The sequence below is a fragment of the Impatiens glandulifera genome, chromosome 8 (assembly GCF_907164915.1).
Source record: "Impatiens glandulifera chromosome 8, dImpGla2.1, whole genome shotgun sequence".
In the NCBI taxonomy this organism is placed as follows: Eukaryota; Viridiplantae; Streptophyta; class Magnoliopsida; order Ericales; family Balsaminaceae; genus Impatiens; species Impatiens glandulifera.
The window spans coordinates 11,301,775-11,373,863 of NC_061869.1; the positions used below are offsets into that span (position 1 = coordinate 11,301,775).

At 28.4% G+C, this 72,089-nt stretch overlaps 9 protein-coding genes and 1 pseudogene across 9 annotated transcripts; 3 read left to right on the plus strand and 7 right to left on the minus strand.

Annotated features, from left to right (window-relative positions):
- Positions 1-6,777: 6,777 nt before the first annotated feature.
- LOC124912989 (11S globulin seed storage protein Jug r 4-like) lies at positions 6,778-8,601 on the minus strand. The gene is made up of 5 exons (XM_047453615.1): positions 8,310-8,601; positions 8,060-8,214; positions 7,432-7,872; positions 7,095-7,358; positions 6,778-6,810 (listed from the first exon to the last, which is right to left on the minus strand). The coding sequence occupies exons 1-5, from the start codon at positions 8,599-8,601 to the stop codon at positions 6,778-6,780; spliced, it is 1,185 nt and encodes a 394-aa protein (XP_047309571.1).
- A 2,439-nt stretch (positions 8,602-11,040) lies between these two features.
- Positions 11,041-12,472, plus strand: LOC124912123 (60S ribosomal protein L14-1-like). The gene is made up of 4 exons (XM_047452685.1): positions 11,041-11,133; positions 11,219-11,320; positions 11,857-12,099; positions 12,177-12,472. The coding sequence occupies exons 1-4, from the start codon at positions 11,131-11,133 to the stop codon at positions 12,237-12,239; spliced, it is 411 nt and encodes a 136-aa protein (XP_047308641.1). The 5' UTR covers positions 11,041-11,130; the 3' UTR covers positions 12,240-12,472.
- Positions 12,473-14,031: 1,559 nt separating this feature from the next.
- LOC124912990 lies at positions 14,032-14,451 on the minus strand. The gene has a single exon (XM_047453616.1). It carries the CDS (start codon positions 14,449-14,451, stop codon positions 14,032-14,034), a length of 420 nt encoding a protein of 139 aa, XP_047309572.1.
- Positions 14,452-15,170: 719 nt separating this feature from the next.
- Positions 15,171-17,713, minus strand: LOC124912991 (protein trichome birefringence-like 8). The gene is made up of 4 exons (XM_047453617.1): positions 17,328-17,713; positions 16,121-16,510; positions 15,706-15,864; positions 15,171-15,497 (listed from the first exon to the last, which is right to left on the minus strand). The coding sequence occupies exons 1-4, from the start codon at positions 17,711-17,713 to the stop codon at positions 15,173-15,175; spliced, it is 1,260 nt and encodes a 419-aa protein (XP_047309573.1). The 3' UTR covers positions 15,171-15,172.
- A 5,434-nt stretch (positions 17,714-23,147) lies between these two features.
- LOC124912656 lies at positions 23,148-24,346 on the plus strand. Its single transcript, XM_047453303.1, has 3 exons — positions 23,148-23,502; positions 23,722-23,822; positions 23,927-24,346. Exons 1-3 carry the CDS (start codon positions 23,405-23,407, stop codon positions 24,331-24,333), a joined length of 606 nt encoding a protein of 201 aa, XP_047309259.1. The 5' UTR covers positions 23,148-23,404; the 3' UTR covers positions 24,334-24,346.
- Positions 24,347-26,637: 2,291 nt separating this feature from the next.
- Positions 26,638-27,333, minus strand: LOC124912992 (NDR1/HIN1-like protein 1). Its single transcript, XM_047453618.1, has one exon. The coding sequence runs from the start codon at positions 27,331-27,333 to the stop codon at positions 26,638-26,640; it is 696 nt and encodes a 231-aa protein (XP_047309574.1).
- Positions 27,334-39,603: 12,270 nt separating this feature from the next.
- Positions 39,604-40,384, minus strand: LOC124912613 (NDR1/HIN1-like protein 1). Its single transcript, XM_047453256.1, has one exon. The coding sequence runs from the start codon at positions 40,331-40,333 to the stop codon at positions 39,674-39,676; it is 660 nt and encodes a 219-aa protein (XP_047309212.1). The 5' UTR covers positions 40,334-40,384; the 3' UTR covers positions 39,604-39,673.
- A 20,189-nt stretch (positions 40,385-60,573) lies between these two features.
- Positions 60,574-61,296, minus strand: LOC124912993 (NDR1/HIN1-like protein 12). Its single transcript, XM_047453619.1, has 2 exons — positions 60,751-61,296; positions 60,574-60,669 (listed from the first exon to the last, which is right to left on the minus strand). The coding sequence occupies exons 1-2, from the start codon at positions 61,294-61,296 to the stop codon at positions 60,574-60,576; spliced, it is 642 nt and encodes a 213-aa protein (XP_047309575.1).
- A 3,160-nt stretch (positions 61,297-64,456) lies between these two features.
- Positions 64,457-66,225, plus strand: LOC124911871 (dnaJ homolog subfamily C member 14-like). The gene is made up of 3 exons (XM_047452402.1): positions 64,457-64,624; positions 65,415-65,486; positions 65,612-66,225. Exons 1-3 carry the CDS (start codon positions 64,514-64,516, stop codon positions 65,864-65,866), a joined length of 438 nt encoding a protein of 145 aa, XP_047308358.1. The 5' UTR covers positions 64,457-64,513; the 3' UTR covers positions 65,867-66,225.
- A 70-nt stretch (positions 66,226-66,295) lies between these two features.
- On the minus strand, positions 66,296-66,960 carry LOC124911870 (annotated as a pseudogene).
- Positions 66,961-72,089: the final 5,129 nt, after the last annotated feature.

Below are 72,089 nucleotides of genomic sequence, written 5' to 3' on the forward strand. Positions count from 1 at the left end.
GCCTAAGGAGGAAGGTGGGATGGAAATCAGGAATTACACTGAATGGAACTATGCTCTTAGACATAGACATTTATGGCGATCGAAAATAAGGATGATTCTCTTTGGTTAGGTGAGTACTCTCTCGGTTCATGAAAACAAAAATAAGTATTTAGACAAGTAGAATTAAGGAAAATATGACCTGGTCACTAAAGAAGATTTTAAAGTTGAGATAAGTTGAGATAAATATGAGGGTATTCGTATTAGGTCGTAAATGTGGAATTGCAAAGGTGTGTGATATTAAGGAAGGGGAGTAAAATAAGCTACTAAGTAGAATCATAGAAGGTGTTAGGATACTTAATGATTAATGAGGTCAATACAAGGCCTTGTTCGGTTCTGGGTTTTTTAAAAAACCAAGAGAGAGAAAATTTAGATGATAGGTGATGATTTTGAGAAAATAATGATTATTTTGGGTAAAAAGACTTAAAGGGTATTGATATTTATAAATAAAATATAAAATAATAATTTAAAATAGAGGGTATTTTTGTATTTTGGTTAATGATATGAGTGATGTGATGGATAAGAAGTGATTGATTGGAAAATGGATTTTGTATGGGTTTTTTAAATAACCCAAAGAGAACAAGGCCTTGATTTAAATGAAGGCCTTGATTTAAATGAGCAAGCTGACTTACTTTTGTGGAAAATTAAGGATAATTGAAAATTCAATTCAAGTTTAGTTTGACAGAATGTTCGACAAAAATGACAGATTGTTGATTAAGCTCACTTGGTTTGGTCCTCCAAAATCATCCCTTGAAATCAGATGACACTTTGACTTGCATTATGGGAAAGATTGATGACGAGGGATATAATTAACTAGTACATGATTATTCCTTGTATTAGTTTTGTGTTTTGTTTATATTGTAGTGAAACAATTGTCCATATTTTGGAGAATATCTTTACTCAAACTTAATCTGGAGGAAGTTTGCCTTATACCTTGAGAATGAGAAACTTTCCTATTGATTGGAGTCCTATTAAAAAATTGGCGTTGTTAAGGCCAAAAGTGATATTTTCTTTGTTAATGTGTTCAAGTGTTACATTGGAACTATTGTGTATCAATTGTGGATCGAAAGGAATGCTATAATTTTCTCAAGAACAAGAAGGAACGACGAACAAATTTGGAAGGAAATTGTGATGGATGGTCATGCTCTTATTCATTCATGGTGACGAATACCCATGAATACGGAAAATTGGGAGATTTGTTAGAAATGGGATATCATTTTCAGAGTAGTACAAAAATGTCGATGTTCAAAGCGCGTTAAAATTTAATGATTGTGTTGTGTTCTTTTGCTTGTTGTAATCCGCTTAATTTCATTGTGATGTGTGTCAGTGTGTTGATTTCATTAATTAAAGCAAAATGTTTGTTTTGCTTGAATGTTGAACTCATGCTTTCCCATTTTTAGGTTTTTTTTAATAAAATAACGTTAGGTCGTTTTAAAAAAAATTTACTTGAAACATTAAACCCTAAACTCTAAATTTTGATTATCTCCTCCTTTATTCCTTTATTGTGGATATCCCAACTTTCTTGAGGTACCAATTGGCTAGTGGTTATGTTCATTTTGAAAACATATTTTTATCTAGCTAGATCAAATTCATGATTCTTTAAACTTTTTGTCAAATATTTTTATGTATAGTTAGCGTAAATATTATTCATTTGTCATTTTACAATAATTTAATTTTGATGCAACAATAATGAAGATGTAAGTAACAATAATAATAATAAGAAAGTTTTCAATGAGTAAGAACATATCAAATGTGAAAAAAAATAGGAAATCACTAAATTAAATCAAAATCAAGATATATAAAAACTAACACTACGTAATATTCATAGTTTTTAAATACACGGTTCAAACGTCGATCTAACTGGACCGACCTCAAAACATTTGAACGAGCCATCCACTTTTTGACTTCAATACAGTTACCTTTCTAACCAGACAAAATCCAGTTCAACCGAAAATTCGAAACGAAAATGTCTGAATGGAAAGGTTACCCATTATATCTCTATCAAAAATCAAGATTAGTCCTCTATCGCTGGAAATTTCTATCTACTTCTTCTCCCCCGTCTATTCAGCGACTTCGTCTTAAATCTACCATTCTAGACTAAATCAATAATTGAAATGATGAACTATTTGTTAAGAGGGTCCAATGACATTTTATTTGTTTATGACTTATAAAAAATTATACACAACTTTATTTGTGTATCGAAACACTCATATTTAAATTTCAAGGACTTTGATTCGTGGTACAACACTTCTGCTTTACCCACACTCATATCTCGAAACCATGACTAAGCTCATTGTGTTATATTTATTCTTTAAAATAAATACATAATTTAATAATTCTTGATAAATTTTATGAATATTAAATCGAAAATGAAAGTGTAATTGTTTGAATCTATATCTCAAGTCACTTGTCAACAAGTCATTCAAAAGTTATAGATTTTTCTTAACCTTCTCATTATTTCAACTCTCAATTAATTGTGCAAGTTTTTAATGAAGGAGTAAGTTTAAGAATAAATTATTGTAATTGTACTTATTATAAAATTATTGTCAAATCTCAATTTATGTTTTATAAAATTATTGTCATCAAATAACCGAATGTACTTGTATGTATGAATTCGAATAATATGAACTATAATTTATTTAAGTGCATTAAAAAGTTATGAAATATCATTATAGATAATAGTATAACCTCTTAAAATTTAATATATAATTTTAAATAAATGAATTTAAATTCACATTTAGTTATATAGAAAAAATGTCATAATAGATAATTTAACTTCATACCATTTAATGTAAAATGATTTCAAGGTTTTTCTAATGAGTGGTTCTATAAGTTATAGCTTTACAAGTCATAATCCTAAGTTATCTTCAATCTTTTTGCCTAACGAGGTCACGTATAGTTTAGCAAACTTTATAATCGATGTTATATGGGAATTGAATAAAGAAAGCTTCATTGGAATAAATTCAAACCATAAAAATAATTTAGGAGTAAGGAATATATAACAAAAACCAAAAAAAATGGTTGAATTTAGAAGTTCATTCCCAATTTTATAGTAATGGGATAAGCAGTTAAATTTGATCGGTTTAGAACTGAAATGCATGTTTAAACCATTCACGACAGCTTACTAAATTTCAAACCGTCGGTTTAAACGGTTAACAGTTTAATCCATGGACAAATTTGTTAAAACAAATTATATGTATATATATATAATAATGGAAATATATTTTCATTTATATAAACAATTACAAATATTATGAATAAGATTGAATAATATAATAATACATATACCATAATTCTAAAACACAGATGCATTATACTAAGATACAATTATGAAATTAAATTTGTCTACTAATAATAATAATAAATATTTTTGATAGTGTAATAACAAGTCTTTAAGTTTATATGATATTCTCTCATTATTACTAGTTTAAAAGTTTATACATTGTTAGGTTTAATTATAACAGAGCTGACTTTCTCTTGGTGACAAGAACAAATGCTCACTCAGAAATCTCAGAAACAAAGTATTTAGATTGGAAAAAGTGAATGGTGGAATTGAACAATGATATGGTCAAGTACATGAGAAAGCAATCAGATTCTATCATGATCTTATTATACTAGAATGGAGCAATCTGATCATTCAAACTTGCTGGTTCAAATTGTCAACAATAGGATTATGCATGAGGACAGTCAGCAACTTATTGAGATTGTCACAAAGGAGGAAATTCGTCGGTAGTTTTTTCACATGAATGGGGACAAGAGTCTAGGGCCAAATGGGTTCAATGCTACTTTTTTCAAAGACACCTGAAAAGTTGTGGGTAATGATGTTTGTGAAGGAGTTTTAAAATTTTTCTGGAATAGGCGAATGCAAACAATAGAATGTTACAATTCTGAACCTTATTGGAAGAATATCATACCTCAAAAGATTCAAGTTTTCCCTCTCATATCGAACTATATTTACAAGATTATTTCAAAATAAATTCAAAATGTTTTTAAGACATTATTTCCAATCTTATTTGTTTAATTTGGGCAATCAACGTTTATTCTTGGTAAATCTATTTTGCACAATATCCTTCTTATGCATGGACTTTTGAAGGGCTATGGTTATGGTTAGAAGAATATTTCACATAGAGTTGTTTTCAAGATTGATTTAAGGAAAGTTTTTGATTCTATAAAATTGTCTGTTATTCATGAATTCCTTAGTGTTTATGGATTTCCGCTTATTTTTATTGAATGAATTATGCAATCGTCTCAACTCCTCAGTATATTGTTAACGTAAATGACATTTATAATGGATATTTCAAAGGTAAAAATGGGGTGAGACAAGGGGATTTTTTTTTTCCTCTTTTTTTTCATAATCATGGAGATCCTTGATTGCATCTTTAAGATGTCATTGAGGAATCGACCATACATCCACCCCATAATCCAGAGATGAAGATATTACATATTTATGATTTGCATATTATCTTTTTGTGATGACTCATTCGGATGTGAATTTCATTAACACAATTAAGAAAGTATTAACTATGTTTGATAGTATTACATGTCTTTACATAAACAAGGATAAAATTTGGATTTTTATGGCGGAGTTCAGGAAAAACGAAGGTGGACATTTTTAACATCATGAGCATAAGGGAGGCCAATTTGTCGGTTTGATACCTTGATATTCCGTTGTCAACTAAGCAGCTACATATTTCACATTGTAAGTCGCTTATTATCAAAGTCAATAACTTGATTAGAGGATGGGCAACAAATAAACTTTCGTACGCGGACATAATTGAGTTGGTACAAATAGTGATTATGGGCATCATCAAATTTTGGGTACAACAAATGGTATTACAAAAAAAAAGGTCATGATAGATTTGGATCAGCTCATGAGAGATTTTATTTAGGGCAGTCAAGGAAGGTTGAAAAAAATGTCAAGTGGAATGATGTTTCCAAGCCTAAGGAGGAAGGTGGGATGGAAATCAGGAATTACACATAGACATTTATGGGCGATCGAAAATAAGGATGACTCTCTTTGAGTTAAGTGAGTACTCTCGCGGTTCATGAAAACAGAAATAAGTATCTGGACAAGTAGAATTAAGGAAAATATGACCTGGTCACTAAAGAAGATTTTAAAGTTGAGATAAATATGAGGGTATTCGTATTAGGTCGTGAATGTGGAATTGCAAAGGTGTGTGATATTAAGGAAGGGGAGTAAAATAAGCTACTAAGGAGAATCATAGAAGGTGTTAGGATACTTAATGAGGTCAATACAATTGATTTAAATGAGCAGGCTGACTTACTTTTGTGGAAAATTAAGGATAATTGAAAATTCAATTCAAGTTTAGTTTGACAGAATGTTCAAGAACAATGACAGATTGTTGATTAAGCTCACTTGGTTTGGTCCTCCAAAATCATCCCTCGAAATCAGATGGCACTTTGGCTTGCATTATGGGAAAGATTGACGACGAGGATATAATTAACTAGTACATGATTATTCCTTGTATTAGTTTTGTGTTTTGTTCATATTGTAGTGAAACAATTGTCCATATTTTGGAGAATGTCTTTACTCAAACTTAATTTGGAGGAAGTTAATTTGCCTTATACCCTGAGAATGAGAAACTTTCCTATTGATTGGAGTCATATTAAAAAATTGGTCTTTGTTAAGGCCAAAATTGATATTTTATTTGTTAATGTGTTAAGTGTTACATTGGAACTATTGTGTATCAATTGTGGATGGAAATGAATGCTATAATTTTCTCAAGAACAAGAAGGAACAACGAACAAATTTGGAAGGAAATTGTGATGGACGGTCATGCTCTTATTCATACATGGTGACGAATACCCATGAATCCGGAAAATTGGGAGATTTGTTAGAAATGGGATATCATTTTTAGAGTAGTACGAAAATGTTGATGTTCAAGGCGCGTTAAAATTTTAATGATTGTGTTGTGTTCTTTTGCTTGTTGTAATCCGCTTAATTTCATTGTGATGTGTGTCAGTGTGTTGATTTCATTAATTAAAGCAAAATGTTTGTTTTGCTTAAATGTTGAAGTTATGTTTTCTCATTTTTAGGTTTTTTTAATAAAATAACGTTAAATCGTTTTAAAAAAAATTACTTGAAACATTAAACCCTAAACTCTAAATTTTAATATCTCCTTCTTTATTGTGGATATCCCAACTTTCCTGAGGTACCAATTGGCTAGTGGTTAGGTTCATTTTGAAAACATATTTTTATCTAGCTAGATCAAATTCATGATTCTTTAAACTTTTTGTCAAATATTTTTATGTATAGTTAGCGTAAATATTATCCATTTGTTATTTTACAATAATTTAATTTTGATGCAACAATAATGAAGATGTAAGTAACAATAATAAGAAAGTTTTCAATGAGTAAGAACATATCAAATGTGAAAAAAATTAGGAAATCACTAAATTAAAGCAAAATCGAGATATATAAAAACTAACACACTACGTAATATTCATAGTTTTTAAATACGCGATTCAAACGACGATCTAACTGGACCGACCTCAAAACGTTTGAATGAGCCATCCACTTTTTGACTTCAATACAGTTACTTTCTAACCAGACAAAATCCAGTTCGACCGAAAATTCGAAACGAAAATGTCTGAATGGAAAGGTTACCACCCATTATATCTCTATCAAAAATCAAGATTAGTCCTATATCGCTGGAAATTTCTATCTACTTCTTCTCCCCCGTCTATTCAGCGACTTCGTCTTAAATCTACCATTCTAGACTAAATCAATAAGGTTAGTCTCTGTCGCTGAAACTGAAACAATAAGGGTAAAAATAAAATTGGTGCTTTTGAATTAAAAGGGAAGAGGGTCACTTTTTCCTTTGAATAGTTATATAAAGTTGTAAATAAAAAAAATTAATTGTGTACTTTTTTATAATAAAATTTAATTAAGGTGAATCTGTGTTTACCGTAATTTGTAATTAATTAAGTTTTTTTTTTTTTTTTAAATATAGCAATCATTTGATATATTATATATTTTGATTCAATTTTTTATTTATTTTTTATAAATTTTTAATTTTTTTTTTAGTTTTATGTGCCTTGTCTCTCGACACCCGAAAAGCACTCATCACCACTTCTTCTGGCATTGCCCGCATCACCCAAGTCTTGCCAGCAAGCGGGCTTGACACCGCCAACTTGACTTCAGCGTAATTCTGAGGGACGACCAATAGTTGCCCTTGGCGGACTTCGCCATTGAAGACAACCCTGTTGGAGTGACCCACCACTTGAATTCGGCCCGACCCACGTAATATGTAGATTATGTTGTGGGCGTTAAGGGTCCAGTGTGGCGCAGCCATTGCGTTCTGCACATTTTGTAAAGGAAAATCAAAACAGTTAGAAAACGTTGTCAGTTTGAGTCTCTATTTGTAAGCTTACCTCGTAAAGGACTCCTCTCTCCGCGCTCAATTGGATTTGCTTCAAAATTGGGAGATTATGACTGTTGACGGTGCTGATGCGACCACCCTGAGCGGTGTACACATCTGCTCTCTCTGAATCATCGAGATTTTCTCTGATCCTCATTGTGCAAACGGTTTCCTCGAATCCGTTGCTGCTTGGACTCTGCTCTCTTCTTTCCTCTTCGTACTTTGATGGTCTTTGCATTTCGAATTCTTTCCCTACTCTCACGATGAATCCCCTGTTATCATCTTGTCCCTGTAGTCTTGCGGCTGTCTCCAAGTCGACTTGGAAGGATTCCGCCAAAACCTCGGTCTCAAATCCCTGGAAAAGGTTGCCTGAAAAGTTCTCCTCTTGTTGGCCCCTGGACTTCCTCTGTTGCATTTCTCTCATCTCTTGCGGGTTCCCAGCAAGGAAGAATCTCTGCAACACAATTCAAGAAGACTCGCTCTCTAATTTATTCGAAGAAAGTAATATATATTTATAGGATATGTTACCCTGAGGTTTTGATCGAGCTGGTTTTCGGCGTTGCTGGTATCGTGTACCACCATGAGTTCAAGGTCTTCATTGCCGTCGTTATGGACCCAATGAGCTACAAGGCTACACCGACTTGAAAGGCAACAATGTCTCCTTTTCTGCAACCGTGGATCTTCTGGTGTTGATCCCTAAACTTTTGAGAGCCAAATCGTCCTCCAACTTCAGTTTGTGCGCTCGATTGAAACGTCTCTGCGCAGCCTGGATTTATGGTGCCAACAATTCCCCTACCTGTTCCATGCATGCAGGTTTTTCTTTCAATCACAATATTTAAGTAGTAAAATTTAACAAAGAGAGGTGATAGATTATTAAGTAGAACAACATGCCTTTTACAACATATGCTAGCAAAGGGGCATTGCTGAAAGTAGGCAAGAGAAGCCCTCCTTGCTGGATGAGATGGCGGGAGGCGGCCACACCGGCACACTGAATCTGGTCAGAGGTCTGGTCCCAAACATCGGTGTAACCAGCTTCATGCTGGAGGCGCCTGGCAGGCTCAAGAGGGTTGAGGCTTTGGATGCGACACTGCGCCTTCTGTTGTTGCCCAGCTTGTCCATAGCCTCCGGTTGTAAGGACCATGAAGCATAGTATGCTAATTGGAAGGACATAAGAGTTAGCCATGGCTATAGATAGCTAATTAGGAAGTGGGATATGAATGAATGTGGATTGTAGGGATAATTTATAAGGGAGAGAAGTTGTTTGAGAGAACTCCACGTAAATTTCATAGTGCATGGCTGGTTTTTGTTTTACAGCAACCTTGGTTTTGGTTTGCATGATGCATGTAGACAAATTCATTATATATTCTCAGCAGCTTGAGACACATGCAACCCCTATGTGGACCAGGGCATGCATGGCTTTATGAGCAGCTGGAATGTAAAAATGAATCTCTTCTAATATTTATGTGAATGTCTCAATTTTCATATACTTTACAAAAATGTTTTTGAACATTGCTATAACTTTCCAATTATCAAAGGAACAACAAAAGTTATATTCACTGTTATTAGTTCAAAATGTTGGCAATGAAAGCAAATTATTGGTACAATGATACATATATGATATAACAAAGCTAATTTTGCATGTAAAAGTAATTTGTTTATGTCTCAATCCGATAAAGTTGATTCATAAGGTGAGACATTGAATGCTTTAATCACATGACACACAAAAAACAAATGTTTAAAGATTTAAAGATGCGAAATAATCAAGAAGTTTTACAATTTGAAGGCAAATGTATAATTGCAATTAAAATTAGCTAACATTAACACTACACTCCTACGTGATATTTAGTTTATTCCTAATTTTGCCCATAATTTATTATCGTTGGACAACTATTGACCAGTGGTATTTTATTGAATTTGATAATGATACATGTGTTGTTAAACGCAAAACAAATTGACTTGTCAATTATCAATGTGTGATGACCAATATTGTGGCTAGACTAGATTGAGTCATTGTAATTGTCCAAACATGAAACCTATTTGTAGGTTAATGTACCTTAGGAATAGTTTGAACATGTTATTAATAGTTTCTTGCGGGCAATTTGACAGAAATTAACTTTTGTAAAAAAATATCTATCGTGCGTCTTAAGTTTTGTGAATATGAGCTCTCTGTATATTTATGTATCTCAACAGCTCATTTGATCAAGAGGAGGAATGCGGGGCTCAGCCAGACTATATTGCTGCTTTTGATTTGCAATGTAAGATGCCAATATCTTAAAATACTTGTTCTTCAGCTTACTGGATCATTCCATTTTGACATAGCCAATCACTTTGGTCATATATGGTCAGTTGCTAGTGTAGATAAGTAGATTAGGTGTTAAAGTTGATCATGTTTAGCATAATTTGCTTTTATATTATATATTCACTAAGAGTAAATCATGTTTTCAAAGACAACATAAATGAGTTAATCTGTATGAGAGTTAACCGATTAGCTTAGATCTTTTGGTGTTGATCTCTGAACCTTTCAGAGCCAAATTGTTCACCAGAGTCACTTGATTGAAAGGTCTCTGCGCAGCCTGGATTTATGATGCCAACAATTCCCCTACCTATTCCATAATACTACTAGCAAAGGGGCATTGTTGAAAGAAGGCAAGACGAGGCCTCCTTGCTGGATGAAGTGATGGGAGACAGCCACACCGGCACACTGAATCTGGTTAGAGGTCTGGACAGCATACCTCTAACAACATAGGCTAGCTACTATAACGATGACTTAAGAGGTGTACGTACCAGATCAGTTACTCTAGCATCGATGCTGACTTGGTGACGGGCTCACTGAAACATAGATGAATATTAAAATAAGAGACCAGATTATCATCCTGGCCCATGTAGTCTCGCGGCTGTCTCCATGTCCACATTGAAGGATTCGGCCAAGACCTCGGTTTCAAATCCCTTAAAAAGGTTGCTTAAAAAGATTTCCTCGTATAAACGATACAATTGCTATTAAAACTAGCCAAGGTAACACTAAACTCTTAATGAGATGTTTAGTTTATTCCTAGCCCATAATTGACTAGTGTTGGACAATATAAATATAATTATTTATTAATATATTATTATATAGATTATAAAATAATTAATATAAATATAATTGTTGTGTATATATATAATTATTTATTAATTTATTATTATATAGATTATAAAATAATTAATAATATGTATATATATTAATAAAAATATAAATTAAAATAAATAATAATAATAAACAATCTATTAAATATGAAAAGAATTAAAAAAAATAAAAATATAGAAGTTAATATATAAAAATAGAGAAATATATATATAAATATATAAATATATTTATATTTTTTTAATGTAAAAGAAAGAGTGACTCATTTATACTCATACCAACATTTAAATGACCCGGCTTTAGAACAATTTAAGAATTAAACATTAGTTATATAAAGATTTTAAAAATATATATTGAATTAAACAAAATGATATTATTATATATTTGGATCATTAACTAAAGGTGTATAATACAAATAATAAATTCTTAAGGGTGTAAAGTTGACAAATAGAAAAGGTTAGAGTGTCAAATAAGAAATTAGAAGATTTTAATGCGTATAAATAAACTGCTAATTCATAAAACCCTAAAAATCTGTTCTTGCGGCGTCTTCTTCTTCCTTCCCCTTTCGATCCGAACCCTAATAGCAGGAAAATGGTGAGATTCCACGAGACCTTTTATACATTTTCACTTGTATCTTTTCGATTTTACATTATGTTAATTGATCTGATTGATTCTACAGCCTTTCAAGAGGTTCGTTGAGATTGGGAGAGTCGCACTTGTCAACTATGGAAGTGACTACGGGAAACTTGTTGTCATCGTTGACGTCGTCGATCAGAACCGAGTAAGATTTGTTTCTTTGTTTCGGATTTCATGATTTCTGTGTTTTAGTTAGATATAGATAACTATATGAAGTGTCGAGATTGTATTTTTGAGTTGGAATCAGAAATGTGAGTTAACTTACGGTTTTAGTATACATTCAATTGAGATATCTGAGTTAATTATTGTAAATTATATAGGTAAAATTGTACTTATATGAAATCTGTAACTAAGCCCTCAAAAAGATTTGAAATTGACTGGAGTATAGTTACTTATTTAACACAAACCTTTTGGATTCAGTTAGTGCAATAGGATTGGAACTAGGGTTTGTTTGCATCTCTCATTGAAGAAGTGTCAATTTCTTTTGATATGTATGCTGTTTTTCTAAAGAGGTGGATTTAAATCTCTTCTCTTTATTGTTTGAGCTCTTTGAATCAACTGTCGAAAATAATATGGAGATTTTGTCTGTTTAATGACCTGATAAACTCGGTTTAAGAAAAACGGGTGTAGTTTATACAATGAATTTCATTAACCTTATGATATATTCTTTACATGTAACAGGCTCTTGTTGATGCTCCTGATATGGTTCGAACCCAAATGAATTTCAAGAGACTTTCATTAACAGATATCAAGATCGACATTAAAAGGGTTCCTCAGAAGAAGACTTTAATTGCTGCTATGGAGGCTGCTGATGTCAAGAACAAATGGGAGAACAGTTCGTGGGGTAGGAAGTTGATTGTTCAGAAGAGAAGAGCTGCACTAAACGATTTTGACAGATTCAAGATTATGTTGGCTAAAATCAAGGTATGTTGTGATGTTTTTTAAACCTTAAATTTGTTGATAAATCTAAACATTTCTTCTCCTCACACTTATATTTGCAGAGAGCTGGAGTTGTCAGGCAAGAGCTTGCAAAGCTCAAGAAGAGCTCAGTTGCTGCTGCATAAGATAAGATATTCTATAGTTTTCAAGATGACTTTAAGATTTGTGTTTGTTTCTTTGTTACTTTTTGAACAATTTGTGGGGTTTTTTGGGGGTGAAACTTGCAGGAACATGAGCCACATTAAATGTTATTTGTTTCAACTTTGCCAATTGTTTCTGTAATTCAGTTAGAAAACAGAGAAATTTTCAATTAATGAGTATTTGGAAATGGGTAATTCTCATTGAAAAATTGTTAAAATTCAAATTTAAAGTACCTTTTTGTTCTCTTGGAATAATATTGTTTTTTTGAGATGTTTATACAAATATTATTAGAACATGATTAATTGGTGTTGGTTGAGGTCTTAGGGAATGAAGTTATAGAATTTTTTTCTTTTTTTTTTTATAGTAACCAATTCCACCTCCTCTTTTAAACCAAGTTGTCCATTCTTAGCCTTCAACCAATGTCTATTTTATACTGTCCATTCTTCAGATTCAATTATCATATAAAACACAATATATCACAATATTTTTTTGAGTGGTTCAATATGATAAATCTATGGTTGTATTTATTTGAGTTCTAAATGAATGGAAGTTTATTATGATTTTTATATGACAATTATATTAGGTTTTCTGATTTTACACTATGTTAATTTATCTTTATTTTGATGTAAAAAATAATGACAAATTTCTATTTCTAATAGAAGACACAAAATAGTTAAATATTCTAATTATAACATTAATGTTGAACATGTTGATTGTTATATATATTATGTTGGAGCTGGATATGCTGTCTCAATATTTGTCCCCTCTTGTATCATGAAAAGTTTTTATTTTTCTATATAATTTTAAAGCGTCGAGGAAGGGACAGACATTAGGATATGTCGTGGGACAGCAGATCCGCCTCCATGTTATGTGTTACCTTTTGTTGTTGCTACATTTGCATTTTATGAAACTTCCACTTAAAACTAAATAAGAGAATGAATTGAGTATTTAGGCTCATAAATATCGATAATCATAGATAATTTCAGCTTATAAACCAAACAAAAATATTGAAATGACTGAACATTCTCATTACAACCTACTATGGGCTCCCATTGAACAAGCTCATTATATCGACCTTGCCTTTACTCCAAAGGTGTGTACTTTGTACTGCCCGAAGGTCATATCAATTGGAACCCCGAGCGATAAGAACGAAAGGATTGGATTCTATATAAGGGCTTCAACTTTTTTTTTTTTTTTTTTTTTTGTGTAATTTCTGATTTCAAAATCAAACCAAATATATCTGCTAGTATTATTATAGTTTAATTTTGACTAATTTGCTATTTTTACTCATGTTTTAATTATTTTAGATTAATTTTTAATTAATCCACATCAAATGACGTACTACCAAATTTGGTCAAACTAAAACAAAGTTTGTGCCCACTTGAACGTTTTTATAACACTATTATTGCTGAATTAAATTTATAATTTATGTATAAATATATATTTTATAAATAATTTTCTATATTGTATGAATTTATATATTTTAAGTAATCTTGTAATTATATATCGATCTATTTGTTAATATTTAAAAGAGCAAAACTCGATGACTTGACATAGTCCCCCATTAACCATTATTATAATATATTTTTATTTATTTTAAAATTGATTTTTTATTCATTTAAAAACGACATAACAGTGAACCAATTCACCTTATAACATAGATAGAATTCTTTTGATAGTAAGCAAACTATTAATTAATATTTCTAACACTTAGAAACTAAAACTCATAAATTAAACTTCAAGCTATTTTATTCGGTTTCGACCCCATGAGCCAGATCAATCCCTTAGTGACGGTTTACCACAGTTTCCGAATAGAAAGGGTATCGGAAAATCGGGTAAAGGAAGAACCTTGGGGATACAATTGTCTTTGACATCGTCAATTATATCGCAACAAGCCGGGCTTAAGCCAATTAAGTGACCTTCGAAGATCGATTGCACTATTTGTAAAGCACATCCTTCTACTTTGAAAATTGCTGAAAAACAACCAGCAATGTCAACCCCGGGAAATGGGAAAAATCCAATTGGCCCATTTGTGTGTTGTTGTTGCTGCAAACTTTCGGGTGAAAGAGCCGAACTCGGTTCGTCTGCCGGCATCGTCGGTACAATGACTGATGCTAATTCTGGAGCCGGAGCAGCCTTGATGGATAACACAATCGTAAATACTACGAGGGAAGTTATCAATAACTTCGACGCCATTGTTGATGTTTTGTTATCGCGCTAAATTTGTTAATCTAAAACAAGAGATAAAAACAACTTCAATTTCAAGTGCATATAAGTTATATTTGAGGGGAGTATTTATATGATGGGGATGGAGTAGTAAAGTCTAGCTAGTAGTTAATTAATGGTATTATTTTTGTGAATTAAAAACCATTGAAAAATATCAAAGAATTGTTGTTACACAAATTTAAAATTGTTGACTAGTTTATTAATTAATGGTATGGACAGTTTAATTCTAAAGCTTTCAATATATTTATGGATTAGGAATGAAAACTGTTATTTAAATTCAAGGGAACTGTTTGGTTTGGTAGGATTCACTATCTATCTTAAGTGAAAACTCATATTTTAGTGATATAAAGATAAGAATTCATTAAAAAAAATTATTTATCTTGTAAATACATATATTGATTTGGATTTTTTTTAGCTTAATGAGAAACTAAGGCTAGTGTTTGTCTATATTTTTCTATTTTCAATCCATTTTTTTCCTCTAAAAGTTAGCCCAACCCTATTATAATATTTTGGTGTGAATTAAATTTGTTACATTTGATAATTTAAACAATAATCTTACATTTAACATACATTCTCAAAATTTTACAAGTCAAATTTAACCTTTACCCTAGGCCCAAATAGGGGCTGATGATTTCACCATATCGGAATAGGAAAGCTAGTTTAGTACAAGATTGGGCAATTACAAAATTCTTCATCTTGTTGTCATGGTTCTAAAGTTCTTGGCTAATAGATGTGCATAAAGAAGCTCATTCCATGTGTCGGGCACTCCGGGCAGGCACCAATGACTGCAGTCCTGCGGAGCGTCAATTGGGGTACCCGGTTCGCGATACTTTGATGGGTGACCATCTTTCCTTATCTCCGAAAGATAAGTTATGTTCAAGAGTTGAGCGGAATTCATCCCTTCAAGTACTTGAGAAACTAAATTGTTACTTTGTGGTTCGAGTTGAATATTTTCTTGCTTAGTTTCGGGTTCTTTGTTATCGTCACAATTTCCACCTTCATTCCATGTCCCATTCCTGAAAAAAAAATTAAGGGACAATATATAACTTCAAATAATGAATTATAATTTGAATTGTATTTCCAATGCAAATGAATGTATAGGATTTGATAAGTTTTAACCCCATCATCCCATTTGAATTGAAATCCAATAATTTCTCCAAATAAATAATTGACATCAATCAGAGGATTATCGAAAGAAAGTATAAGGTTCATGAACACACTTGCCTATAATGCACGGGTGCGAAGCTGCAAAAAAATACGAAATCCCTTTTGGCATTGAAATTGGCAAGTACCCATGATCTCCATGTCTTCAAGGATTTCGAAAATGCATCCATGACATCCATTTTCATGTTCACACTTTCTCCTTCTTGAAAATATAATCCCCTAGAGTTCATATTGTAAATTATTATTCATTTGATCCAAATTTGAAAAATCAAGTTATTCAAGCTATATTTTTAATAAAGATTTAGTCAATAGAGAAGGTTAGCACTACATTTTACCATAACACTCTTTGCATTTCATGAATCATAATGAGAATTTAAATTGAAACCATCAAAACCCCTCAAAATAAAATCTTATTCACTTGAACTATTATGTATTTGTGAGTTAAAATAGCTAATTTATTGGTAGTAACACTTACATCTTTGTGGTTTTGTCCGAGTTCCACCAATGTCCTCCATTAAACACGAGCACGTCAGCTCCAGCCCACCGGTCAAAGTACCAATGTAATTTGTCCACTCGAATGGTTCCCTTAACAATTTTGGGGGCCCCAAGAGGTGGCCTATCGATGGTTACGAGGAAAGGTAACCTATAGTATTGAACGGTGAGGTTGTACTCAAAAAACATAAAGGAAAGAAAACCACGGTGTTTGGATATAGGTTTTCCATGTTCTTCGTATATCAAAGACTTGTTAGAAACTCCTTGAGAGAGCATGCACAAAAATGACTCCCATTGGTTTCGGCCAATGGAATCTCCTGCAAAAACTATCCTACCATTGCGACTCCGATTAAGGAAGTCACTTGCATTGAACCTGTCCGAAACAAAGTAAATAATCAAATACTTGTGAATTAAACAATTTGTTAGATCAATGTGTCAATAATTCACAATGTTTCTATTGCTTAAAATGTAGTCTATGTAGAGATGAATTAACATTTTAAAATGTGTGATTCCCAAGTAACATTTATTATTTTGTTATATCCAATAACCATGGTGAACTACTCTTGATGCTGGTATCATTGTAGTGAATTATTCATATCAAAATTAATATGAGTTGAAAATGAAGATAATAGGTAATTGATAACACCAATTTTGTGTTATAGAATTCGCTACAAATTAGAAAGAACAAAAACACAAAAATTATACTCATTTAAGGCGTTCTTTAGATAGTGCTATACAATAATTATTAACAAAGTTATGTTTTGTAACTAAAAAAATAATCAAATCAAGATTCTTGAAATAACTAAAATAAGCTTGCTAGTTTCCTAACTCCAATTTCTTTGCTAAATTATTTTCCTTTAGGTATTTTCAATTCATAAACAAATTAATAGTTTATGATTATCTAAAACCAAAACATTCATGTATATAAATATGCCAACCAATAATTTAAATTGATTTATTTTTGGTATTGAAAACAAGAAAAAAGCATAAATATATAAACAAGCCCTATACTTATTACTAATTTTACTCCATTATAATCATACACATGCACATGCATGCATTAATGGTAAGTTGTTTAAAAAGATTTTATTTGATCAAAATATACATTATAACAAATTAATGCATGAACAAATCAAGTAATAATAATAATAATATATATTATATTATATACTACTATAACAAAAACCCACCTTGGAAGAAGGCAGTTTTCCGGTTGCCATCTCCAATTCCGGTAACCCTTATCAAGCCGTCCATTTTTCCGGCACCTAAAACCCGGATCAAGAAACGGGCAATCTTCATCATAGAGTTGAATCGGATAAGTTTCATCCCAAACCCATCTCCCTTTGGAGAAATCACAAACGGGTTTAGTTAGAGAATTGACGTCGGAGATTGGGGGTCGCCGGAATCTGAATCGGAACCCTAGGCTGAAGAACAAGGATGTAGGTTGAAATGAGAAGGGGATTATTAGGAGGGTTATGAGGATGAGAAAGAGGAAACAAAAGGTGATTTTAAGCTCTTTCTTTGTGAAGATCTGAAAGGTAGGCAGTTGACGGGGAGGAAATTTATTATTATCCATCGAATTGTATGAGAAGAGAGAGAGAGAGATTTGATTTGTAAGAATTTGCGATTTTCTGTTTTTGAAGAGTGCGAAATTTTTGGGATTACTTTCAAAGAAAGGGATGTATTAATGTACCTAATTTCATTAATTAAGATTTTATTTTTATTATTATTATAATGTTAGATTTGGAAAACCTAGCTGATTATGGTTAAAGTTAGTTTTGATCGAGAAAATGTCTTAATTTATTTAATATTTTAATATATATGTTAAGTTAGAAATATATTTTATTTTATTTATTTATTTATGGAATTTAGCTAAAAAAAAATTGTTTCTAAAAATACATAATTTTAGTTCTTAATAACTAATTAAATAATATAATATTGTAAAATATATGTTAACTAAGAAATATATTTATTTTATTTATGATATTTAGCTAAAAAGTGATTCTAAAAGTTATGCCAGGAGGATCAAATGATTTTTTTATTTTTTATTTTTTTATTTTAAGTAAAAAGTAAAAAACTTATATTATTTTTTAATCAAACTTTTTATTTATCAAATTAATTGCTAGGTATACACTTAGAGCTTGTTTAATATTTGTTTTATTATTATTTTTTTCCTTTCATTCCATTTATCCCATTACTCTTTTTACCAATTCAAATACCTAAACAAATTAGTTTTCTATGGAGAAAGCATCTTTAACATCACGAGAATAAAAAAAATTTCCTATCAGTGAAATATCTCGGAGTTCCCTTGTCATCTAAACAACTCCAATGCTCACATTTTAGACCACTAATTGAAAAAGTTAAAAACTCTGTCTTGGGATGAGCAACTAAGAAATTGTCTTATGCATGAAGAATAGAACTCGTGAAAAGAGTTATAATGGAATAATTGGCTACTGAGCGCAACAAATAGTCATTCCAAAAAACATTATGGGTGAAATAGACAGAATAATGAGAGACTATATATAGGGTACACAAGATAGATCGGAAAAAAACCAAATGGAAAATATTTGTACTCCTAAAGAAGAAGGAGGTCTGAGAATAAAGAATTGCGTTGAATGGAATAGAGCACTCACTATACGTCATCTATGGGCACTCGAGTAGAAAATTGATTCTTTATGGGTAAAATGAGTTCATACGAGATTTATAAAAGGAGAATCAATATCTGGACATGTGCAATCAATGAACAAATGATATGGTCACTGAAGAAAATCATAAGATCAAGGAAGAATGCTTATAAAATGATGCAATGCACCATAGGAAATGGAAGGCGATTACTATTCTGGCATGATCATTAGCTAAAAAGTAATCCCATAATACTCAAAGATGAATTTCAAGGATGTAGTATCAGAAGAAGTTGTCTAAGACTCTCGGTTAGAGAAGCTTATGAAAGAAAATGTGAATCAATTCTGAGGCGAAATTCAAATGGAGACAAAATTCTGAATTTGATTAGTAATTTGCAGTTCAATGAAAGAAGTGACAATCTATCTTGGGAAATAGAAAGAAATGGAAAGTTTGTTGTTGTTTGGCATGGACAAGCATTAGAACAAAAGAACAGGTGGTCGACTGACATAAAGTGGTCCAGTCTATAAAGATAATCCCTCGACATCAATTCATCCTTTGACTAATTTACAAGAAAAGACTGACGACGCGAGAAAGAATTCGAAAATACATGAATATACCTGATGCTAATTGTCTAATCTGAAGGGAACGAGAAAAACATAAATAATTTATTTGGGGAATGCTCATTTGTATCTATACTTTGGTCTAATTTTGCAAGGAATATGAACATCTCTAACTTCCCAAGAACATAGAATGAAATCAAAAAAATGATAATGATGAAATGAAAAGGAGACAACTTCTACGCAAATTACTGAAATGTTTCAATAGAGCACTAATCTACTTTGTATGGAGGGAAAGAAATGCAAGAATTTAAAGTACAATGCGCAAATCAGTGGAGAAAGTCTGGGAAGATGTAGTTGTAGACGACAATGCACTTATTCATAATTGAAGAGGAATTCATAAGAATGAATAAAACTGAAGCTTAAGCCAAAAATGCAACTATGAAATAGTCACCAACAAAATCAAATTCAAAACGATTTAAGTAGTTTTTGTTTGTTGTAATTCTCATTGTTGTTAAAGCTAGAGCTTATCTAAGTTTGATTTTAATTCTCGAACTATTCTCCCATTTTTAGGTTTTTTAATGAAATGACACTAAATTGTTTTTTCGGATATGGATCGGAAAAAATAAATTTCGGATACCTGAAGCTGATTCGGTGATTTTTAAAATTTATTAAATAATTACAAACCCCAAAAAAAATACCCAAACAAATATCTCTCTTTTCAAAGGAAACTAGAGAAAATCCCAAAGCTATCAATAACAGCGTCGACTTGATTCCAATCCATGATCCACATTGATAACGATGGAGAACAAGCCATCTCATAACTACTGTTAGATTCTATTATCTTCTCCATATTCATCTGCTTTCCGTTTCCTTGATCTCCAACAATGATATTTATTTTTCTTCCACTTTTCTCTCCTCCGATTGAGATGGTAACAGTCTCTTTGGACTAGTATTCCACCTTAAGAGGGAAATTAAGAACAACATTCCTTCCACGAATCTTAAACGTTGCACGATCATATACCCTAGTCGCTTCAATTGGAGAATCATACGTCCTAAGCTACAATTGACAACCACGTTGTTTTGGATCTCGAATCTCCGCAGCGTACTTTCCACAAGACCTTTGTCTAACTCCTATGTATCGTCTCTTCCTCTATATAACCTTCACCTGAATCTACTGTTGTTCGAAATGCAGCCAATCGATATTATTATTATTCTTCAAAAAAATCGGATCGACGGATATCCGACTGGCCGATTCGATCCGATCTGGTGTTTTTGGATCGGATATCGGGTTAAATACAGATCATAATTTTAAAAAATAGAGGCGGATATCCTATCTTAAATACCAAATCAGATTGGTAGGTTTGTCCACCCCTACAAATATCATCCATAAGAATTCCACCGTAAATAAGGCTCAATCCAAAGAACGAGATCTTGGATGGAATCTTTGACTCTCAAAGTATCTTCCAACCAAAATTATATGGAATAATTTTAGAGAATAACTTGTAGCAATGCGCCACATGGAAACTATCAATGTATTGTCAACGCATAAAAAGTATTGTTTAGACATGGACACTTGCTTGCGTCCTACCAAAAGTAAACTCTATTATGTAATTATGTAATGAACTCTCCTTAATATTTAATCTCCTTCTATTTCTAATTCGACTAGCGAAATCACTAGACTGATGATCAAACATGTCCTTAACTATGACATTTCTACATATAACAATGAAAGTAAGCTCTAGATACGTCGTAGCTAGACTTCTAACACTAAACCAAATGTCGTCCCAAATACTAATCGAATAACCATCCTCCACAATGAATCTAGATTACTCACGAAATATTTTCACATAGACTCCAAATGCTACACCCCGCTGGATAATTAGACATTTTGGTGAACTAAGCAGACCAATCTTGACCATACTTACATCTAATCATCGATGCTCAAAGACTATTCGGCTTCGTAACAAAACTACTGCACCATTTTGATAGAAAAGTCTTATTAAAGAATATAAGATCTCGAATATCTAAACCTCTTTGATCTTTAAAACATTTAACTTTATCACAACTAACTAAATGACAAAACGATGAGTTAGAAAATCCTCATAGAAATTTTCACATCATTCTCTCTATTTTATCGCTATATTTTTGGGGAGAATGAATAAAGACATCATATATGTGGATTAACCGACCCCCTTTCGAGATTATTTTACTTTTCCATCTAGACAGTTTACATTTCATTTTAGTGATAATCGGGTCCCAAGAAATATTGGATCGTAATTTACCACCCAATGACATATCAATGTATGCTGATGGAAGACCACCAATTTTGAACCCCAACAGATTTTCCCACCTCATCCTTCTTCTATTCGAAACAGAATTTGAAAAAAATGTTTAACTTATTAAGATTAACTCGAAAATTGGAACTCCCAAATAACCATAAAATATCTCGAAAGCATTTAAAGTTCCTGTAGGTAGCCTGAACCATGTAGACCGTGTCATCAGTAAAAAAACAGATGTGATATGACAAAATAATATCTTCTTGACCCACAACTTATTCCACGTATGAGTCTTGAGTTTTCTGCGAAATGCATCATTTTTTAGAGAACTTCCATAATAATAACGAACAAGAAAGGAGATAGTGGATCACCTTAACTGTCGAGAGAAAATCTAATCCAACCAATCTATTTCGCACTCATTCACATTTTCTCATTACATCAAATAAAAATTCTTAATTGACGTGATCATAAGCTTTTTTTATGTCAACTTGACAAAAGCACATTTGTCATCTTTTGAATTAGTTGAGTCAATACACTCATTGACTATTAATACGGCATCTTAGAGTTGACGACCTTTGATAAACACATTTGATTACTAGCTATGACCTTCTCTAACACTCTCCGCAACCTATTGGCCAAATATTTTACGACAATCTCATTGAAAGATGAAACGAGATTAATAAACTTAACGTTTTTCATATTTATAGTCCTTAGAGCTTTACGAATGAGGCATATCAAAGTAGAGTTCCAACTCTGGTTAAAGTATGAAAAACGACAGAAATAATCAATTGTTTCCATAATTCTAGTCTTAAGGAAAGACCACAGATTCTTAAAAAAAGTCAAAGTAAACAATCGCATCCCGACACTTTATCATTTTCGCATCACTTAATGGCCTCCTCAACCTCTACCAATAAAAAACGAGATTCCAACATATCTTTTTGTGCTATACTATTTGAATCAAAAGTAATACTATTCAATTTAGGTCTGACCTTAAATGACTTCTCAAACAAAATCCTTGTAGAATAATTTGACAATACTGAACAGAAATGTTTGGTTCACTATCATAAACTTCCACTCGATCGATATAAAATTAATCACATTATTTCTTCTTTGCACATTAGAGATCCCATAAAAATATTCGGTGTTTCTATCTCCGACTTTTAATCATGTAACAGTATACTAACAATGTAAATTCGAGAACTAATCTTTTTTGTGAAGAGTTCACGAATCTATCGTCCCAATAAATTTATTTTATTGTATAATTATTTTACTATCTATTGAAACTAACAAATAAATCATATTAAACCATTATTACAAAAATATTGATCATTATAATTAAAATATATAATTTCCACTGTTTTATATTATAATTTTTTTTTATAACTATACATGTTGTTTTATTAATTATAATTCAAATTATATCATAGATTAATTTAATTTTTGTATAAAATAATAATTGTGATTAGGCATTTGGTTTAAAAAAATAAACCGTTGAAATTAACTTCCCTCTTCTTCGAGAGCACCCCCATTAGATTTCTCTCTTCCTCAGTTCCTAGTTTCAAAATCCATTGATTTTCATGTAAAAGGTTTCGATTCTCCAATGGAACGTTATGAAGATCATTGCGTCTCATCTCTCTCTCTCTCTCGCTCCCGATTGCTTGCTTACTTGCAGTAATTAGGGTTTGAGAACTGAAAATTTGGATTCTGGATAGAAATCGAGTAATTAACAGTTCAGTTGTTCTTTCTTGTCGTCTAATTAGGGTTTGACGTAATAGTCTAGAAGGATAATTCACTGTTTCTTGTTCTAGGATGGGGTCTTCTGTTAGTACAGCATCAAATACACTTGGTACATTTCTTGGCAATGCATTTACTGCTCCAATTAAAGCTGCATTTGGCAGATCTTGCGAGTAAGCAACCTTCTTCTCTATCTCAAAATTTACATTTTTTACTTACAGTGTAATTATATACTATTGTTTGAACATTTCATGTTTAGTCATGATAAATTAGGGCTGAAATCCTGATTTTGTTTATCTACTAGAGTAGATTATGTTCTTTCATTTGCTATTGGAGATGAATCATGTTTATTTATCCATCACAAAAGTGAGAATTGGACTCTGAAATTGCAGGGGAATCTGTTCTGGAACTTGGGATATAGCTTGTTTTATAGAGAATCTCTGTTTATCCAATCTGGTGAAAATGGTGATGGTTTTTGCCCTATCTTTTATATGTAAGAATTCATGTAGCTAGTTAGTTTACTTTTTATGTTCTGTTTTTGAAGAAATTCCATTTGACTAATACTCTATATACATGTTTCCAAATTTATGTATTTAGGTTTTGTGATCTTCTACTTAATAATGAAAGTGGGTATTTGTCAATGCATAACAAAAGGCCTTTGCAAGATGTATTGGGCTGCATGCCAGACTTGTTGGTTTGTTTATGAAGGCATGGCTTGTTTTTTGTGGAACAAGTTAACAAGTGTCAAACGCGTAAGAAGGAGACGTCGCAATAGGCATTTTCGAGACATAGAGATGGGGGATTCTTCAAGATCAGATGAATTTGATCATTCTTCGGATTATGTTGATGATCAAAGTATTGTGATTAGTAGAGGCAGAAAGAGGAAGGAAATGCATAAAAGATCCATGAACTTAAGGCCAGATAGAGTGAATAGAAGAAGAAGAAACACGAATTATTCTCGAAGGAAAGCGACGACACCATTGAAGAAGAGGCGAAAATTGTAATCACGATTTTCACAATTACAGGTTTAAACTTATACTTGTAACATGTATACATTGTAATATGAATTGTAATATGAATTGAATCTAATAAAAAGGCTAAATACTGTATTTACAACTCTATTGTAATATTATAGTCAAATTTATAACTGGATATTTTTTAAGTTATAAATTTTATTAACAAAATTAATTAATTTATATAATATATTCAAATAACTATAGTATGTATTTTAAAAATTAAATGTTTAGTAACAACTAATAAAAATATTCCTAATATATTGACTTTAGACTAATGAGTGGGCCAAAATTAAATTTAAATAAATATTCTTAATTGGTTTGAGTTATTTTATTAACAAATAAAATCAAACATTATTTCAATTATTTTTCATTCAATATGGGATGATATTTTTAGTAAAAAGACTTAAACCATATTAATATATAATGATATAATAAAAAATAAAAATTTAAATATAAAATATTTTAATTAATGAATTAAATGATTTGATGATTAAAAGAAAATAATGTAATAATTATAATTTTAGTTTTTCAAATAACTCAAATCAAACAAATTTATTGAATAACATAAATCAAATTTGAGAAAAATGGTATAAAGAGTGAACTAATTGAAAATATTAAAAAGTTATATTACTTTATTATAAAAAATAATAACAATAAGTTGGTTTGGGTTCAGGTGTAGTATCCTTTAAGAGCTTTTTGGATTGAGATTATTGAATAATTTAGAAGAAGAAAAAAATGATGATTGTCTGTCATTTTGAAAAAGTAATAATTATTTTTGATAAAAAATTTTAAAGTATTAATATATATAAATAAAATAAAAATTAAAAATTTATAATAAATAATATTTTAATTAATTAATTAATTAAATGAGGTTACATTTGATAAAATAATTAAATTTGATTTTATCTGAGTTATTCTCGAATCCAAAAAAGAATTATATATTGATAAGTGACAAGAAATATAATAATTAGAATTGCATTTTAGAAAGCAAGAAGATGAAGTCGTCCATTAAGAAGGTGGTCAATATTGGGGGATTTTGTTTGAGTTAAAAAAAAACTTGTTTAAATAAATTATGAAAAAAATATATTTTAATTTTTTTTTATCAAATTATTCTTCCTCTTTAATATTTTTATTTAATAATTAATTTATATTAAAAATAATTTTAAATTTTAAATTAATAAAATAATTGATTAAAGAGTTGATATAATGTTTGAATTTTAGAATAAAAACTTGGTTTTATTCCAATAACTAAAAATCAAACAAGTCCTTGTCAATTTAAAACCACATGTTTTTGAAATTTGAATAAAGCAAAGTGATTGATTGGTTGATCTCAATTTATTGCTTCAATAATGTCACATTCATAATCAATAGATCATGTCTTAGGATGGACCCAACTTTCTCAATCAAACAACAAAATATGTACAACTTCACTGCTTTCTTACTGTGTAGAAATCATACAAATGGCCGAGCCATTCAATTATTTTGGGTTTAATTAGTACTTTCAATCAAAAAAGCAATTTTTAGAAAGAAAAAAAAAATCATGAAATTGTAATTAGTTTTAGGGTTTGGATGAAAATAGAAAGTTTATTTTTACTAGGTAAATATACACCACATTTGTAAAAGCGTTTTGGATCTATATATAGATAGATATATAGATCCCTAAAAGAAGTCCATTCATGCACATGTAGAACAATTTCATATTTTTTTGGGTTGAAATTAAAATAGGATGATCATTGTACCATATTAACACTTAGGCCCTGTTTGAATTTAGTTTTTTTAAAATTTAGAGAGAAAAAAAAATAATGACGGTTGATGATTAATTTTGATAAAAGACCTAAAGGGTATCGATATATATAAATAAAATAAAAGTAATAATTTAAAATTGATAATATTTTATTATTTTGGTTAATGAAATGAGTGATAAGATTGTTATGAAATGATTGATTGAAAAATTAATTTTGTTTAGATTATTTTAAAATTTCAAACCGAATAAGGCCTTAAATGGAATTGAAGGTTGCAAATAAATAATAATCTAATGTTAAAACCTAGATTCACTCATCAATTAACTAATTAATCAACTCTATAAAATATACAAACATCTTTTATTTCTCAATACATAATTATTTATTCTCTTTTATTAAAATAGCTCATTTTTCATTAATTCAAACCCAAAATTATTATCTAAAAATAACACCCCTAAATATCCCATAAACAAACAAGATCTATAAGACCCAACATTAATTATTATTTGACAATTCTATCATTAAACATTAAAAAGTTTGAAGAGAATAATTAGACCAAAACATAGCATGGCCGGTAAAACATGTACTTGACGGGGCCAAATACAAAGAATCCGTCCGTGTTAGTGTCGCCGGTGGTGGCGCCCGTCAAATCCAAAATAGCATTACAACTAACATGAATATGATACTTACGTGTTGTAACCCCTCCAATCTTCCAATTAACATGACCATCAAGTTTAATGATAAGAGTAATACTCCGGTTTGATTGATCCCATGTAAGGAAATGAGCGTTGTCCGGAGAAATCAGTATGTTGGTGCCGTTGATTAACAATGACCAAACTTTAGTCTCTTTGTGACCTTGATATACTATAGGAATGGAGGTTTGGTAAGTGATTTGTTGATTCTTGTACTCGATGTAGATACCCAGATCGTGGTAATTGATGCCGGATTTGGTGTTTGGGTTTGTGGAGGCTATGGTGATTTGTAGAGTGGAGGAGAGAAGGGTTGACGGCGGCGATGTTGCTGATGCTGTTGTGGAGAGGTTGAAGGTGAAAAAGGTGGCGTCTTGGAGGATGAATTTGGGTTTAGTAGGATGTCCGAAACAAATTATGATTATGATGATTATGATTGATAATTTAGTTGTGATTCCAATGCAAATTTCCCTTTTCCTCTTCTGTATAAACCCTTGTTGAGGTTGAGGTTGTTCATCTTGACTGGATTCTGGATCTGAATCATGTTTATTTGACATGTTTTCCAGAAGAAGGAGAGAGAATGAGGAAGGAAATTTAATCACAAAATTGAAAGAATGGCACTTTACCCTATTGCTTTGAAAATGAAAAGAAAAAAAAAATGATATGAAATTGAAGATTTGTAGAAGCTTGGATTTGTGTGTGTGGAGAGAGACTAAGGCCTTGTTTGGTAAAGGTTATTTAAATAATCTAAAGAGGGAAAATTGATTATTTGTTACGATTCTGAAAAAAAAAATTAGGTAAAAAAACTTAAAGGGTATTGATATTTAATATATATAAATAAAATAAATTGACTAATGAATTGATTTATTTGATAAACGAAAAGAGTGTGAATAATCCGAACCAAACAAACTTTGATTCACTCATGCTTAGGCATATATATGTACTATACATTTGATAGCATTGAATTTGTTCCAATATGGGACATTGATTGTGTTTGAAATGCTTAATCAACTTTGTTTATATATTTTTCTTTTGTATGTGTTCGCTTTATCAAATTTATTTGTTAAACGTTAATGTATAAATGTTTGATTTTATTTATATATGATTGTTTATTTGTTAAAACTATTATAACAATTTATTACGCAATTTAAACTTGTTTGTGTATATAAATTGATTAAAACTAGTACTTAGAATTGAGACTAAAAAAATGTAAAAATTGAAAATGAGAGGTAAAAGGTAATAAGAGTTTATTTTGAATATGATGTTTTAAAAATAAATATTGAGTTATTTATTTTAAAAATATTTGATGCAGGAAGTGTATATTTTAATAAAAAAATAATTAAAAGTATTAATATATAATAATAAAATAGTATTTTAATTATTGAATTAAGAGATAAACATTGGATTATAATTGAATATTTTTAATAAGCTCAATAAAACTATATCTTTAAGGTCTTGTTTGAGGAAGTAGTTATTGAGTTTTTTTATCTTATACTTAGATATCACTTTTACCATATAATTAATCTATTTATTTATTTATTAAAATATTATTTTTTTAGTATAATTTAATTCATAAATAAAAATTTAGAAAGAAAAGATAATTTGGTAAAAAATAAAAATATATATTAATTGTTATTTAGTTTAAATCAAACAAAAACTTTTTTTTTTTTAAGAAAAACCCAAATAAAACTTGGCCATTAACCAGTAACCACTTTGGCAAACGAAGGGCCCAAGAGTTATTGCATTTGAAAAAGAAAAAAAATAAATGATAAAAGTTTTAAATGTAGAATGATTTTCACTAAAGATTTGTAAGAACTAAGTATATATATACTTTCAAAAATAATCACTCTAGTTGATAAACATTCTAAAAATTGATTCAAGTATTCAGCTTGATTTTATTTTGAAAATTTTATTTGATAATAGTTTTAAGGGTGCCCTAGTTTTAATTAATTTGTTCATAACAATTATATACATGCATAGTAAAAAATTCTCATATTTTGGAAAATTATACTCTTTTGTGATAGTGAAAAATAGTGTCAGCCCTAGAATTGGGTTGTCCATTCACAGTCACTCATAAATACATAACAAATATTTGTTTGGTTAACTTAATTTTAATTTTAAAAAAAATGTTACAAAAATTTGTAATAAATACAAGTTTGACCTATTTATGGTACAATTTGTATGATTCAATTACACACTTTAGATATATAATAAATTGCTAACCAAATAATTATGAATTCAAATTTATAAATGTACCTTAACAAACATCTTTTTATACAATTTTAATTTAAGCCCAACCATAAGTATATTGTACTTTTATTAAGATTTCTATAATTTTAAGATAAGATAACTAACGTTAGGATGAATATATCACATTAATATGTAGATAGTGATAAATAAAAGAATGTAATAAAATATATAAAAAAAAAATTAAACTAAGACTAAATAGAATATGAAATAGATGAGGAAAAAGTGTAAGCTTATTATCAATTAGAATTTCAACATAATGATATAACTATAAATCATAAGTATGAGGTTTAGAATATTAAGCTGGAATTTTTTTTATTATTTTATTATGTATATTTTGATTATATTGAATAAATATATTAATTTATAAATTTCATCTAAATACATATTGATCGAGGTTCAAACATAGTTGGGGTTCACACAGAAGATGGATAGAAATTAGACTTGATAAGATCTCGTTTGATATGAGTGTTTTTGTGACATTTTCTTTTTAAAGGATTTTACCTGTTATTTTTAAAATAATCTCTCTTGTCACCACGTCATTATTATTCTAACTATTAAATTACTCATTTTCTCAATTAAAATACTAAAATATATCTATTTTATTTTTATAGAATTTTAATTTTAAAAACAAAACAATATAATAATAATTCAACTAATTAAAAATCTAACTATCAAATTACACATTCTAACCTAATTTTTCATTAAACAATATTATTTTAATAAAACCCAAAAAAAAACACACACACACTCACTCCCCTCCCCTCAAATAAGCAAACATCAAAAAGCTCTAATAAAGGACTATGGTCCCATATCAAATCTCTTGGTGGAATATTGATAACAAAAATTGCTTTCACACTAGTAGTTTGATTTGAAAAGGTCAAAAAAAAAATACCTAAATCATGGTAATTGAAAGATGCTAATGAATAAGCTAATGTTAAATCATAAGTAATTCACTAATCATTAATTAAATTAATGATTTATTTCTCAATACATAATCATTTATTCTATTTTATTAAAATAACTGTACCCAAATAACCCCATAAAAAAAAAGACTAGATCTATTATTAAAAACAATTACAAAACCTAGCATTAATTCTTCTGACAAAATTATTTAAATATATATAAAACAAAGTTATAACGTGAGAGGGGTGTAAGAGAGAAAAAATTAACTTTTTTTTTCTAAGAAAATGGCCATATTCAGAATTTTTTTTCCAACCTTACCATATGCAGGAGAGAAAAAAAAATATTTCCAAGAGAATGACTATGTTCGGAAATATTTTGTTTCGAATATGACGATGTATAGGAGAGAAAAAAAAAATTCGGGAAAATGATTATGGGACATTTTTTGTCCCGAACAAAACAATGTTTGAGAGATTTTTGTTTGAACATGACCATGTACAGAAGATATATATTTTTTTATTTTTTTTAAGCACAAGTGACAGATTTTTTAACCTTGTTTTAATTCTCAACTTCATTGCCTTGTCATGTTGTCTATATTCTATAATATAGTGATTAGAAAATCTAATATTAAATGTGAACTATTTTGATGATTGAAGATAATTATTAAACATATAGCTGCATGACCGGTATATCAAGTACCTAACTGGGCGAAGACAAAGAATCCAGCCGTGTTAGTGTTAGTGTAGCCGACTGCCCCGCCTTTACCCCTCTAATCGATAGCAATATTACAGATGACACTAGAGTTGGTTCAATCAGATTGAGGTTATTTAAAATATCTAGAGCAATAAAAAAACAATGATGGTTGAGAGGAAATTGATAATTATTTTGATAGTTATTTTAGTAAAAAAACTTTAAGGGTATTGATATATATAAATAAAATAAAATAAATAATTTAAAATATATAAATTATTTTAGTATTTTAATTAATAATTTAAATTATGTGGTGAATGAGAGGAGTGAAATGATGGTTTATTTTATTTGAGTTATTTTAAAACTCAAACCAAACACAGCCTAAGTATCAATTTAAAGAGATAATATATGAAATTAAAGTTTCTTAGAAACTTAAATTAAAGCTATGTGTAGAGAAAGACTTAGGGTTAGTTTGATTCATTATGTGTAGTTTATTCATTCAAGAATATTCAATGTTTTAATCATTTCCTTTCAAAGTTCATGTTTATGTGAATATTTTTTATACTCAAAAGTTTTAAAGAGTATTAATATATAATGATAAAATTAATTATTCTCTTCTAGTAAAAAGAAATGAATACTCACTGTAAGATCATGGATTTGGGTTAAATATTTAATTCGTTGTCTAATTTTTTTTATAATGATAAAATTAATTTGTTTAAAAATATAAGATATTTTAGTATTTTTATTAATGATTTTATATGAGAAAATAAATAAAATAATGTTTCATTGTTGTTTGATTTTTTTAATTAATTCAACAAACCAGCTCTAAAACCTTGTTTGGATATGACTTATGAGTTATTTGAAAAATAATAGATGATGATGATTTTAAAGAGATTTAAGATTTTTTTAAATATATAAGGATAAAATAAAAATAATTATTTAAAATATATAATACTTTAATTAATAAATTAAGTGATTTATAATAGAAGATAAAAGTAAAGTAATATTTTTTGAATTAAAGTTTTGATTATTAAAATAACTTAAAAAAAATTAAAGATAATGATTGGGGTTGAAAATGATGAATATAAAAGATAAAAGTAAATGCATATAATAATATATGTTCACACTGAAGGTGGAAAGGAGTTTGACTAACCTAGTCAGGAACGTGAACTTATTTAATATTTATTTTCGTGGCCCAGAGTTTGCTTTAAATTTAAAAATAATAACAAAAAGGTATTTTTATTGAGTTAATTTTGGAATTTTGTTTTGTTCTTTTATAAATTTTCTTCTATATTATATTAATATTATTTTAATTATTAAATCACTTATTTTATTTATTAAAATATTTTAATTTTTTTTTTTATAAATTTTAAATAAAAAAACATATTATAATTTAATTTAATAAACTAAAACCAAAAAAACCTGCCTTTTCATTAATTAGGTTTTTTTATCAAACAAGAGAATATCCTTCAAATAAATATGCCCATGAAAATCATACTACTTTTCTAGGAATACAGACAATATATATATATATACCATTGTTTTTAGGATATTTTATATAATAATAATAGACTAAAGTTAAACCTTTCATGTTTTTCCAGCTGAATTCATCGAAGGTAGTTATAAGAATACTGATATTAACATCAAAGTTCTAACATTCGACGATATTATAGTCCACAAAAAAGAATTTGAAGAGGGACAAATAATTTTACAACATATAAAAATGTCTGTCAACCAATTATAAAACTTAACTTTAATTTAAAGTTTTATTTTGCTCAAAACGTCATACAAAGACCAATCATGGATTTATCAGGAACACAAAATCAAAGTACTATTTTATAAAAGGACCTGACATTTCATATCCAACCTTTGTGTACATTCAAGATTCTAATATAGACTATATTTTTCAATTACTCTTTTTTTTACATGGTAGGATAGTTCGTCGACATGATCAACACATAATGGGATTAGCCTATTAGTCTAAACTTGAAAGCATAAAATAAATAAGGAGAAATAATAGAAACGTACCAGAACCAAATACTAAATTGAACGAACACAACGTAGTTCACACTTTTATTTATCAAAATGAATTATTTTACAGGAGAGTGAGAAAGAGTGATAGAGAGAGAGTACAACTAGTACAATAGAGACTAGAGGGGTCTTTTTCGCCTCCCATACTAAATGGAAAGGAACAACAATTTAAAGGAATTTTTTTTACAAAAGTTAAAAATGAACAATGAAAGTCGGGATTCCCAGGATAATGCTTTTCTGCACATTCCGAATCTTGTCTTTCGCTTATTGCAGATCTTTCCTTATTTAATTTTTTATTTGGCTTGAGGAGGATGATCCAACTTCCTTCTTGGATATTTTTTCAACCAATGTCTCTTTGATTGCCTCAAAGATGTCTTCTATTCCAACATCACTTTGAGCATATTATAAATAATCAGATGCCATGGTTGAATCAGATTTATTGAATTTATTATCATCTTCAAATTTAGACATAAAGTCTTTCTTCATTTCTTCAATATATGCAGATATCATTTGTTCTTTTGTTAGGTTCTCTAACCTCATCTTGAATTTTTTGGAGATATAATCAAACAGAGACGGAGCCTCAGCTACTTGTCGTCTTTCCTCATATAAGCTTATTTATTGATTTAGGAGGTCCATTGTTTCCTTCCTGAATCGTTCATTCTTATCCGAGTATATTATCATCATTTTATCCCAAAATTTGTAATGAGATGTTCTGAATAAACAAGGGGTTCCTGTTTTGGTATAACCAAACTCTAGTACCCATTTCTAAATCTAAGAATGGAGAATTCTGTGAAGAAGAAGTATGAAGCTATTCCTTCAATGTATAAGTTTGCTTCTTGTTTCTTCAAAAGTTGTGGGGAGATATCGCTCCATTTATTAAAGAAGATTTTAATTTCTTCTGGTAGAATTTTTGGACTAGAACCAAAACAGTAAAACCAGTTTATAAACCAGTGGGGGTATGTCTCTTATATAAACATTTGCGCATACCTTAATGAACCAGGAATGTTTGTATTTATTATTTTCGTAATTAAGTGCCTTAGTGAAGGCATCACAGTAATCCCAATAATTGAATTTAATTGTTGTTGTTTTATTAAACGATAATTCTCTTTCTTTCGTTGTGAATACTCCCCAATCTTCTAAGGATATTGCCTTTTTTATGATCATTTTGCTGAAATTATAAATTTCTTTATTTGTGCCAGAGAAGTGTGATATTTCACACGATCCGCTTTGAACAAATATTTGTTCGTAAAATATCCGGGACTTATAAGTCCTTGATGTTGTGGACGAATTATCCAAATACCTCTGCATTATTGTTCATGGCTCATTTTTCCATCTGAGGTCTTTTTCTTCTAGGATAAATAATTTCTCTGTATTCATTTCCTGTAAATCCAATATTACTGGATTATGTTTCATCATCGCAAAGTATTTTGGCGTAAGTGGGCTGATCTTTTAGACTCTCGGTATCTTGAGAGAGATCCATTTCTATGAGCTTTTATTTCCCATGTTGAGATATAATCTCTAGTGTCCTATCTCGGCCTCTTACTTTAAGAGAGGATGGTCCTTTCCTCTATTAGAGAAAGGTTCAAAACCCCTTATGCTCATTCCTATAAATTTAAAAATTCACGAGTCAAAAATCAAAAAGATTATTATCTTTCCCCTTTTTATACGCTATTTCAAAATTAAATGGGGCCAAATGAGTTTTCCATCTAGCAAACATTTGTTTCGATATATCATGTTTAAAATCTTTTTAAAACATAAATTTAGTTGCGTTGCAGTCTGTTAATATAATAAATTTTGATTATATAAATTATCTTGAAATTTTAAAACACATTTTACTATAACAAGTATTTCTTTGGCGACTGTTGCATAATTCTTTTAGAATTCGTTCCATTTTCCATAATGGAATCTGACAAGATAAATTTGTCTTATTTATGGATTTATTTAAGTCAATATTCCTCTGAATCCTATATCAGACGCATCAGTTTCAATTACCTTTTCCTAGTTTGGGTTACTTATCATTAAACAAGGAAGTACTTTGATCTGAGTTTTTATTCTTTTAATTGCTTATGTAGGGTGATTTGACCATAGTATATGATTTCTCTTCATCCCATTATAAAAGATTGTTGTATCTTTTGTTAAAATCTTATAATAGGGAGCCACATAATTAAGGCTCCCTAAGAATCTTTGTAATTGTATTTTATCAGTAATTTTGTTTAGGAATTTTTCTAAAAATTGTATATTTCTATTAATATGAATAATATTTCATTTCTCAATGATATGGCCTAAAAATCTTATTCTTGTCTGGAAAAGTTCCATTTTTGGCTTAGAAATTACTAAACTGTTTTGAGTAATTATTGTTTTAAACATATTTAAATGTTCAAAGTGAGTTTCAATTGTTTTTGAATAAACTAGTATATCATTAATATAAACGATTATGAATGTACTATAAGGATTGAAAATATTATTCATTATCTTCTGAAATTCTGAGGGGACATTTTTTAATCCAAATGGCATAACATTCCATTCATAATGTCCAATAGAGACATTAAAAGTTGTTTTATACCTAACAGACTTTTCAATCTGAATTTGCCAATATCCTGATTTTAAATCAAAATTTAAAAATATTAAACTATCATATAGTCTGTCTAGTAAGTCTTTTTTTATTAAGAATTGGATCTTTAATCCATTTTAATACCTTGTTGAAGGGTCACGTATGAATCTTGGGACACCCCTTTCAATTTCCGAGTGTTTAATCATGGTAGAAAACTTTACATGACCAAGGGGATTGTGATGGACTTAGTAGCCCTTTTTGTAAAAGAGTATCTATCTCTTTTTTACATAATTCTAGATATTCTGAATTCATTTGGCAAGGTCTTTGCTTTGTAGGAATATTACTCTCATTAAAAGAATCTTTATAAGGTAGTGAAACCATATGTTTCTTTCTATCCCAAAATACATTAGGATGCTCATTATAAATGTCTATTGAAATTTGATCTCTTAGTAAATAATTTTTTATTTGATCTCATATGGGGTGTCCTAATTGTTCATCAATTGTTGCAAGACTTATTTCTTGTTTAAAAAAATATATTTAATCTTGTTTTGCTTTGATATTGTCATATATACTATGTAACATTTTAATAAATGTTTCAACAATAAATTCTAGAAAAATATCATTTTCTTGAAAAGTTCATGCAATGCATTTACTATCAATTTTCTTAATTGGATAAATTGTATTTAAAAATTGGGTACCAAGTATGACCTGGTTAGAAATATCTTTAGCAAGTATAAAACTTTGGACAATTCACTTGTTATCATTACATAAGTAGGCTTTAGGAAGTTTATATTGGATTTAGAATTTATCTCCACCTGCATGCCACATAATATGACTTGTTTTATAAAAATATCTAGTAAGAATTAATCATTCTTGTATAATATTTAGATCTGCTCCGCTATCAACAAGAGCAGTAAACAACTCTGTATAATGATTATCTATCAAAAGTGATATTTTTATTTGTCATTTTTGGGATTTGATCATTTCTATTGTGGATAGGAAATTTTCTGAAAAGATGTTTTCTTCAATTTATATTTTCTCTTTATATCATAAGTTTGATTGTTTTCTTGAGTTTTATTCTTTAAGTTTAGTGATTCTGGATTTCTGTAAAATATTTTTCTTTTTTAATATTTTAATTTCTTCTTTAAGATTATTTATTTTTTTTAAAGATTTTGGATAGATATACTATCTTCTTTGTTTTGATATTTGTTCCTAAGTTGGTTCATTACCTCAGTCATATTATAAGATTTATTATAATTTAAAATATTGTCTTCTATTTCTTCTCCTTAAGAGGACGAAGTTTCTTTTTCAGTATTGAACTGATATATGATTTGCATTCTTAATTCTGGATCCATATTTGCTTTTAGTAATTTAAAAGCATGATTAGAGGTTAAAACATTAACTTTCATATCTGAGAATTGGGACATGATTCTATATAATTCCAATTTTTCGATATTTTGATTTTGATCAATGCTATTAAATTCTTTCTTGGGACATTTAATCCCGATTGACATGGCTCATCTTCGGAGTCTTCTGAGCTTAATTCATAAATATTCTCATTATTTAGAACATCTAGTTCAGAATTACTAATTGTTTAATCTGAGTAGAGTTTTTCAAATTCTGAGTTTGGAAGAATTTGAATAATTAATCTTTTTGTGTCTTTTGGGATTTCAAGATTATTAATTTTTTTTTCTTTGCCTAACGGTATTTTGTTGTGTGTCCAAATTTTTCACATTTGTGGCATTTCCTATTACTTTTGAAATTTTTTATCTTGTTGGGAATTTTTATGACATTGATGCCTATCGACTTGCTTTTTCAAGAAAATAATTACATTTTTTTATAAAAAATATAACATGCTTCTAATTAACCACTTTAATAAATATGTTTTAATACATTCAATATTTAATCTTTTAAATAAAACTTTTTTCATAAATCCTATAAGTTTTTCTTATAATTCTTAATTGATTTCCCTTTAACTTCAACATGAAAGCTTCAGGTTTAGGTAGGTTATTTCATCTTAATTACTAGTTAGCTTTTATTTTTACACTAATTAGAGCTTGTTTGAGATCCTAGCTGTATTTTGGGTTTTAAAAAAGAATTGATAAAAAAAAAACAAGTTATTTGTGTTATAATTTCAATTTGTTTAATTATTAAAATATTTTTATATTTAAAATTTAAATTTAATAAAAAAAATATTTTAGTTGATAAAATAAATAATTTAATTATAAAAATGATTATGATGTTATAAAAAATTAAAATTATTGAGAGTGATAATATTATTGAGATAGTGACTTATAGTTTATCAATGTAACAATATCAAGTTTTATATTTCAACAGTGATTATCCAAATTAAAAAAAAAAATGTGACACTCATTTTCTCTCTATTTTTTTTAAAGTCTCCCATTTTTTTTCTTAAACTTATAACTTAAAATAGAGTAAAAATTGAATTGGAGATACTTACACTTTAAATAACACTCTCTCATTAAGCTATATTAATAAATATGTTGAATACACTCAAAGTTCATATATTTTTTATTCACACACATAATTATTATTAACTTTTAATTTTGATTTAACTACAAAAATACTAAATATATATCATGAGTATTTATTTATTTTTTAAAATTATTATGTGGACTACATTTATAGACCTGACTTCTAAGATTGGATGGTTACATAATGAGTAGGGCCTTTATTTTATATATATATAGTGTACCATCGAAAACAGCTAGCCCCAATTTATAGGACTGAGTCAATTTATTTAGTATAAAAATATTTATTATATTCTTTTAAAGCAAAGAAACAAAAACAGTTTTTTTTTTATAAATATCATAATTTGATGGAAGAAAAGTATAGTTGTTAATGTGTCATTTTCCATTTTAATTAGAGTACTTTTTTTTAATGTCAATTGAACTAAAATGAAAAAAAAAAATCATATGTTGACTCTAAGAGATTGTTTGATATTATTTTTTTTATTGATTTTTTTCCAAAACATAATATTTTCCTTTTTTATTTCATCTATTTTACCATTCTTTTTATCCATAAAATATTAAAATGTATTTTATTTAATATTTTCATCCCATATTTTAATCTCATTCATAATATCACTAAGTTCATCAAAAAAATATTAAAATACCTTTTAGTTACAAATTTATTATTATATATTAATACCATTTATTTATTTATTTTACCTAAAAAAATCCTTTCTCAAAATTACCATATATCATAACTATTTAAATAACACATCACCAAACAAAGCCTAAGATATGAAAAGAAAACATTAATAACTTATTCAATGAAAATTGTCCAAAAAAACATGTTCAAATAAGATCAATTTATCCACTAAAAACACTCCCTATAAGGGAAATTTGAGGAAATGACCTTAACGAGGGTTTAAATGCGCGGGTCATCAGCGCATAAATTACTTAAAAAATTTTGACGAAAATACTCATTTCGCGTAACGCGAAGGGAAGGAGAAGGAAAGCCTGTGAAACTACCCCGTCGCGTAACGCGAATGCACAATCATTATGCGAAGCGGCACGATCTTCATGCGAAGGGGCACGATCGTCACGCGAAGGAGCACGATCGTCACGCGAAGGAGCACGATCGTCACACGAAGGAGCACGCTCTTCATGCAAAGGAGCACGATCTTCCCACGAAGGGGCACGATCGTCACGCGAAAGAGCACGATCTTCACGTGAAGGGGCACGATCGTCACGCGAAGGGCACGATAATTCTGGACTTTTCACATACTTTTTCTTCACAAGACGATCCTGTTATTCGCGTTACGCGACGAGATAATTTCGTCGAAGTGATCATTTACGCAATTAAATTTATACGCTAATCATCGACGCCTTTAAAAGATTTTTTAAGATCATCTCGTCAAATTTCACCCCTCAAAATAACCCTTTCTTTGAAAAAAAAAATATCAATCATATCACTTTTTAATTAATTCATTACCCCGAAAGATATAAAAAGAAAACATTAATTAGAATAGGCCAATCAAAAATGTCTAAATAAGACCACTTTTTAATTAATTCATTACCCCGAAAAGATATAAAATGAAAACATTAATTAGAATAGGCCAAATTAAGATCCGTGTGGTACATTAAACACTTTAAACTTTATTTAAATAACCCAAATATAAACAAATATTTTTTTAATTTTTTCTCCTTTGCCTAATCACTTGTTCATTAACTAAAATACAAAAATAATTTATATTTTAAATTATTATTTTAATTTTATCATTATATATTAATACCTTTAAATTTTATTTTTTTGAAAATATCCACACTCTTTAAAGTCACCACCAACTATTAATATCAATTTTTTTACAAGGTATTATCAAAATTCATGCTAATAAAAAATAGAAAAAGACATATACTAAAATTGAGATTATTTAATCACTAACAAGATTCATTTATTGATAAAATGAACATCATTTCCTAAATAAACAATAAGTGATCAATCGGAGATTAGACGGCGACGGTACATCGCCGGTAAAGCTGATACTTAACCGATGAAAACACAACAACACCATCATTATTACTAAATTTACCTCTAAAATCCATATTAGCATTACAAACAACATGAAAATGATACTTACGAGTCGTAAACGAACCAATCTTCCATCGAACATGTCCATCAATCTTAATAACAAGATTAATAAACCCATTTGACTGATCCCATCTAAGAACAGGAACATTATACGGAGCAATCGGTACGTTACCTCCATTAATAAACAATGACCAAACATTAGTCTCTTTATGATCCTGATAAACTCGAGGAATTGCAGTTTGATAAGTGATTTGTTGTTCCTTGTACTCTGCATAAATACCCAGATCGTCATAATAGATGCCGGAGACCTTGTTAGGGTTTTGAGAAGCTATGGTGATCTGTAAAGTGGAATTGAGAAGATTTGGAGGAGATGTTGAGAGGTTGAAGATGAAGACGGTTGCATCTTGAAGGAGGAATTTAGGTTTTTGAGGGTGAGCGAAACGTATGATTAGGATGAATGATATGATGGTTAAATTGAACATGATTAAGACGATTAGCCTCGTCTTCTTTCTTGTATTTTGATTTGTAAGATTCACTAGAGGCCTTGGAATTGTTAAGGTATCGTCGTCGGCTGCCATTTTTGTGATGGTTTGATTTCTAGAGAGAGAAAGAGAAAGAATGAAGTTGTGGACTGTGGTGGAGTGTGGACTGTGATGGCGGCTAGATATTATTAAATTTATTAATATTTTATTTATATTAATTTTTTGAATGAATTTTTTTATAGAAAAAAAAATATAACTTTTTTTTTTAAACTTAAACCCATGTCAAACTAATGATTGTTTCCCATTTTTATTAAGTCTAAAATTTTACATTTAAATTGGTAGTGTCAAATAGACATGATGCTTGTTCCATGACTTTGTTTTATGTTTTGGTCAAAAAGTTTATTTTTTGGGGGGAGAAGTAGGTTATTTGGATTTTATTTTATTAAATTATTATAATATTTTATTTTATTTGAATTTAAAAAAAAAAAAAAAGAGGGAATAAAGATATTTTAGTTGATGAAAGAGAAATTTGATTGTTAGAACGATACACTCATAATAAAATATAATTTATAAAAATAGGAATAAATTTCTATAAATATCTATATAAAAAAACCAACATTGTAGGAAAGTAACTCTAACATGATTCTTCCATTATTGTATGATACTTCCATTATTTTAGTTATATCACAATATATATATATTAAAATTTTAGTTACTTAATTTATAAATTAATTTTAAATAATTAAAATTAAAGCCAAAATATGATTAAATAATTAATTAAATTAATTATTATAACAATTAAATCTCAATAAATTAAGATAATGGTTAAGAAAAATAAATAAAATAATTTGGGATGTAAATTATACTCATTTTATCTTAAATTAATTTAAGAAAATCAAGAGGAGTTAAAATAAATAATTTAGGATAAAAGTTGTATCCATTTTACCAAATATTATTTATTAAACCCTAAAAATATACAAAAATAAAAATAAAATAAATGGACAAAATAAATGTTATATTTATTAAAAGTATTTTGCAGGCTGAAAATAAACCAAGAGAAATTGAAAAAATTAATTTCAAACAAACTTCAAGGCTGGAAAAGGCTAAAATTTATTGCAGCCAAAATCTGAAGAGATCAGTGCAACAGACCTCATAATCAGCGAATGTGCGCTAAATTATCATCGAACGCTCAAAAACTGACCGTGTAGCCCGCTGCAACAGAAGAAATGTGCTTCCGCGCAGAAGCAGATTGACAGACGGACACCTCCAACGACGTCAATCCAAACGCGTGCGAATCGCCCATCGTGGACGGAATGCGGATGGAGCATCCCACGTTTGATTTTCCATACAAAACGACGTTGTTTCTCCTGGTTTGTCTTCTTCCTCGCGACGACAAACTAGATAAGAATAAGCTTCCATATTAGATTTTTTAAAGATGGAACTTTGTCGTTTCTCCACCTTTTGACTTCGTTCAAAAGGTGAAATGATCACCCTATAAGATAATTCTGATCTAGGCTCAAAAGTTTCTAAAAGAATTAAGGAGTGTTCTCCAACTCCAAGTAAGCTTCCAATCACATTGAAATTTTTACATTTTAGTTTGACTAGTTTCATAAACTGCATGATTATCTGATTTCTTGATTGAAAAACGATTTTAGGATCATTTATAAGCTTTACGTTGAAACTAAAATGAATCAATCAATCTAAATCAGAAATACCCAAATTTGATTTTGAAAATTGGGTTTCTATTCTTGGGTTATTACTCAAGAACATCAACCCACAAAGTTTCCCAACATGTTTTTAAGGATATTGAGAACATATTCAAACCAATTCTAAAGTATCCCGATCATGTTTGATCAAAAACTAATTTTTTTTCCAAATATTAAAATTTCAGTTTTTGAATTGGTTAAAACGAACAACTAGTGTTCATGTTTTGGTTTCATTCAACCATATGAAGCATAATGAAGCTTTTGACAAGCTCCTTACGCTTCATTAAAGTTTAAAAACTAAAAACACGTTTTTTACTTCAAAATTGTTTCAGTTAAATAGGACATCATCACAATCGAATGACACATCGGGAAGATGTTATAAATGATCCTTAGGACCATATGAAGCTTTCCATTACCTTGAATCAATAGATCAAGGTCCTAGTCAAAAACATCAAACTTGCAGTTTGATGTTCTTGACGACCGAGGAAGGTTAGCCAATGTTAACCCATGATTGAGAGCACATCGCACCTAGGACCGAAGAAAGTTGTCCCAATGTTTACCAGAGACCGAGAGTTCTTTGCACTTAGTACTGAGAAAATCTATCTTAGGGCTAGCCCAAGACCAAAGAATTCCTTGCCCGACCAAGGACTCCCACACCCCGATCGAAGACTCCCGACCCATGACTGAGAGTTTTAGCTTAGAACCGTGGAAATCTCACCAGGACCGAGAGGATCGGTGGACCTGTTTGGTTTCATTTTTATAATTTCAAAATTATTTTTATAATTTTGAAACTCAAACCATTTTCTAAAAAAATGAAAAAATAAAAAATGATTTCAAAATATTTTAAAAATATTTTCATAATAAATATTTCATAAGAGCCTATTTTGAGATTTATTTTTAGATCTTATACCTTAAAACTGATATTGTTCAGTTACTTTCCTTAGTAATCGTCGATATCAGTTTTAAGTACCAGCATTTAAATATATTTTTTTACAATTTTAAATACAAGAAAAAATATATGCATGTCTAAGATCGAAAGATTAATTGGTTAAAAAAGACTTAACAAAATTAATTTTTAAAAGCCAAGACTTTATAAAGTATAGACCATTTTTAACGGTACAGAGGATACATCGCAGAAACTTTTTTCCCGAGTATTTTTTGTTAGGAATTAAAGGAAAACTAGCATAACGCTCTATAACCATGACCACCGCTTAAACTTAACGTGATTCCAAATGGAATTAAATCCGTAATTTTTTTGGTCTTTTAAGCCAACTCTTACCATTGTGTTACCCTAATGGTATAACCCTTTCCAGAGTATCAACAAAATCAAACCTAAAAGAGACTCTAGTCAAAAATATGTTTGTAAACATATAATTTATTGATTTTAAAAATCAATTGGCGACTATTATCAAATAAATTATCTTTTAAATTAATTAAAAATATATTTATTTAATCAAATTTTAATTTAATTATTTTAATTCTAAAAGATTATTTGATATTTGATTCAAATTAATTATTGTTATAATTAATTTTAAAAGGTGAGGATATATTTTTATAAATATTATAAAAATAACATTTTAACACGCAAACCGATATTAAGATTTCTCGAACCTCGAACTTAATTCAGGACAAAGGTTTTTCAAAGTTTCGAGACTTTCATTATTTTTTAAATAAATAATTTAAAAATAAGTTATGTGATTCATTTTGTAAATTGCTAGAGCTCGTCGAAGTTACGAACTCGAAAATATATTAAGTAACATTTTATTTGTTTTTTGATTTTTTTCTTTACATATTATGTTTTGTTATTATTTTTAAACAACTTTTATCGCTTTTAATATACACATACTTTTATAAAAAAAAAATACTAAAAAATATTTCTGTGTATTTCATTAAATATATACTGAATTTTCTATTTTGATTGTTCTTAAAATAATGTTTACTTACTTTAATCAATAAAATTTAATATCCCAATTTATAAAATAAATCTTATTAATTTGAATAAATATTATATCTATAAATTGAAAATAATTCAAATAAAGGTAAACAAAAAATGAAAACAATTATTTGGGTTGTATTAATTAATTCCAAATTAATAAAATGAAGGCCAAAATAAAATAGATAGATAATTTAGAAAACAAATGTCCGTATTTATTAAATTCTAAATTAGAAAAGTTATAGTCATTTGAATCACAAAATAATTATTTAAATAGTTTTAAAATACCAAAAAAAAGAAATTTACAGTAAAATGACAAAATAAATTTTATGTCAAAAGATTAAGGAAGAATCAAATTTAAACCAGCCTTCAGGTTTAAAATGATCAGATGTGATTCAGTGCAACCAAAATTACGAAGAAATGGTGCAGCAGGCAAGACAACCAGTGGAGAATCAACCGAGCATTATCCAATGGACGCTGCCCTACCGCGTCACCCACTGCAATGGAAGCAATGTGCTTCTTCGTCTCAACAAACTAGTTAACGTCGAGGCTAACGATAAAACGACGGAACGCCAAACGCTAGTATAACGCCTAGAGACCGCGTGTTCGCGATCTGGGTCATTTATCCAGATACACATCGACCGGAATATTAGAGTTTTTGTGCCGAATTCGATCCACTTGGTCTTCCAACCGACTTAGCTCCGCTATAAATAGTTTCATCTAGCCAAGACAACGGTAGAAACCGAAGTCTCAACACATGAATCAAGCTCTAACTATATCCCCATTAATTTTCTTCAAACTTTTCAGTTTTTAGATTTTTTTGTGTAAGCTTTCCAAACTTATTTTGACTCACCCAAAAGTTTTGGCAAGAATTTATGAGTGTTTTTTAATTCACTATATAAGTTTTCATTCAAATTTATTTCATTAATAAAATAAATTTTTTTATATTTCAATTTGAGCGTTCTATAATATTGTCAAATTATTTGATTTCTTGATCTAAAATTGATCCTGAAATAGTTTTTGAACTTTCTGTCCAGGATAGAATGAGTCAATTGATTTGAAGAAAAAAAAACTCAAATTCAATTAAAAAATTTTAAAATTGGGGTTTTTTATTTTCATCCATAACGTGTAAATTATGATTCTAAAAACTTCCAAATCATTTATAAATAATTTTAGGAATACTTTCAAACCAATCTCAATTAGTGTAAAGCATGTTTGTATAAAATTAAGAATTTCAAATAAAGCTTAAAATTTCAGGCTTGAAATAGTTAAATGTCGTAGTCAGTGAGGATTATATGGTCAAAATTAATTCTAATAAATATTAGAAAGCTTCTTGAAAGCTTGTTTTAATAATTAAAGACATGAAACAAGAAATCCTATTTTTTTTTAAGAAATTTCGGTTTGAAATTCAAGCCTTTATCGATAGAATGATGATCTTGAATGATTAGTATTCGATTCTAACGGATATCATTCTCATCTAATTAGTTTGGAATTTGAGGACACCAATTTATAAGAAAATAAAATTTGCCTACTGTCCGTTGAAAATGATAATTGAGCAACCGATAAAACAGTTGGCCACGCTTCCGATCGAAGAATTCAGTCTGGCATGATTTTCGACCGAAAAAACCAGCCATGCACCCTTCCAAACCGGTGAAATCTCACGCGAACAAGTAGTCACCGAACAAGTAGTCACCTATGCATTGAAGGGGCACCCATACCCGTTGACTCCAAATTGAAAGATGCTCAAATCCGCGTGTACGATCCGATTGTCGAGCCGATCAGTTGACCAAGGACTAAAAAATAAAAAACCATTTAAAATACTTTTTAGAACATCATCGTAAACCAATATTCTAAAAATATTTATTTGGATTAATTTTTAAGTTATAACACATTCAATTAATATTTTCAAGTACTCTTTTTTATATTTTTCGACACCAGTCACAAATATCAATGTTTATTTAATAATTCAAAAATTAAAATATTAAATTTAAATACATGCTTAAATTATAAAAAATAATTGGATAAATAAAAATGTAAGACTCAAACTTTCTAAATAAAAAAAATGAAATTTGTTTGAGTATAGACCTTTTAAAGAGGATATTCGCGAACGCTCTATCATAAGTATCACCAAACGTTGAACCAAACAAGAATATATGATAAAACTACAACCGTGAAGTTAAAAAATTCATATTTTCTTGATTATAGATCTGATTGCATATCTTGGTAAAAAATATTTCGAGTAATACCTTAGAGCTTTCTTTAGAATTTGCTAGATTGCAGAACTCCGTTTATTACATCGCTAAAATGAGTGTTGTTTTGATAATATTTTAAAAAATTATGAAAACATTCGATCTGGTCAATGATATTTTTAGGAGCACACAACAATTGAGTTTGAAATTTATGGAGTTACATAACTCCGTTTATGACAATAGGAAGATAATCGCTTTTCTAAACCTACTCCAAAAATTTTAAACTTTTTTATGTGGTCAAAAATATTTTCAGGAATTTGCAGAATTAATTTCGTGAATTTTAGAGTTGTAAAATTCGAGATATGAGATCACAAAGTTTATAAAATTTTCAAATAAGTCTTGGAAATTATTATTTTTGAAAACAACATTTTTTTATCCCAGTGTGTTTTTTTAGATTTTTTTAAGATGTTTTGATGTTAAATTCATGAAATAATGTTGTTTTTGTTAAAAAGAGTAACAAATAGACATAGGAAAAAAAAATATAATTTAGCAATTAAAAGATTATGGTCATAATTAAAGTTAAATAAAGCGAACACAAGTGCTCGTTCAACGAGCTTGCCCTTATGCCGATAGCGGATGGGTAGTGACGGACCTACAAGGGGGGCCTTGGGGGCCCGGGCCTCCCCCAACTAGGGTAAAACTTTTAAGATATTATATATATATGTTTACCATATAAGACTTTGTCCTATTGATTTTGGAGCTGAAATGTATAACAGAGGTCAGGTGATGAAACCTTGTCTCTCACATTTTTTTTATAAAATTTGTATTTTATACAAACACTATTTTCTAACACTTTCTTTTATAAAAATTAATAAAAAATAACTAATTCATAATTATAATATTTTAATTTCAAATATAATTTTATTAAAATAATTATTATTAATATTTTATTTTATACAAAAAAAAAATATATTTTCTAAGATATAATATTTATAATAATACATAAATTTTGTTGTTACACATATTTATTTTTAATTATTTATTTTATGTAGGATATAGAATAATGGAGATGTTCTATAAACGAATTTGTACTTCTACATCACATGACCAGCATGAGTATTCTCAATCAATTAATGAGCCTACTAATTAGTCTAATGTTACTGATCAAATATACATGGTTAGAATATAGCATATCAAAAGATGCATTATTTTATTTTTGGTGTTATTTTTTCAAGCCTTTAAATAGAGAAAACGTAAATGATACATTTATAGGAGATGTGTACAAAAATTGGAAAAGGGCATTAGAAATATTCAATCATCATATGAGAACTTCAAATAGTTGTCATAATGAAGCTAGAATTCAATTTGAATCATTTTAAGATCAAATACATAACGTGAGAAACGTTTTACGTACACATGGTCGTGATATAGAAATAAATTATCGCACCCGTTTAACGACAATGTTTGATGTAACACGCTTTCTATTGAGGCAATGATTACCTTTTCGAGTACATGATGAGTCAAGTAGTTCATCAAATAAAGGTAATTTTCTTGAATTGATTGATTGGTATAGTCAACGTAATGAAGATATTTTGTCTTCTTTTGTACCGACTCATGGACAAGAATAATTTAGTAATTGTGCTTGTTAGTATTTTTATGTAATTATCGAGTAAAATTTTAATTAAAAAATACATTTATTTGATAGCAAAAAAAATGCTACGTTACTATGTATTTGGCCCCCCCGAGAAAATATTTCTGGGTCCGCCACTGCGGATGGGGAGAAATCGACTAGCCTATTAGATAATATTGTGATATATGTTCAAGAACAAAAATATAATTTTAACATGGTAAATGATTGAAGAATAAGAAAAAAATAAATAAATAAGTAACATCTTTACCTCAACTAGGAAGATTTTGTGCGATTCACACGGTTAAAAATATAAATACAATAAATTTAATAAAAAATTATAATAATATACCTTCAATGTTTAAAATTCTTAATAAATCACTAATAATATATTAAAATAAAAAATAAAAACTCTCATTCCATTCGATAAAACAACACATCTTCTCATATATTTCATCACATATTTTTTTCTAAATGAACCTCTCATATCATGACTCGTGACCTTACACTTTCAATTTGGTCAATCAATTATTTAATTCATATTTTTTTTAACATTTAGCATCGTGACCTCACACTTTGGTCACTCAAATATATGATTCATATTTTGTAACCACTTTCAATTGTTATCGGCCGACCTATTATCCCTCGATAAATAACATTTCAATCACACTTGGTTAAATGATTGTATTTGTTTGGTTATGTTATAAGTTTGAAACATACATATAACATTTTTAATTTTATTTTTATAATTAATCGTTTTAAATTTATTGGCCTTTTTAATTTTAATTTTCACCGTTTTAAATATATGGGCGGGAGTCGTGGCACAACCCACAATCCGACCCAAGTATCTATTTACTCTAATATATATATCCAAATCAATCACAACTCTCTACCCGACAATCCCGACACTTTGAAATTAAGCATCATTATATATATATAGAGATAGATTAGTTAGTTAAAAAGTTGAACTTATATTTTTAAGAATGTCCTATTCTTATTAAATTTGGTGTTGAATTTAAAATATAAAGTCTTAAAGAGTTTTACTTTTATTTTTGTTAGGTTGATAGATCACAGTTCTTAGATACTTTGAAATTAAGTATTAGTATATATATTCCTCAAACATGAGTTTTACAGTCTTGTAAACTTGAAGAAATAGAAAATGACTTAATAGGAATTTAGGGTTATAAAATTATTATCAAAACTCATAGATGGATATGATTAGAAGAGAGAAGTTAAAAAGTTGGAAGGATTTAGGGTTAAAAATTTATAATAGAAAATTATGATCGCTTAATTATATAGAGTTGTAAAGATTAATTATATTAGATATTAAGTTTGAAAAAAGCCACAAGTAATACTAACTAACATGAAATATAATGAATTATATAATTAATATTTATATATATATAAAATGAGATATAAACCAATAATATATTCTAACAAAATAAGTGATAAAAAAGGAAAGAGATAAAAGAAAAAGAAGGATTTTTTTTTTTTATAATATAATATATAAATATAATTAATAATATAAATATAAATATAATTCACATTAGAAATATTTTAATTGTAGCGTATTATAATTATGGGGCTGGTTCCAACTTCTTAAATTTAAAAATAAAAGTTTGTGAAAAATAAATTCTAAAATTTGTGGAATGTTCTTGTGTGTGTTTAGTTGTTTCAATATTTTACAATTATTTATTGATTGTGTTTAGTTGTTTCAATGTTTTACGATTATTTATTGATTGAAATAATTTTATAAAATATTTTAATTTTATAACTATAACCGTGTAATAATATATTAGCCAATGAAAATTAATTTCGCTAAGACACACAAGATCACTACTTAAAATAAAATATACCCTAATAATAAATATAAAAGTAAATTGGGCTTTTATTTTGTAAGGCCCAAAGAAAATGTCAAACAAACCCTAGAATTTTTCTAACTATATAAACCCTTTTATCTGCCTCCTAATCTCATTAGATCTGAAACCGCTTCACTCTTACTTCATCTTCTTCCTTTAGATCTGAAACTGTTTTATTTTCTTTTAATCTTCTTACTTACATGCATCTATCAGAATCATTTCTTCTATTAATCTTATAACAGAAGAAATACGTAAAGATGCAAATATGAATTATTTTTCAAATAAGCTACCTATGGACAAGCGAATTTATGTTTTCTTTCGAATTGTTGCTTTTTCTCGTAGGTTTCACATATCTTGACGATCTATGTGTTATGCTCGATGATGATTGATTTTGCTTTAACCACACCGAAGAGAGTTTAATTTTGGTTCTTTGGTCAATAATTCTTTGTTTATTTGAAAGAACAATAAAGTTTGATTCTACTTATGTTGTTGTTGATGGTGCTTGACGATTCTTCTTACTATTGGATTGGTTCTTTGAATTAGATCTATTTAGAGAGAAGATGAAAGTATACTATTGGCAGCTTTATTTTTAGGGTTTTTCTTTATTCTTCATTTCAAATCTTATAAAAGGATTATTTCTCATCCCATTATGATGCTCTCATGTGGAAGATTGGCCTTTCAACTGAGAGCACTTCATTTCCATTATTGTGTAATTTTAATTAGTTAGATATTTAACTATTATGTTGAATTGGTAAAAGAAATATTTTTAATCTAAATAAAATAATTTATCTTTTAAAATAAATATTAATTTATTTTTGAGAAATTTGAAAAATTAAACTTTCAATTTGAATTAGATAAAAATTAAATGTTTTTATTTGAAAACTTTTGGTTTTAACCTTTTCTACACTTAGAAAATTTCTGTTTTTTTTTAAACAAGGGTCAAAATCAAATTTATTTGAATAATTTCACAGTAAAAATTTTATCAATTTTTAATATTGTCTTCTTAAGGGTTAAAAAAAATATGTCTTTTTTAAGTTAATGAATCATTAAATATGTTAGTTGATTAGTAGGAAGTTAATGAATCATTAAATATAGTGGTGGGTTAGTAGGAATGTTAATAAAACATTAAATGTGGTGGTTATGTGTTATGTAATTAATGTTGTGCAATCGAAATATTAAACCTGTTACATAAGGATATTAAAGCAAACAAACAAAGAGTTTTTTCTTTATAATTTTAGTTGTTTTGGTATTTTTTAAATTTATTTAAATTTATTACTAATAATGATTATTATTGTATTTTTGTAGATGGAAAATTCAAAATAAAGGAGGCAATTATTCTAGGCATATATAACATTTTTAGCACGTTTAATATATTTTGACACATTGTAACACGTTTTAGCACATTTAACAAATTTTTGGATAACAAAAACTTCACAAGAAATCAATTCTTGTTTCATTAGTTTGACTAGGACCAACATCAGTATATTTTGTTTGGAAAAGATTATAATCACCATAATTAGAGTATTTTCTATCTACAAAAATACAATAATAATCGTTATTAGTAATAACTATTTGCTTGTTTTCTTGTTTTTTTTTGTTTGCTTTTTTTTTTTTGTTAATATCCTTATGTACCGGGTTTAATATTTCTATTGCACTACATTAATTACTTAGCACATAACCACCACATTTAATGTTTTATTAACCTTCCTACTAACCAATTACTAATTCATTAACCTTCCTACCAATCATCTAACATATTTAATGATTCATTAACTTAAGATATATTTTTTTTACAACCCTTAAATTAGGAAAACAACACATTAAAAATTAATATATATCACAATGAAAAGTTGTCAAAATTATTTTAATAAAAGAAAACCCAATAAATATAAATAATAATTTGAATGAAAAGTTGTCAAAATTATTTTAATAAAAGATAACCCAATAAATATAAATATTAATTTGAATAATAAAAAAAAAATTATGGGATGAAAATCATACTGCCACATATATATATATATATATATATATATATATATATATATATATATATATATGTAAATATATATATATATAATAAATTTGAAATGTAATATATATACATATATATTAAAATATAAATAATTAAATTTATAAAAAATAATTTAAATTATATATCAAAATATAAATAATCAAATTTATAAAAATAATAATTTAAAATATATATCAAAATATAAATAATTTAGTTTATATAAATAATAATTTAAATATATATATATATCTATATATATAATAAATTTGAAATGTAAAAAAAAAATCCTCTCCTTGTGGTCGAGCGGAGATCCTTGACTTACTTTACTGAAAGCTGGGTATACCTTTCATTTGCTTTCGAGAGTCTTTAATAAAGCAAGCAGTAATGATCCCAGAAAAGACTTTTTAATATGGAGAGGATTGTCCTCACTTTGATTCAACACACTTCCGCGCGAGAGGACAAACCTAGAATAGAATCTAATGTCTCGCTTGGCAGAGCTCCTTCTGATCCTATCAAATTGTTGAAAGAGTAGCTATTCAAACTTTTTAAGAAAAAAATGACACCCAGAATATGGGGCAAGAAATTGTAGAGGAGCAGGATCCGAAGCGGTGACTGCTACAAGAATGGAATATTCCAAAGCATTCATTTCTGAAAGAATTTGAACTAATTGTGTCACGGTTGAGCGTTTCTGTCCAATCGTGCTAATTTTGTCATCATCCAATTGTTCTTGAATGGGTCCATTCAATGATGTAAAATCGAGCAATGTGATAAAAGAATCAGTTACAAAAAATCCTCCAATTCCAATTAGGAATTTGTTGGGCCCTTTAGGAACAGCTTTGAAAATAGTCAATTTTGTTTTTTATTTATTCCGGTTCACTTGTTTCTGCAAGCTCTGGCTGAGCCACTTGCTTTTGTGTAGTATTTGCGATAAGTTTTATACAGGTCTATTGATGGTCACTAGTTTATTCGCACCTTTCGTCTGCTAACCTGACCTAAGGCCCAAGCTATTGAAATTTCCTGGTCTTCGTGCTCCATACTCATAGGGAAAAAAAAAACTGAGTTTGAATAGTAAAATAGGTTAGTTTGAGAATAAATGAACAAACTAACCTAGTTTGGGAAAGTGAACGCCAAACAAGGTTAGTTTGGAAAACTGTTCCCCTACCAAAGTAAATCAACCAATTTCATTAGGACTCAAGATATCATATTTTATAGTTTTGATTTTATCCTTGCCCGATTTCAGTTCATTATTACAAATCACAGCTTTGTCGAGTTCTCTTAAACGACTCATGATTGAGCCCGTATACGTTGAAAATGTATTCTCCTCAACTACAAGTTTTGTGTTACGCATTTTAAACGAGATATCTTGTGGAATAAGAATATTTGATTGAAAGTTGATGGCCTCAAAATGCACCACTTGACTTACGGACGACATAGCATGAGTTATAGATCGAACAATGAAGTATAATGGAATGTTACATTCGTAGCTTTCCAAAGTTATGATATTTTTTAAGTAGAGCCTATTGTCATTTGGCTATTACAACTTAGCCAATTCAAACTGTGACTTCACTAAGGTCTACCAATCAACTCAAGATGAATTAGAGGTTGGTATTGGTACCATTGGAAATGTGTGTCTCTTGGATACAATTTCAGTAGTAAATTTAAAATCTAAGATGGACCATAGCTCCGCAATCTTTAAATTAACACATACTATTTATTTTGGACACACTTCCGTACATGTGACCTTATGTGGGATTTAGACCAATTTGGGAAGCCTATTTGGTGTAAAAAAAAATCTAAGAGAAAGACATTTCCAATGGTAAGTCGATAACTCAAAATGTTTGAGTGTGGCTAAAGTTATGAATGTTAGAAGGGAAGTTATCTTAGATTTCACGGAATCTGGGAGGTTGGAAACAATTTCATTCGAAATATATGGATGTTAGCTAACTTCTCGAATTAGAATCACCTTATTTGCATTATTACCAAAGTTGTCAAAATCGCGAGTTAACTCAAAAACTCGAATGAGTTTACGAGTCGACTTAACAAAAACGAGTCTAAGAAACTGTTTAAAAATAAAATCGTAGTGAAGTTGCGATTTAACTCGTTGAAATCGATAAGTTTAGTAAAATCACAATTTTACCTTACAAGTTCTTCTTTGATCTTTTGTCTGTAGATCTATAAAAAAGAGTAAAAAGTAGACTCAATTATTATTAATAAAGAGGAATCGATCTAAAGAGGATAAAAAAAAGAGAAATGCCATTGAAAGATCTGTCTGATCTCGACGTGAAATGAATGAAATAAGGAGAGAGAATGAAAAGAAAAAAATGAATAATTAGGGTTTATAAAATTAATATATAATCTTTTGAATAATAAATAATATATATTATTAACTTTATTTGGTTATTTATTATTTTATTATATATATATATATATATGAATATATATTTTTTAAATTACTAAATAAAATAATTTTATTTTTATTTTGTATATATATATATAATTTAATAACTAATATTTTTAAATAAAAGTTTAAGTATACTATATATTTATATTACAAATTATAAATTTGTTTGATATTTTAGAACATACTAATATTTTATTAAATAATTATGTTTATTCATTTATATATTATTTAAAAAATTATATTCTTAATCATTCATGTAAATAAATATTATTTTAGATAACTTTTTACGATTTTGAGTAAAATCTTAATTTTACGAGTTTATATATGTAAAATGATTTTACGTAAACTCTCGATTTTCACCACCTTAATTACTACTACTCGAGTTATGATATTTTTAGTGAATGAATGTCCAGATTGATCCTCGTTTAAACAAATTTTCTCTGTCTCGAAATTTCATCGGTTCAAGATCCTTCATTCAATTTTAGGCTGAGAGCTTTTGAAGAGGTCTCATTCATCTTTCTAAAACACTCAAAATCATACAAACAAAAAAAATAGTTCAATAATGAAGCATAATACAATTTTTTTTACTGTTCAACGGTCGCTTGACTTGGTGTTGACTCATGTTGACTCGCCTTTAAATGGTCCGAGTTGACTCGCTCTCAACTATGGTTGATTTCCACCTCTCCCAGCGAGTGGGTGTCACGCTCCGACGCCGGCCGCCACGCGCTGACTACATGGTGGTTTTCCGGCCGTCCTTTACTTTTTTTTTTTTCATCCCTTTTCTTTCGGAGCACTTTCTTGAAAAAAAACAATATTTCAATAAATTTTTACGATTTTTTGAGTCGGACAACATTAAGCTATACATGGGTCTAAAATTTTGAGTATTTTGAAAAGTTGTACTGGAATCAGAAGGCCCAAGAGGGCTTTTTCTTGAAAACCTAGGAAGTAATATTATACTAAATCGAATACATTTATTTTAATTATTTGAGTATAAAAACAAGATGTTTATTGTTATATTTGTGTGCTGTATTTTTTCTAATTAATTCTAATTTTTTTTTATCGTGTTTAAGTTTAAACGACACTCATTTATATTATTTGCGTTAATTATTTTTAAAATAAATATGTAAAAGTTTATTTATATATCCAATTACAAATTCTCACTGTGAGATCATGGTAAGGCCATCTTACTCCATAATAACTTAAAATAATTTTTTTAATAATATAATAGTACTGTTATTTAATCAATTAAATTTGTAAAAACAAATACAAATTTATTATATATTTAATAGATCAAACCTTATAACTACTAAATTAAAATATATACATATATATTTTTCGGTTAAAGCACACATTAATCCTTCAAGAAACTGTAAGCGATAATAGTTTAAGTAGGCTGTAATGCCTCAACAATTTTTAGAATAATCAATTTATATATTAATCTCCAAAATCCAAATGATATAAAATTGCCTCATTTTATATTAATAATATTCCTAAATTCTATAAATAATTATCCGCATTGATTAATACAAAGAATTAAGTTAAGTTTTATATTTATTTTGAGAATTGAACATGACTCATTTTTAACGGTAATAAAAAAAATATACAATTCGATTCTCACTAAAACACTATAATATAATTTAAAGAAATTTGAACATCACACGATTAAATCTTGATAATAATCATTCATGTTATATTTTACAATGAAAATCAAAGTTATTTGATGTATTCAAAACTTTCAATTTAATTTAGTAGGTTAAATGTCAATAATTAATCAAAACCTAATTTAATTCGAGTCACCTCAAAATCAAGTTTTATAACCAATTCAATTTTATTCATTTTCCTAATATTTTAAAGGTTTTACAATTGAATCCCACCAAGATAGCTTAGTGGTAAGAGTTAACTTAAGAGATAAAAAACCACGAGTTCAATTCTATCTGTAAACGTTTTGAGTTTAAGTGGAGTGTCATGACTGCGGAATGTCATTTTAGTTCTCTTTAATTCAAAAAACAAACTAAATTCTAATATAGTCTTAAGGCAATATAAAGGATTATTTAGATTTCTCTTGGATCAAATTCCCCAAATCAAATTAACTAGACAATTCTTAGTTCATACAACAAATCTTTTTTCATTGATTAACTTTATCATCATAACATACATTTATAATTCAATTTTGTTTTTGATAAACATTCAAAATTTAATTTATACTTAACAGTGATCTTATGATATAAAACTTAAGAATGAAATTTGATCAACACTAGAGTCGATATAACCAATGGAACTAAGAACATGTAACCTTAAACCTGGGTTTCAAGAAAGAATGAAAACGCACGCCGACATAAATTATGATATTGAAATTAGAGCTTCAATGGTTTCTTTGCTCTCTTTTGATGGTTTTTATTTGTGATTTGTTAGGTTTTGAAATAACTTTTGTTATGCGGTAAAATTCCAAATATGCATGATACAATTTGTTTATCCTCATGTAAATTAAATTTTCCGCACTTTTATTCCACCAACAAAAAGTTCTCTTACACAAATAATAAATAAAATTATACATACTAATTTTCTTTTAAATGGTTCAAATACAATGATCTCACTTACATAAATTCTTAGCTTTAAGTTAACATTGACCTAAAAAAGCTTTCTAAATCATCTATAATAATACCTATTACAACAACAACTAAAAACTTATAAAAAAGAAAATTAAATTTACTTGTAGGTTAATGTTTTATAAGAAATAAAAAATATATTGCTTTTGTTGATTATACACACATGTCTTAATTACTTGAATAAAATAATAAAATGAATATAAAAATATGTCTCCTAGCTATGGACCACCCTAAAGAAGGCATCTAGACATAATATATTATAGTGACTTTATACACCATTTTGGATAAACTATAAAGATAATTATTCAATAAAAAGAGCAGAATATTCATAATTTCACTAGATCCTGGTTGTAAGCTGCATGCCATGAATAATTAATCACTTATTATTAGTATTTTTTATTTTTACTTATGAACTATTAATCTAAGGACTTGATTGATATGGTTATTTGAGATTTTTGTGTAAAATCCACAAATAACCCAAGAAGAAATATGTATTTTTATTTTTGTTATTAGTAATGTTGAATGGATGGTTTTGTATCAAACTAAGTGTTTGTTTTGTTGGATTATTTAATTAATCTAATTTAATCAAATATTATTTCACTCTCATTTTTATTCATAACTTTAATAAATTCAATTATTAAAAATACTAAAATAGTATATATTTTAAATTATTATTTTTTATTTTATTATTATATATTAATATTCTTTAACTTTGTTTACTAAAATAATCATTAATCATTATTTTTTTTTTTAATAATTCAACTTATCCAAACATTCCCTAATTTAACATTTGGGAGAATTGATCTTCTCATTAGCCTTTCTCTCTTTTATACAAGTTCTATAGGTTTTGTTACATTAAGTTATTTAATACTTTATTTTTATTATTTAAATTTTAAATATAAAAAACATTTTAATAATTAATTCTAAAAAAACAAATAACTTACAATTTATCAAATAATTATTTTCAAAAAAAAAATCATAAAATCCAAAACAAAAACCAAGAACAAACAAGTTCTTAGAGGTGTCAACAATGCACATTAAAGATGACCTAAAATAACATAGCTTTGGTATTAAAGTTTATATGTATATTTAATATTATTGAACATATATATATTTTATACATGACTTTCTTGAGAAAATAATAATGAATAATAAAAAGCTAGACATTATAGGATCACATGTTTGTTTGGATCACTTTATTATTAGGTATAAACATTGGTAGGTAATGATCACTTAAATAATTTTTAAATTTCCAAAACATTTTTTATACTTATTCTCTCTTTAAATTAATCAATATATAAATCAAAAGCTTAAAATACTTTATAAAAAAATAATTTGGACCCAAGTTTATTCTCCATTATTAAACCACATTTCTAATTAAAAAATTATACATTCCCCCCCTCCCCGCAGTGGATTGAACACTAGGCTGATGGAATTTCAGCTTAGGTTGGAAGTCACTACTCACTATGCAACATATTTGTATGTTTTAAATGTATATTTAAATTTTTAACCTAATTATTTTATTAGAAAATAAAAAATAAAAATATAATTGAAATTATGATTATTTTTTAATAGGATCAATATTTTTTAATTTGTATATATATATATATATATATATATATATATATATATATATATATATATATATTATTTATAATGTTATAATTAATAATAATTTAAAATCAAATATTTTTAAATAATGATATTTTCTTTAAAAAATTCTAATAAGATTAATTTTTTTAACACTTTTTATTATGAATATGTAAATAATAATGATTTAAAATTAAATATTTTGAGACAATAATTTTTTTTTAAAAAAAAAATAAGATTAATAATTTAACTATATATTTATAATATATTATTAAAATATTTAATATGTTTTTTAATATTATGAACTTATTATAATAAATAAATAAAATAACAATATATTATAAATATAATTATATAGATTTATATTAAAATGGCTTATTAAATATTTCAAACTAAATTTAAATTATAATATATTATTAAAACTATTAACGATTATTTTTAATATTATGAAATTTATTCTTTTAAATAACGATTTATTTATCATAATAAATTCATAGTTATTCTAATAAATATATATTATAAATCATTATTTAAAAGATTAATTTTTATAATATTAAAAAAATCATTAATAATTTTAATAATATATTATAATTAAATTTTAGTTTGAAGTTTGTAAGAAAATTAACCATTTTAATATATATATAATTATATTTATATTATATTGTTATTTTATTATTTATTATATTCATAATATATTGATATTTAAATTATTAATCTTATTAAAATATTTTAATATAAAATTATTGTCTCAAAATATTTAATTTGAAATCATTATTATTTACTTATTCAAAAGAATGGGTATTAGAAAATTAATTTTATTAGAATTTTTAAAAAAATCATGATTTGAAAATATTTGATTTGAAGTTATTATTAATTTTTACAATTATAAATAATATATATATATATATATATATATAAATTAAAAATATTAATCCTATTATAAAAAATTAATAGTTTCAAAATGTTTTATTATTTTTATTTTTTTAATAAAATAATTAAATAAAATATGTAAATATATATTTAAAACAAACATTTTAAAACATAAAAAATGTTACCTAGTGGCTTCTAACATAAACTGCTGGTATTCTTGAACGATTCTAATTACTTCTAATTTGATATATATTTACATCCCCGGATACCTGGTTAGTAAATTATTATTATATTGTTTGGTTCTTTAAATTAAAATTTCTTATAAATCATGTTTTTCTTTTTGGGTATATATGAACGGTTAATTTATTAAACTCTCTCACTATGTTAACTCATTTATAAATTGAAAATATAGTTAATAATAGTATGTAACTAACTCATTTATAAATTGAAAATTTAGTTAAGCATAATCATATATAACTAGGAAGATACTCACACACGGATAAAAATATATTATTACAATATTCTGCTTTCATCAAAATTGGTGTTCAACTTAAAATATAAAGTGTCAGTTGTACTTATTTTGTTAAGTTGCGATTTCAAAACATATCTATCGCATTTTTAATTTTAATTTTTCTAACCGTTTTAAGTTTATGGGCGGGTTAACTTAGAATCCGACCCAAGTATCCATTTATTCTCACATATATATCAAAATTAACCACAGTTCTCGACCCGACAATCCGGACACTATACTAAGCATCATTATATATATATATATATATATATAGATTAGTTAGTTAAAAATGTCATGCGTTCATCAAATTTGGTGTTAAATTTAAAATATAAAGTGTTAGTAGTCTTGTTGGTTAAAAAGCTTTACTTGTTTTGTTAGGTTGTGAGTTCGAAACATACCTATAGCATATTTTATTTTTAACCGTTTTAAATTTATGGGCAGGTCAACTTAGAATCCGACCCAAGTATCCATTTACTCTAAAATATATCTCCAATTAATCACAGCTCTCGACCCGACAATCCAGATACTTTCAAAATTAATCATCATTATATATATATATATATATTAGGATGATCGTCGTGCAATACATACGGATAAAAATATATTGTTACAATGTCCCGCGTTCATCAAATTTGGTATTGAATTTTAAATATAAAGTGTTATTAGTCTAGTTGGTTAAATAATTGTATTTTTTGTTAGGTTGCTAGTTCAAAACATACATAACATTTCTAATTTTATTTTTAACCGTTCTAAGTGTATGGACGGGTCAACCCAGAATCCGACTCAAATATCCATTTACTCTTACATATATATCCAAATTAACCTCAGTTTTCGATCCGACAATCTGAACACTTTCAAAATTAAGCATCATTATATATATAGATTATTGAGAGAAATTTAAAGAAATAAAGGAAATAAAAAATACATTAAAAAAAAAGAAAAAAGAGTGATAGAAGAAATCAACTCATTTGCATCCACATCATTCACTCTCTCATTTCCTCTTCTCGTTGTTTCTCAAAAAGAAAATTGAAGATTAAACGGTGACGACACTGCATCGCTTAAAGAGGATGTACTTGACGGAGGGAAAGAGAAAGTCTCCATTAATAGCATCGTTAGTAGCGAATTTACCCTGACCAAAATCCATCATAGCAGAACAGCTTACATGAATATGGTACTTACGGGTATTTAAACACCGGACTTTCCAACTTACATTACCATCAAGCTTAATAGTAAGATTAATAATCCCGTTTAACTGATCCTGTTTAAGAAAAGGTACGTTGAACGGAGAAATAGGTACGTTGGTAGCGTTGATAAACAAAGACCAAACATTATCCTCCATATTTTTCTGATATGAACGTGGAATGTCTGTTTCGTAAGTGACTCGTTGATTCTTGTATTCTCCATAGATACTCAGCTCGTGGTAATAGATATCCGCCGAAAGACCGTTTTGGTTTTTGGAGGCGATGGTGATTTGTAGAGTGGAGGAGAGGAGGGTCGTCGACGATGGCGGCTCCCCCGTGCAAAGGTTGAAGGTGAAAATGGTTGCGTCTTGAATGATGAATTCTGGTTTTGAGGGATGAACAAAACGTATGATGAGGAAGATTATTATGACTATTATTTTGACGATGAGTGCCCAGCTGAGACAGGTAATGGATTTTGAAGGATCAGTTTCAGTACCATCGTTGTGTTTGCGGTTTTGATCAAAATTTGGAAAGTCAATTCCATATCTTGATGATTCTTTGTTGATAGGCGCCATTCTCTTAATAAAGGCTTGCTTACGTTTCTAAAGATAGAGTAATGCAATTATATATTTACACTGAAAATGGAATTCAGCCTAAAGTGTGGCTTTGAGTTTCTTGGAGAAGAGTTAGGCCTATTTATTTAGAGAAATGGAGATGAAATTTAGTTGAGAGATAAAAAGAAATAATTTTAAATTAATAAATAAAGTGAGTCGAGAGGAGTAATAAATTAAAAAACAGAAGTGTTTACACACATTTCATAATTTTTAATATCTGTCGTATTTAATAGATCAATTTTTATAAATCTTAATTTTATTAAATTGACTATATTAAAGGTTAATATAAATAAAATAAATTTGAAAATATTTAATGTTCTAAAATATAAAAAATTAGATATTAGACACATTTACAATTCTTTTTTTCTTTTTTTATAAAAAAACTTACAAAATTTAGTTGAAAAACATTAAAAATGAGGGAGAGTATTAACATATAAAAATGGATATTCATTAATATAATTAGAACATGTTCACTCCACTATTAATGGTTCCTAAAGGGTGTCTTTATACATTAAAAGAATATAAAAAAATGATTGGAACATATTTAATATGCTGTTTTTAGGCTTTTTATTTTTATTTTACATAGTTTTCAAAATTTCTAAATATCATTAATTTTATCAACTAAAATATTCTTATTTAATTTTTTTATTAAACTTAATCATTGAATTAACTAATTAAAAACTCACATAATTTAAGAGAAATGAGCATGTGAATAGGATAGTGGTGGTCCTATATATTTAAATAATTAAAAAAAAAGTAAAATTATTAATAATAGTTTCCAAATGTGATTTGGGTTAATTACATATCAGTTGGGGATTACTCTTGTTTTCTGCATTCTAAACTAAGGGCTGACCCAATACATGTATACCACGTTCAATTCTAAATTAATTATATAATTTTCATTCGTAATATTTAAAAATAATTAGTTGATTTGAAATAAAAAAAAAATAAAAAATAAGTGTTTATAATAATAATAATAATAATAATAATAATATACAATTCTTTCCAAAGATATACGTACTCATATCTGTTAAAAAATATTATATTATAATATTTATAGAAAATTAATATATAAAATTTAATTTATCATATTTATTTTCATTGTTTTTTAAGATTAAAGAATGGGTAGCTTTAAATAAAACAAGACTAAAAACAATGTGTCACCACATTTAACAACCAGACTAAAAGTGTGACCACAGTCCATGATAACTTGTTGGGTTTTGCCATCTTCTACGAGACAGACTTTATGCCTCTCAAAATGACCATTCGAATTTTCTTTATGATAAAAAAAATCCACATTAATTGTATGATATTAATATCAATTGTATCAATTGGACGGGGCACCCCCAACTCTCACTTTATATTTCTAATAAGAGCACCATATTTATCATCCATGACCTTTTTCCAATTCGTGTCACAAAGGGACAACACATGTTTACATGGAAAAGGGATTTATAAATTGTGGACATAAGGTTAAATGTACTTGAGTTTAAAAATCTCATTTTGGCTACGTGTAACAGGTCGTGTAACAGGTCGTGGAGGTGGGTTTGAAAGGATCGGTGGAGGAGAATAAGGGTTTGGAAAAAGGATCGTAGAATTAGAAGTCCTTCCCGAGTTGAATAAAACCGTTGTAGGGTGTTGGACGAGTACTGTCACGGGTGGTAGGCTGCTACATGCTATATTGGGGGAGTGAGCTCGGGTGCATTCAAGTTTGGAGCATAGAAGGAGGTTTAAATGATAAATAATGGACCAAATAAGTTGATTGAACAATATCTAAAAAATCAATTGTTTAAGTTTGAGGAGAGTGTAATTTAGAATGACAAGGTGGTCTTATCGAACATTATATGACGATTTATAATGATTTTTCGAGAACATAAATCAAAACATTTGTATCTACGATTATTTAATGGGTATCTACAAACACACAACAGAGCGGGATTAGAGTTTATTTATGGTGGTAGAAGGAAAGAGAGGATAACACATACATAAAAAAACCCTGAGATGAGAATATGATAAACCTTTTTTATCTAAAATATGAGGAGGGGATTGATAATTTAATAACTTATGGGGAAGAATATTGAGGAGGTATGTTATCATTTGTAATGCATCATGCTAGAATGACGGAGGTAAAGAAATATGGACAAATAAAGAAAAATTAATATTATTAATTGTACGTATTTTTCTTTCGGCATTTCCATTTTGAGGTGATGTATGAGGACATGACAAACGAAAAGAAATATCATGTTTTTACAAATTTCTTAAAAAGACATGTTATCAAATTCACACCACTATCATATTGAATGTAATTTATGTCCCTTTCAAATTGAGTATGATTACATGTTCTAAATTTAATACAATAGAATAAGCAGCATATTTATTTGACCAAAAACATTTCCACAAAAACTTAGATTAATCATCCAATAATAATATATAATATTAGTAACGGAGAAGAACTCAAAATAGAATATTTCCATATAAATTAGTGTAAACAATCTTAAATGGCATAAAAGTAAAAGAATTTGAAGGAAAAAAAATGACATCTTAATATATTTTCTAAGAGGACGTGAATGACAAAATGAACAAAAGCGTGAGGCGTGGGGCGTGGGGCGGTGGGCGTTGAGCGTTGGGCGGTGGGCGTGGGGCTTGGGCTTGGGCGTGGGCGTGGGCGTGGGCGTGGTGGGGACACAATGAACAAAAACAATTGAATCACATGTTTATGTTGTTTGACTGGTGACCTGAGAGTGTGCATATGAAGTCGGTGACGAATATGTATCTTAAAATTGAATCACATGTTTATGTTGTTTGACTGGTGACCTGACAATTACTTATATTCCAGGTTCTATCAGATAGTACAAAGAAAATTGACTATGATGCTCGCTGAGGAAAGATGAATGAAAAGTGTTTCTCAGAGATCACATCAGGTCTATGGTCATATAGAATCTAATCATTTGTAGTTTCATTGTTTTTTGTTAGTGGATTTGCTAACTGTTTTTGAGAGATTGATTCAGGATGGGCCTGCTTACTTCATTGAAGAATCGAGGCGTATATAGTGCAGCAAGTGTGGGAACTCACATATATGAGTTTGCACCAATAGAAACAAGACTAAGGCGTCTAGATGGTGTCGGGTTGGTTTGATTTTCTGACCGACTGCAGTTGAAAGTAGAAACTTTATGACAGTATGCTATATTTGTGTTTCTCTCAGGATTGCTGTCAATATCATCAAGCAAAGGATGGAGATGGATGGGTGGAGTACAAGGGATCACTAGGCTTTGATGGCTCTCAAAAGAAGGTGCATTGTGATTCCATCACCATTCCACCTCTTTTGTGTTTAATATTACAGTTTCTTTCTACATGCTTGGCGGTTAATGTTGGATATAGAAGTTTCCCTTATTACAGTTTTGTTTATCTTTTTGAATAAACACTTCTGTTTCTGAAACTGGATTTGCGAGAGAAACTGTTATTGAATTTCTAAATCTGTGAGAACAGAGGCCTTGTTTGATCACGTGTTATTTGAATAACCAACTAGTTAGTTCTAAATAGCCTTGTTTGATGCAAGTTATTGAAAATCATGTGTTTTTGGATAAGAAGACATTAGGGGTATAATAAAAATATAACGAACAAACAGTTGATTCATTAAAAAAAAAGATTAGATTTCAGTTAATCATTTTTTTAGAAGATATTTTTGTTTTCCTATTTTCCTTTCAGTTATTGTAATAGCTTATTTAAATAGACATAGATATCAAAACAGTTATTTAAGATAATCAATACAACATCATGAACAATTATTGACTCAGTTGTTTGTTTTTCAAATACAGGGAATTTTGGTCTTTTTCTTGATGATTGAATGATGAGTAGATTGTTGATTGGATAGTAAGGTTATTTGAAATTAATCTCAAATAATCCACATCAAACAAGGCCAAAACTTCATATGCACTCTGTGTCCAAATTTCCATATGTAATTCCATCTGGATCCACTTCTAGATGAGAAATCTAGTAGAAATGATGTTTGCAGTGAACACATAGTTTAGCTCTAATCTTCATTTGTTTCTTTTATAATTTGCTTTTTTGGGTGTATTTAGATGGAAATTCCCCGGGCTTTTGTTTGTGCTGAGAGCAAAATTTTTGATGTTTCGGAATGGGCAATTTGTCAGGTAAGTGTACCAAGCCACATTTTTACTAATCAGATTGATGGTGGAGAAATTTATGAGAATATTGCTGACCACCGATTGTATTGCAGCTTATGGAAAATGAGGCAGGGTTGTTTTGTTATATGCAGGGAATAGCTTGCAGGCCAAACACTCATCGGCCAAGCTTCCATGTGAACATGGTTGGTTTGGAGAAGACAAATTCCACGGGTGAGAGGAGTAATTCAAGCAGATACCCATGGGACTTGGATGCAGAAATGATGGAGGATGAAGAGGAAGAATTTGAGATGTGGCTACAAGAAGCTTTAGCCTCTGGTCTTTTCTGTGAAACTTCCAAACGTCGAAAAAGTTGGAGTCCCTTAGATGATTGGAAGTCTTATCTATGATTGGAAACATTTTTTTCCCTTTTCTTCCAGCAACATCCCCAATGATGTTACTTAAAATTGCCACACACGCTCTAAAAAGAACAAAAGATTCATGTGGATGGTTGACAGCAGAACTCGAAAGAAAGACAAACTTTCGAAAGACAAACAGACGAAACTAGAATGAACCACCAGGTAGAGACATTTGTTTTCCCTTTGTAAAATGTAAATACCTTTGCTGCCCCCTGATTGTTCATGTAGAAGGTTTTTTTTATTGAGTCTTGTCTTGTCATGGAAGAAGAACATCTCTTATTGTACATTAGTAGTCATACTTTTCTCTTTTGCATGCTCAGTAATAAAATTTACAGACAAGTTACTTTTTTATTTCCTTTATCCTGACCTGAATCCTGAGATTTGCATATAGCTGAGCAATCAAGAAAAAGCAACAGAAGGAGAAAAACATTCAAGTTTTCTTTGATCATTGTAAGAAGTGAATACATAAAAAGAACCCATAATAATCAAAAGGAGAGAAACAGTAGCATTATTATTAAAGAAGAAGAGTGATTTTAAACAGATAGCTCAGTCTTTGAAACTAGAATACCATCACTGTCAGCATAAAGCCATTCACCATTGGATATAAAGGTACCAGCCATATGAACAGGAACATGCTTTTCACCAAGACCCTTCTTATAAGATTTCTAAGGATGAGATGCCAAAGCTCTAACCCCAATATCATAGTTATTGATCTCATCTACATCTCTGATGCATCCATTCACAATTATCCCTGCCCATCCCATGTTTTGGGCTAACTGTCCTAAATTCCCTCCAACCAAAGCACACCTAAGGCTTCCTCCACCATCTATCACAAGAACTCTTCCATCTCCCCTAGTTTCAAGAAGCTCTCTTACTAATACATTGTCTTCAAACACCTTTAGAGTCACAATTGGCCCTGAAAATGCTCTGCACTGCCCTTATACTTGGAAAATAGGCTGCAACACCCGCAAATCGCTTCCAAGAAGGGCTGCATTAGAATCACAAAGCTCTGCGGTTGCCAATGCCATCTCCCTCCTACCAATTGCGTATTCAACTCATCTTTTTATCAGTTTGGTTATTAAGAATTTAAGATAAGAAGACCAAAACAACTACTAATTTAACCGAACAGACAGACTAAAACAACTACTTGTATATATCCCACGCCTCACGCCCCACGCCCAAGCCCCACGCCCAAGTCCACGCCCAAGCCCAAGTCCACGCCCAAGCCCAAGTCCACGCCCAAGCCCAAGTCCACGCCCAACCCCCACGCCCCAAACTATATCATTCTCATCATTTCAAACAATAAACATAAACTAAAACCCTAAAACCCTAAAACATTTCATACTCAACATGCAAGAGAGGGAGGAGTAGACGAACTAACCTCAGATATACTGGGCGAACGTCGGGGAGTCGGGCTAGAAGCATCCGGGGCTTGGCGATCGTCGAAGAGGCTGGCTGGAAGCGTCTTGGCTATCTCGTCGGGGCTCGAGGGGTTGGGCGTCTTGGCAAACGTCGGGATGGCGAGTAGGAGGAGGGCTGGGCAGAAACCAGCTTGGGGGAAGGAGAGCGGGGAAGGGGAAGTGTAACGGTCGGGAAGGGAAGCGGGGCTGGGAGAAAAAGAAAAGAAAAAAAAAAGGAAAAGAAAAAAAAGAGAAAAGGTTACTAAGGGTATAATCGGAATTTTTTTATAAAAAAGGTTAAAAATCAAAATGGTTTTTTTGGAGGTTAAATATGAAAAATAGGGTCTTTTAAGGGTCATATTATCAAATTTCCCGATGAAAAATGTGGGTTAGAAAAGATATGTGGTTCGGTGATGGGATAGAGCTCACTTCGACTCCCATCTCATAAACACGTCTCGTCTTTCAATCTTGTACAGAAACCTAAATAAAATTAAATTCAATAGAAACATAGTTGTCAGTTGTAATTTTTTTAACTGACTAAATTTTAATAAGCTTAAGGGGGGGCATAAATGACATTTTTTTTTTAGAAAATGGAGGATGAGAAGACTCTACATTTGTGGACCATAACCACAAATTGAAATTGATTGACAATTACCAACAGTTATACCACGTTGGAACCTAAGATTTCGAATTAAGGTGAATTTAAAAAAAATTTAAGGTGGACTTAAAATAATAACGAGAAAATTTTGAAAAAAACAAGTATATAAAAGTAAATTTTTATCATTTTTTTAATAATTAAATAAAATCTAATGTTATATTATCAATATATATTAGAAGTCAAACAATATTAAGTCATCATTTTTAATAAACAAATTAGTTTTAATAAAACAAACAATGATCATTTTTTTATTTTATAAATTCAATGTTTTTTTAATGATTTGTTATTTGATAATATCATGTTTAGACAATTGATTAAGCATTTTTAGATGATTGATTTAAACCATAAAAACATTATATAAACTTTTATTTCATTTACACACTTGAATAGGTAAAACACATACATTCAAGTAATTTCATGTATAAATATTCTTCAACACATTAATTTGATTTTGATGTAGATTATTTGACACTTGATCTATGGCTTGAATCCATTGTGGGTTTAAAATTGTTTGCTAAACATTTATATTTAAGAATTTGATTAATATTATCTAAAAATTTGATTTTTGCAAGTTTGAAATAAATGGAAAAGAAGTTTGTGAATAACTTAACTTCGATATAAAAAATTCATAATACATTAATAAAATTATACTTTTAATACCTAAAAATATTTATTATCTATTAAAATATATTTTTTAAATCTAACGTTGAAGAATTAAATTTAGTTATAAAAATATAACAAAAATAAATCTAAATTTAATCTTCAATTTAAATTAACTACCAATTATATAATAATATAATAATAATAAATATTAGTTAATTTAAACTTAATTAATAAAAAATACTCTTTTTTTTTTAATTTTTTGAACAATTCAAGTTATCATCTTGCAAATCTTGCAAAAATAATGAATAATATGGGTTGAGTATTACTTAGGTAACCCAAATTAAATTTTAGTTTATAACACATTTATTATGTTTTTTACTCGTTTAATGTTTAATACGTTTTTATCGCGGTTGACACATTTTGATCCGTTTAACAATTATTTTATTAATTTTATCTAATTTAATACGTTTAGACTTATTTAACACATGTTTAACTCGCTTGTTTTGACTTGCTTAATATGTTTTTAGTTTTAACAAGTATGTAACTTATTTTAATCTATTTTATACGTTTTTGGCATGTTTGCACGTTTAACATGTTTTGACACGTTTAATATGTTTTGATATGTTTAACACGTTTTTTTTGCACGTTTAACACATTTTGACATGTTTAACTTGTTTTTCACATGTTTAACACATTTTATACGTTTTTGACATGTTTAACATGTTTTTGACATAATTAACATGTTTTGACACGTTTAACATATTTTTGACACATATAATATTTTTTGGGCACGTTTAACATATTTTGGCACGTTTAACCGTTTTTTTGCACGGTTAACACATTTTGGCACATATAACATGTTTTAGCACGTTTAATACATTTTGACACATTTTAACACGTTTTAGCACGTTTAACACATTCTTGCACGTTTAACATATTTTGGCCGTTTAATTTTTTTTGACATGTTTAACATGTTTTGGTCCTTTTAACACATTTATGACATATTTAACATTCTTGATCTGTTTATTTTTTTTTTGCTCCGTCTAATATGTATTTGACATTATTATACAATTTTTTGATCCGTTTAGCATAATTTTGATTTATTTGAAATTATTTTGACATTTTAATTAATAAATTAACTGAAGAAAATAATATGTGAGATTAATATGAATTATTTAAAATATATTTAAACCATTTCTTCTAAATAATGTTTTGAATATGATAAATTCTATTAATTTTTAGAAACAAATTAATTCATTAAAGATTTTTAAAATAATATTGATATGTTAATTTTTTATGGCTATACTTTAATTAATAAATATATTATTAATGAGTTTTAAAATTTTCTAACTATTTTTTATTTGACTGTAATATAAATCAACGTAATAAAAATCAAGAGAATATATTGAAGTTGAAATATGATTAGTTTATATTTGATTAATAAAAGATAATTAAATTAATTTAATTTGGTAATCCTAACTAACAGTTTCTCAAATTAACCTTGTTTGACGTTCATTTTCCTAAACTAACTTAGTTTATTCATTTATTCTCAAACTAACCTAGTTTACTATTCAAACACAGTTTATTATTTTTTTATTATATATATAGATATATATTTAAATTATTATTTATATAAATAAATATTTATATTTTGATATATATTTAAATTATTATTTTTATAAATTTGATTATTTATATTTTGATATATAATTTAAATTATTTTTTTATAAATTTAATTATTTATATTTTAATATATATATATTTTAATTTCAAATTTATTATATATATATATTTACATATATATGTGGCAGTATGATTTTCATCCCTATAATTTTTTTTTATTATTCAAATTATTATTTATATTTATTGGGTTGTCTTTTATTAAAATAACTTTGACAACTTTTCATTTAAATTATTATTTATATTTATTGGGTTGTCTTTTATTAAAATAATTTTGACAACTTTTCATTGTGATATAATTTCACAATAAAATTTGTATCAACCCTAAAAATTGATAAAATTTTTATTGTGAAATTATATCACAACGAAAAGTTGTCAAAATTATTTTAATAAAAGACAACCCAATAAATATAAATAATAATTTGAATGAAAAATTGTCAAAATTATTTTAATAAAAGACAACCCAATAAATATAAATAATAATTTGAATAGTAAAAAAAAATTATGGGAATGAAAATCATACTGCCACACATATATATATATATAATAAATTTGAAATGTAAATATATATATATATATATATATATATATATATTAAAATATAAATAATTAAATTTATAAAAAATAATTTAAATTATATATTCAAATATAAATAATCAAATTTATAAAAATAATAATTTAAAATATATATCAAAATATAAATAATTTAGTTTATATAAATGATAATTTAAATATATATATATATAATAAATTTGAAAGGTAAAAAAAAACTGAGTTTAAATAGTAAACTAGATTAATTTAGGAATAAATGGACAAATTAGGTTAGTTTGAGAAAGTGAACGTCAAACAATGTTAGTTTGGGAAACTGTTCCCCACCAAAGTAAATCAACCAATTTCATCGGTCCTAACTCAAGATATCATATTTTATAGTTTTGATTTTATCATCGCCCGATTTCAGTTCATTATTACAAATCACAACTTTGTCGAGTTCTCTTAAACGACTCATGATTGAGCCCGTATCCGTTGAAAATGTATTCTCCTCAACTGCAAGTTTCGTGTTACGCATTTTAAACGAGATATCTCGTGGAATAAGAATCTTTGATTGAAAGTTGATGGCCTCAAAATGCACCACTTGACTTACGAACGACCTAACATGAGTTATAGATCGAGCAATGAAGTATAATGGAATGTTACATTCGTAGCTTTCCAAAGGTTGATCACTCAATTGAGTATTACTCAAAGTTATGATATTTTTTAAGTAGAGCCTATTGTCATTTGGCAACTACAACTTAGCCAATTCAAACTAATTCAAACTGTGACTTCACTGAGGTCTACCAATCAACTCAAGATGAATTAGAGGTTGGTATTGGTACCATTGGAAATGTGTGTCTCTTGAATACAATTTCAGTAGTAAATTTAAAATCTAAGATGGACCATAGCTCCGCAATCTTTAAATTAACACAGACTATTTATTTCGGACACACTTCCGTACATGTGACCTTATGTGGGATTTAGGCCAATTTGGGAAGCCTATTTGGTGTAAAAAAAATCTAAGAGAAAGACATTTTCAATAGTAAGTCGATAACTCAAAATGTTTGAGTGTGGCTAAAGTTAGGAATGTTAGAAGGGAAGTTATCTTAGATTTCACGGAATTTGGGAGGTTGGAAACAATTTCATTCGAAATATATGGATGTGAGATAACTTCTTGAATTAGAATTACCTTATTTGCATTATTACCAAAGTTGTCAAATCGCGAGTTAACTCGAAAACTCGAATGAGTTTACGAGTCGACTTAACAAAAACGAGTCAAGAGTCTAAGAAACTCGTTTAAAAATAAAATCGTAGTGAAGTTGCGATTTAACTCGTTCAAATC

Excerpts from the sequence above, each read along its gene's own strand:
- LOC124912123 (XM_047452685.1), top strand. Across the intron at positions 11,321-11,856 it reads ACGTCGTCGATCAGAACCGA|GCTCTTGTTGATGCTCCTGA; the intron begins GTAAGATTTGTT and ends TACATGTAACAG. Across the intron at positions 12,100-12,176 it reads TTATGTTGGCTAAAATCAAG|AGAGCTGGAGTTGTCAGGCA; the intron begins GTATGTTGTGAT and ends TTATATTTGCAG.
- LOC124912990 (XM_047453616.1), bottom strand. The coding sequence starts at position 14,451 with ATGGCGTCGAAGTTATTGATAACTTCCCTCGTAGTATTTACGATTGTG.
- LOC124912993 (XM_047453619.1), bottom strand. The coding sequence starts at position 61,296 with ATGGCGCCTATCAACAAAGAATCATCAAGATATGGAATTGACTTTCCA. Across the intron at positions 60,670-60,750 it reads CTATTAAGCTTGATGGTAAT|GGTAAATTCGCTACTAACGA; the intron begins GTAAGTTGGAAA and ends GATTTTGGTCAG.
- LOC124912992 (XM_047453618.1), bottom strand. The coding sequence starts at position 27,333 with ATGTCAAATAAACATGATTCAGATCCAGAATCCAGTCAAGATGAACAA.
- LOC124912613 (XM_047453256.1), bottom strand. The coding sequence starts at position 40,333 with ATGGCAGCCGACGACGATACCTTAACAATTCCAAGGCCTCTAGTGAAT.
- LOC124912989 (XM_047453615.1), bottom strand. The coding sequence starts at position 8,601 with ATGGCTAACTCTTATGTCCTTCCAATTAGCATACTATGCTTCATGGTC. Across the intron at positions 8,215-8,309 it reads GCTAGCATATGTTGTAAAAG|GTAGGGGAATTGTTGGCACC; the intron begins GCATGTTGTTCT and ends TGCATGGAACAG. Across the intron at positions 7,359-7,431 it reads AGAGAGGAGTCCTTTACGAG|AACGCAATGGCTGCGCCACA; the intron begins GTAAGCTTACAA and ends CAAAATGTGCAG.
- LOC124911871 (XM_047452402.1), top strand. The coding sequence starts at position 64,514 with ATGCTATATTTGTGTTTCTCTCAGGATTGCTGTCAATATCATCAAGCA. Across the intron at positions 64,625-65,414 it reads TTGATGGCTCTCAAAAGAAG|ATGGAAATTCCCCGGGCTTT; the intron begins GTGCATTGTGAT and ends GGGTGTATTTAG. Across the intron at positions 65,487-65,611 it reads CGGAATGGGCAATTTGTCAG|GGAATAGCTTGCAGGCCAAA; the intron begins GTAAGTGTACCA and ends TGTTATATGCAG.
- LOC124912991 (XM_047453617.1), bottom strand. The coding sequence starts at position 17,713 with ATGGATAATAATAAATTTCCTCCCCGTCAACTGCCTACCTTTCAGATC. Across the intron at positions 16,511-17,327 it reads GAAAACTGCCTTCTTCCAAG|GTTCAATGCAAGTGACTTCC; the intron begins GTGGGTTTTTGT and ends TGTTTCGGACAG. Across the intron at positions 15,498-15,705 it reads TTCGCACCCGTGCATTATAG|GAATGGGACATGGAATGAAG; the intron begins GCAAGTGTGTTC and ends TTTTTTTTTCAG.
- LOC124912656 (XM_047453303.1), top strand. The coding sequence starts at position 23,405 with ATGGGGTCTTCTGTTAGTACAGCATCAAATACACTTGGTACATTTCTT. Across the intron at positions 23,503-23,721 it reads GCATTTGGCAGATCTTGCGA|GGGAATCTGTTCTGGAACTT; the intron begins GTAAGCAACCTT and ends CTGAAATTGCAG. Across the intron at positions 23,823-23,926 it reads TTTTGCCCTATCTTTTATAT|GTTTTGTGATCTTCTACTTA; the intron begins GTAAGAATTCAT and ends TTATGTATTTAG.